The sequence below is a fragment of the Poecile atricapillus genome, chromosome 13 (assembly GCF_030490865.1).
Source record: "Poecile atricapillus isolate bPoeAtr1 chromosome 13, bPoeAtr1.hap1, whole genome shotgun sequence".
NCBI lineage: Eukaryota > Metazoa > Chordata > Aves > Passeriformes > Paridae > Poecile > Poecile atricapillus.
The window spans coordinates 15,547,719-15,606,269 of NC_081261.1; the positions used below are offsets into that span (position 1 = coordinate 15,547,719).

The 58,551-nt window shown below is 51.1% G+C and overlaps 1 protein-coding gene across 1 annotated transcript; it reads left to right on the forward strand.

Moving 5' to 3' along the window:
- The first annotated feature begins 29,964 nt into the window (after window positions 1-29,964).
- PURA (purine rich element binding protein A) lies at window positions 29,965-50,354 on the forward strand. The gene is made up of 3 exons (XM_058848751.1): window positions 29,965-31,195; window positions 47,148-47,213; window positions 48,348-50,354. The coding sequence occupies exon 1, from the start codon at window positions 30,030-30,032 to the stop codon at window positions 30,978-30,980; it is 951 nt and encodes a 316-aa protein (XP_058704734.1). The 5' UTR covers window positions 29,965-30,029; the 3' UTR covers window positions 30,981-31,195; window positions 47,148-47,213; window positions 48,348-50,354.
- The last annotated feature ends 8,197 nt before the right edge of the window (window positions 50,355-58,551 follow it).

The window sequence follows — 58,551 nt, forward strand, 5'->3', positions numbered from 1 at the left end:
CTCTGAGCGCTGCTGGGATCTCTGGAAAGGCCCCTGGACTGACCCACTTAACACTGGAATGTGACACCTTGGGCTCTGCAGCCTCCTTGGGCCAGGATCAGAGCCTTGGCAGAGCTCAGCTGTGCTGTGCTCCAGGTCGGGTCTAATTTGACGCCCCACAAGCCCAGGAAATGAAGCAGCAAGGATTGGATCGCCTGCCCAGGGGAGGAAGGGGCCAGTGCTGCTCTCCTGGCTCTGGGACACAGCCTGAGGGGTGGGAAATTCCCTGAAGGCCGAATGACGGGAAAGGACACTGAATTACAGATGGGATGATGGGAAAAGAACCTCATGGATGCACCCCCCCCCAGCAGGTTCACACGAGGCTTTCAGTAAATCTTGTGCAACATAAGGAAACATCCCAGCTGGAGAACAGCCCTACCCACAAGGCCTCGGCACCCCTCTTCCCAGACACAAGGCCTGCAGACATCTGTGCAGGGGCTTCTCTTGGAGGTGCCAGCAGAGCACAGACAGCACACACCTCCCTGGCACCCAGAGCAGAGCACAAGGCCCCTCTCTCCAGCTCAGAGCTGTCTGGCACCGTGGCTTGAGGAGCCACCTCCAACCTCAGGAGCTTCTGCTGGCAGCAGCAAACTTGCAGCCCGTGCAGCCAGCCAACATCCAACACGGACAACAGGCAACTGTCAGCATCAGTGAGGGAAAACCACAGCATTGTCCCAGCAGGAAGGTTGCAAAAGGTCACAGCTTCCCAGTGCACCTTCCAGTGTGCCCATCTGCCTTTCTGAAGCCAGAATCTTTTTCATGTATTTATGGTTTGGGAGTTACCAGCTCCTCTCCTGGATGCTTTAACATCTAAATGTGATTTAACATCTAAATACGACGTTTGCTGGTCTCATCACCCATCAGCCAGTGTCAAACTTCACCACAGGAAGGCATTCCCTCTCCTTGCTCAAAGAAACATCCAGAGCCTCCTTCCTGCAGGAGCAGTGATTTATTCCCAGTTACCTGTCGGGTTACGGTGATGTCAATGTGCGTTCTTGGCAAATTCGGCTGTTTTCTCTCCAGGTGCATCACAGCTCAGGCAGGATTCCCTCCCCTTCCTCGCACCTGTGCTGTCCTGGTGGGGCAGCTCTGGACTCCCTGCCCCTGCCCTGATGACATGGAGCAGAAGGCGATCCAGCCTGCAGGGCTGGGGAAGGAAGGAGAGGCCTGGAGCCGGCTGCAGCCCAAGGCAGGAGGGCTCCTGGATTTGCTGGCTCAGCACGGGCTGACAGTGCAGTAGTCTGTCCTCTCGCTGGGAACAGCCTTCCGAGGAAAATCCCTGCCTGGATGGGTTTGGATCACCTGCCAGTGACACGTACTGACACGTGGCATCCCAGAGGACCGGGGAACGGGTCCTGGTGGCTGCTCTTAGGGTCATTTCAAGCCACAAAACACACCCCTAATCCCTCAGCTCCGTGCAGCAGCTACAGAAGATCGCAGGCATCAGCAGAGCAGCCGTGCTCCGCCTGCCTCACCCGAGCATCCTTCATCACAGCGAGCACCACAGAGCTGCTCAGCCCTCCGACAGCTTGGGAAATCCTCTCTCCACACCATCATACAGCATCAAGTGCCCTCGGGGATCCGTGCTTGCCGCCAGTACTCCCAGCTAGTGCTGAGCACCAGGAAAACAGCCTGGATGCCAGAAGCCTGCATGTCACCAGGAATGGACTGACAGAAATCGTCTCCTCACACGTCACAGCTCCCCCACACAGATGGAGTGTGCTGCTGCAGATCAGAGGCAGGGCTGGGCACCGCCAGTTTCTGTCCTTGTGGATCTAACACCTCTGCTGGGAGCTGAGCTTGGCTGGGAAATATTCGGAATGAGGTGGCCACCCAAGGAGAGACAACACTCTGCTGGCTGATACTCTGAAGGTCTTTTGCAGACCCTTTCCAGGAACAAGGCAGGTGGCCTCCAACCCCAAACACCAGTTCAGATGCCCCCAGCTGCATAGAGAACCCCTGCAGGGTCTGCTTCCTTTATAGCTGGGTCTGCCAGCCCTACAGAGGAGCAGCTGGCAGAGGGACAGCCCTGCCATGGACTGTGCTCAGGTGCATCAGTGACAGGTGCTGGAGGGATAGGAGGCTTTTGTTTCCATTTCAGGTGATTTCTGGGGCTGACACACTGTTGGGAACCCAGCACATCAGCAGTTTTTGCCTGCCCCTTGAAGAGCATGCAAAGCAGCATCCTTCCTGCCTGTCAGGCAGGGAATCACAGCATGGGGAGGTGAAGGAGCTTTCCTGTGATCAGTGGCACAGATGGGACCAAGTGTCCAAGCACAGCCCCCTTGCCTGCACTGGTTCCCTCCAGAGCACGAAGCCACACAAACACCCCTGACTGCAGTGAGTGTGCCCAGCACCCTGCACAGAGAGCAGCACCCACCCAGAACATCCCTGTGCTGGAATGGGCTGGATGTGCCACAAAGCTCCCTCTCCAGAACACGGTCCAGGTGATGGAGACCAGGCTGCACAGAGGAGTTACTGATCACAGCACACCTCTCCTGGGGCTGACACCCAGCACTTCCTCAGCACATGCTGTGCCTCACCCAGTGCAGCCCATCCCTTCTGGCATCGAGCCATCTGGGGAGCTGCAGAATCAGCAGCTGCACCCCAACCTGCTGTACATGCAGGCATGGCCTTGGGGACCCCCAGTCCTTCTCCTCAGTGCCCACAGCACCCTGCAGTGAGGCTCTGTCTGCAAGGCTCTGCAAGAAGGACTTTTAGGTGATCCTCTGCCCATCATCACCCCAGCTCTTGTAGGTACAGAATAATTCCTATTTCCCATCCAAACCATCCTACATCTACTGCTCAAAACTCTCAAAGCCTTTTCCAGAATCTCAGCTGCATCTGAGCCTCCCAAATCCACCAGAATACCTGACCCCTACCAGGTTTTCCCCTCCTTCCTTGTAATCCTACTTGGGCATCATCTGACCTGTGGGTTCTGCAGCATTTGCCAGAACTTGCTGTTGCTGTTGTGCCTGAACATCCAAGAAAGAACAACAGCCATCCTACAAAGCAACAACCATCCAGCCTCTTGTGTCCCCCACACCAGGAGGACCAACTTAAATCACCAACCTAGGCAGAAAGTGCCACAGAGGAGCAGTCCTGGCATAGCCCAGACCTCCACCCCATCTGCACCCCATTTAACTGACACAAAGGCATCTTCTGGGAATGCCCAAGGTCAGGCATCACTGGGTGATGGAACACTTGTTTGGTGTTTGGCCCATCAGCAGGGCTGAGTGTGTGGCTGTTGGAATGGGCCTCCTCCTACCTGCACACCGAGAGTGCCAAGACAAGCCAGGAGCTGCAGGAAGGACCTGGCAGGGAAACTCCTCCAGCTCCTTGCTGCCTCAGCTCTGCATATTTGGGGATGTATCTGTGGGATTCAGGCTCTCCAGTGCTGTAAGAAAGGGTCTCCAGGTCTTCTCAAAGCTGTCCATGCCAGGTCCCCCAAGGTCAGAAATTTCTGTTTCATTCAATAGAATTCAACAGAATGACCAGGTTGGAAGAGACCTCCCAGATCATCGAGTCCAACCCATGCCCTAACACCACAAGTAGACCATGGCACCCAGTGCCACATCCAGCCTTTTTTTAAACACATCCAGGGCTGGTGAGTCCCATCACCCCAGGAGAGGAGTCCCTGATGTTCCCCAGATCCCACCAGCCTCAGCAGGCAGATCCCCATGGAGTTCAGGGCTGGGGCTGAGCCAACCTGGCAGCCAGGCTGGGAAGACAGATCCTTCTCCCAGCTGAGATACAGGGAGGGTGGCTGAGACCCCACATGGCAGAGGATTTTCCCAGAGATGCTGGTGACTTCAGCTGCACTCCCAGCACGTGCCAGCCTGGCTGAAGGCTGAGAGCAACCATAGGGAGACTCAGCCAAACACATCCACACTCCTTGCCTTCTCTGCACCAAGACACACGGAAGGGCAGCTGAGGAAGGCTGGAGGGGAGCACCTAGAGCAGCAGGTCCAGACAAGGGCCAGGAGCATTCACTCCTACCCTCGCTGTTACTACCATCCCATGGACCCCTGTGGAAGATCCACAAGGCATCCTGACCTATGGATCATGCTCCCTGTCACGCTCCCAGGACTAATGAGTTTTTTGCTAATCACACACCCACACACCTCTGCATAATGGGAAAGGCCACATCCCACTGGCACAGACTGGCAGTAAAGGCTGTGCCTGATGCTGACCTCCCTTTGGTTTGTCCCAAGGCTGCCCACCCCGGGCAGAGGGAGCTGCCGGTGCGGCAGCGGGAGCCAGGGTCCGGCGGGGACAGGCTCCAGCCAGGGCAGCAGCCAGGGCTCGTGCATGGCTGCCAGCTTTGAGGCAGCCCAGAAAGCAGACCTAATTCCAGTCCCTACCCTCCTGCCAAGCCATCTGCCTGCCCTGAGACCACCGAGAGGCTCCTGAGCAACGTTCCGTCATTACCGGGCCATTACAGAAAGTGGATGAGCAGTGATTGATTATAATGAATGCAAATACCTGCCTTCCGACCCCAAATTGGCACGACCTGACTAGCTCTCCCACTAAGTAGTACAGTGTGTCCTTCCACAGGCTCTGCAGAGCATTCCCATCCTCCTCAGCCTTTCCACCAGCCATCAGGCACAGCACTGCCCATCTAGACCTGCCCTAGAAAACCATCACATCCAAGATCTGCTTTCCATCAGCCCTGGGGCTCTGCTCTCACCTGCAGATCCCACAGGCTCATTTCCAGCACCTGAGCCCATTGGGAAGGCTTTCCCAGAGTTCTCACCTTCATCAAGAGGGTAAGGGACAGTTCCCTCATGTCAGGACAGGGAGAGAGAGGAGGGAAGCAGGGTGGGAGCTGAGTGCCCTGTCACAAGTGTGACACATCCCTGCTCACCAGGCAGGTGTGTCCCGTCCAAGAGCGATGCTGTGCCCAGGGACAACAGCAGCCAGCTCTGCTCCAGGAGGTGACCAGAGATGAAGTATTATTCCTGCAAAACCAGAACATATGCTATTGCCTGCAAGGATGAACTCAGTTGCCCTCCAGGGGCCAGCAAACACAGGAATACAGGAAAGGAAGGCACTGTCCTGCTGCAGACAATGGGTGTGGGGCAGGCAGGGGTTCCAGAGAGAACCACTGTGGCCACCAACTGCAACAAAGAGAATTCAAGGACTGTCCAGGCCAGGGAGAGTTGCTGTGGACAGAAGAACCTTGCCCCTGAGCTACAACATTCAAGATACAAATCATGTGCTCCCCTCTAGGACCAATATTCTGGGGTACCTTATATTTTCCATCCTCCAGACTGGCCAGGGTCTTATCCAGGGTGGAGCTGGACCACGGGGATTCAAGAGCAGTTTTGACTCGCCCTTCAGCCCAGCCTTTGCAGCACACAGCCCAGCCCCAAGCTGCAGCAGCCAGGCTCTGGGAGCACGGTCATTCAGCAGAGAAAGAGCAGCACAGTGATTCATCTTCCTTTTGATCTCTAGCCTACCCTTGCAGGCTCAGTGCTCTGTCCCCAAAACTTTGGGCAGCTGGCAGACCTCTCCCCCCGGACGGAGCCGTTTTGTGCCGAGAGGTGCCGGTGCCTTCGGGGGTTCGATTGCCGCACACCCCGTTCGGCAGGCAAGCAGACGCCTGGCTGCCAAAGTTTCCAGGGAGATGAGCTTCCTCCAGAGCCTCCCCTCGCCGCACGCATCCGCCGAGCCCCCGCCGAGGACAGGCGTCCTCTGCCATCTGCACCGGACAGAGCAGCTCCCAGCGCAGAGAACACCTCGCCAGGGAGCGGGGCACAGCCTTCGCCTTCAGAGGCACCGTTCGGGCACGACAGGGCTGTCCAGCGCTTGGGCAGGGGGGAACTCGCATCCTGGAAACCTCCTGTGAGCAGCACAGAGGGGCAGGATGTCCTGGCACCCAGCCCAGCTGCCACCAGCCCCGGCAGCGCTGGCCGGGCTGCGCTCAGGGCACGGAGCGGGCACGGAGCACCCACAGGAGCTGCCAGACAGCCCCGGCGCCTCCCGGCTCAGCGGAGGCACTTCCTCACCTCCCAGCACTTTGTCGCTCAGGCTCCTCTGCAGTGAGAATTCCTCAGACGACCAGAGTCGCCCACGGGCTCGCAGCCTCCCAAACCTGCTGCCCCCATGGATCAGCCTCCCGGAGCTGCTCCTGGCCCAGAGCCTCACTCAGCTCTGGGCTTCTCCCGCATCTGCACCCTCACCTGCCCTGGGCCAGCACCGCTGACCTGGGGAAGCCCAGAAGCCAATCCAGGACCAGCGCAGCTCTCATTTACACTCAACAGCGTCACACATTGACTCAGGAGGGGAATGGAGATGAGGCGACTTCAGCAGCAGCATCCAGCGCCCCAAACCTGGCAAAGCAGCAGCGGCTCTGCGTGGGAGCCGTGTCACATGCGCAGGGGAACCGGCCACCCCCTCCAGTCTGCTGGGAGAGGCACCCTCAGCCCAGCAGCACGGTACCTAAACCCATCCCTTGCGGCACTTTGCAGCAGATTTTGGGGTGTGTCAAGCGTCTGAAGGCTCCAGGCCCCGGTGCCCATGGTGCATCTTACAGAGCCCGAGGGAAGCAGGGAGCTCAGCTGCGGCAGAGCATGGCTCCCTTTTTGCCTGGTGATGCAGTTTATTGCCTCTGTGCTCCCAAGCATGCACCAGTTTCTGATCCAGGTCCAAACCCAAGTCAAGGTGTCGCCTGTGATTTAGAAAGGGCGTTCTGCCTCAGGGCCCATATCTAAGGGCTGTCAGCTGGCGGAGCACAAAGAGCCACCAAGCAGCAGCTGGGGCCAGGGGCTGGGCACGAAGCGGCCCTAGACAGAGAAATCAGCACTGCTGGGATCACTCAGGAGCTGTTTTAGTCTCGTCTTACTCATGGAGATCCTTGGGGAGATGCTTTATTTAGTCAAACATTTCTGAAAAGGGGCACTGGGAAACTAACCAGGCTTTGCTCCACGCATGGCACATGCCTGGGAGGGGAAAATCTCTGTTGTGTCAGGCACCACTGAAGTCACTCAGACCTGCAGCTTTAGCCGAGCAAAGTTCCAGTGGCCAGTTCCTGGATGGCTCGTTTGGGAGACAGGGAGCTGACCTGGCCACGAGGATCCATCCACTCCAAGTCCTCTCCAGACCAAATCCTGTACGAGAGGATTTAGGAGAACACCCAGAATTGTGCCACCCTTTGCAAGAGGTCAAAGCTGGCTGCAGCACAGTGACCATTCCCCATCTGCAGAAGCTCAAGGCAACAAGGAAGCAAGTTTTTGCTCTTCTGCAAAGCCAAGGAAGTGTGATTTTCTGAAGGTGGTGAGAAATCATTTCAGACAGCTCTAATTAGCAAGGTGGTGTGTGAGAAAATCCAGCTTTACTGCTCCGTGCTCCACAGCTGTCCTGGGATGAAGGGAGAGCACCGTCACCAGCGGCTGGAGCCCACCCACACCCCTCCCCTGTGCCTGCCTGGCTTGGAGTGAGTCCGATGATCTGCAGGATAGTGAAGAGGGATATTTTTGCATGAGCTGCTGGTCCAAAGTTGCCAGTGCTATTTCAGGCAGCAACACCTACACTGTAATCCAGAGGGCTGTATTTTCCAGCGGGCTCTTCAAAATCCTGCCTCCCTCCTCCCCTGACAGGCCAGCTCTAACCAACCTGGCTCCGGGATAAACAGCTCCAGCATTATGTGGCCACCGAGGCCAATGCCACAGCCCCAGGGCGTTCCTGATTCCCACTGGGACCAAGACACCTCTGGGCTGGAAATAAAATAAATACCTCATCTCACAAGAAGTACCAGCTACAGGTCCTCTGCCTGCAAATCCTCCCAGGGATCTGCCACCACCAGATTACCTGCCCAGGCTAAGCTAGCTAATCCTACAGGCGAGTCGCAGACCTCATCCTGGGGCTCAGCAGCGTTTTCGGTGAGGTGCTTCAGGAGATGTACAAGCTCTAATTAAAGCTACTTTGCAACTCGCTGCATATGGAGGCAGGAGGGCGTTTGTTTCCCTGTGAAAGCAGAAATCAGAGCCTGGACAGGTTAAATCCCCACTCTCCTGTGTACAAAATCCTGTGCACGTAAATCTTTCGCACAGAAAGAGGGGACTCATACAGAGTGGGAAGCAGATGCTGACACAAGCTACCCCTAAAGACCAGGAGGATGAGGACCACAACCCCCTTTCTGGATTCAGACCAGGATTTGTTCCAGTGGGGATAATGTCACCAGCTCCTTCACCAGTGAGAGCTAGCACCGTGTTTTGCACCTATTTCCTCCTCCTTGATCCGTGCGTGTAGGCACAAAGGAGATATGAGACCATCCAAAATTAAGGAGCTAGGAGATACAAAGAAAAGAGACAGGAGAAGCAATGGCAGGAATCGTTATATAACAGTATAAAAAAAACAAAACAACAATACACCCAGTGCAGAAGAGGTTTTAAGTGGACAAGTGGGTGGTGAGACCTGCAGGATGCCAGGCCCCAGGACCAGCCACTCCCTGTGTGCCAGGGGGATGAAAACCATGGCTGGGCAGAGCTGCAGAGGCTGAACCCCTCTGGGGTTTGCAGGTGGGGAAGTTCCAGCCTCCAGAGGGTGCCCAGCAGTGAGATGGCCGAGGTGAGAATCCCCCTCCCTGGATCAGGGGGCACACACAAAGCAGCCCAGCTGAGACCCCACACACACACCAGGCACTCAGACTGGCATTCCTGCTCTGTCCCCCACACCCCAGGCCATCCTTCTCTCACCTCAGTCCTCCTGGCTCTGCTCAGAGAGGGCTGGGTGCCATGCAGAGTCTCAGCACCCACTTTCTCTCCTCTGAGTGACATGTGCAAACAGCAGAGACTGCTCCTTGGACAGAGACATGGATGCTCCCATCACAGGTCTAGTCCTGCACCGCATCCCGGACCTCGGCAAGCAGCAAGAGCAGGAGACACACAGCATCTTAGCCGGTGAGAAGGGGATGAATCACTGGAAAACAGACCCAGGCACAGAGCCAGAGCAGGGAGAAGATGGTCCTGTGAAGCCTCCATCTTTGGGAGTGGGGGGATTGGAGTGATCAGAGCCACAAGGCTCTCCCTTCCTGCTCAGAAGTGACCCCAGCATCTGTCCCCCAGCTCGGTAACATCCCTCACACAGCTGCAGCCCAGCTGTCCCTCCGAGTGTACCTTGTGCCTGGACATTCACCCCTGCCAGCTCTGGAGTTTTCACCACCCCTGTGAGCAGCAAGAATGGGAAATACCCCTGCACTCCTTCGGATCTTCCCTCCCAGCACAAACCACAGGCAAACTCTGGCCAGGTTTCCCAGTTCATACACCTTTCCAACAGTTCAGGTGTTACAAATAAGAAGATCCTGCCAGGAAAGTCACCTTCAGAAGTAACCTTCCAGCTGAACCAGGAGCATGAAGTGCTTAGGGAACCACCAGTCCAGCAAGCTGTGGCTCCCATTTCATCCTCATCACCAAACCAAACCACAGCTATGACATTTCCCAACCACAAGATTTTATTTTTTCCTTTGGAATCTGCCACCGAGCTCTGCTGAGACAAGGCTCCCACCAACCTGCAGCGTCCCTCAGCCAGGGAGCCAAATCAGCCCGTCAGCCACACAGAAACAAAAGCATCAGCTCCAAGAAGGTGTCACGACAGAATGACAACCCTTAACTTGTTGTTACATCAGCCCACACATTAACGCTTTGGGCCTGAGCCAGGATGCCACGGAGCAGCCTCCATTCCCCTTAAAGTCAAACTCTGCTGCTCAGAGATGCACAAGTTCAGAATCTTTTTTGATTAAAAAAAAAAAAAAATAAAAAAGCAATAAAAGCCACGTACCTTTTGATGTGTTTTCCCCTGACAATGAGACCACAGTCCTGAGAAATTCCCCCATTTACTTTCCTCTTGTCTCTACCACAGCTCTTTCACTAAATCCTCTCTGTCCACGATGGCCCACATACAGATGCACATGAAATTAGTGTCTCCCAAATTAGTTTTCTCGCACGCAGTCCTAGCCCATTTTCCTCAACAACATATTATGATATGCAAGGTTCCACCTTTCTCCCAGGAAACGCAAGCTTCTAAATTTATCTTTCGGATAACTAAAAAAAGAGACAGGTCTAGCTTCCACAATGCAGGGTCAGCAGTCCCAAAAGGCAGAGTATTTGCCCCAGAAACACACAGTTAATACCACAACAACAACCACCACAGAGCAGCACACATATGGTCATTACAGAGCTAAGTATAACTTGACAAAGTACCTTGCTTTTAATGAGGCAAAAGGCCAATTAACCTGATGAGGATGCAGTGTAGTGACATTGAGTGGGGAGCCTGGATTCCCTGGAGATAACACCCTGTACATCCTCGTAACACCAAACATGAGGGATTCAAACCGTTTCTGAGGGCACGGCACGGCACTCAGAGCTCTCCGGGTTAACACCAGCCTTCCCCCGATTTTGTGACACAGTATCCAGCATTCAGGCTGGGTGAAGGGCCAGCCGTGCATTTTTGTCAGCTCAGATCCAAACGCTGGGAAAATGCAGGCATTGTCCTCGCCCGGTCCCCATCGCCCAGCCCTTCGCAGGTGTTCACCTGCCAGAGGACAGCAAGGAAAATCCAGGAACAAAAGCAGGGACGCTCCGGCGGGCGCTTCCCGTTGAAGTCATTTCATAACCGCGTTTCCAGAGGTGCTGGAAGAGCAGCACAAGCACCGCACGAGAGCCGTGATGGGAGACACCGAAATGCACGGAACGAACAAAAGGAAAATCAACTTCCCCCTCGCGAGGCCGTTATTTTGGAAGACGCAAAACTTCCCGGCTCTTAGGGCACACCTGGAGCGCTGCCCCTGTCCCAGCCCCGCATCCCGGGCCCGGCCCCCTCCGCAGAAGGGAACGCGCCCGGGGCGGGGGTCCCGGCCGGAGACACCGGAGTCCCCGCAGGCCGGCGGCTCTCCCGGGCAGGGCTGCCACGGCCGAGGCCCCCGAGGGGAGCGGTACCGGGGCGCTGGGACCGCGCTGGGACCGGGGGCTCCCGGGCGGCCGCGGGCTGCGGGCACTCCCCGCACCGGGCTCGGGGCTGCGCTGCTGGCACCGCGCCGGGCCGGGGCTGCGAGACCTTGAGCCGGGCGAGCGAGGAGCCCCGGGGCCGGGGGATGGGGGGAACGCGGCTGCGGCGGCCGGGCCGCGCGGAGCGCATCGCATCGCATCGCACCGCATCTCATCGCATCTCATCGCATCGCATCGCATCGCATCTCCCACGGTGCAGGCGCGGCTCCCGGGGCCCACCGGAGGTGAAGTGTGGGGGCCGTCGCCGGGCACCTGTCCCCCCACCCAGGTCCGAGCGGTACGGACCTGTCGCCCCCCGGCTGCCCGGGACACGGGCCAGCGCTCCCCGCCGCCGCTCCGCCATCGCCCCCCGCCGCCCCCCGCCGCCGCGGCGCGGCCCGTACCGCAGTCGGCGCAGAGGATCCGCGCCACGTCCCGCTTGAGGTTCTTGCCGCTGGTGTCGAGCGGAGCGAAGGCGGTGCGGAAGACGAGCGGCTCCTCGGTGGGCTCGAGGAAGAAGATGTAGCGGTGGTTGCGCTTCACTTTGAAGCAGGGCGCCTTGGAGCCCACGCTGATGAGCTGCTCCCGCTGCAGCCCCCCGCTGTTGAGGGGCCACAGGTCGAGCACCTTGACCAGGACCCCCCCGGCGGGCCCGGCTCCGCGGCTGTCATTGCCGCCGGCGGGGGGGCCCACGGACTGCACCTTGCCCTCCAGCACCACCGCCGCCGTGTACGCCTGGTCCTGCACCGACTTGAGGCTGGGCGAGTAGCAGGCGAGAGAGACGCCGAAGAGCAGCATGGAGAAGCCGGGCGCCGGGTCGCGCCTCATGCCGCCGGCTGCCGCTCGCTGCCCGCCGGCCCTGCGGCGGCGGCCGGGCTGCGGGGCCGGGCTGCGGGGCTGCGGCGCGGCGGGCGCGGCGGGGCGGAGCGGAGCGGCGCGACGCGGGGCGGCACGGCACGGCACGGCACGGCACGGCACGGCACGGCACCGGCACCGGCACCGGCACGGGCACCGGCACGGAGCGGCACCGGCACCGGCACTGCACCGGCACGGAGCGTCACAGAGCGGCACGGCTCGGCACGGCTCGGCTCGGCACGGCACCGGCACCAGCACGGCACCGGCACCGGCACGGCCTGGGGAGGCAGCGGCAGCGGCACAGGCACTGGCACGGCGCGGGGAGGAGGCGGGATGCTCCCTCAGCTGCCCCTGCCCCCGGGATGCTGACCCCCGCACCCCCCCGGAAAGGTGATTCCCTGCCCGGGGACTCCCCCACCGGGGATGCCCGATGCGGAGGGGATCCCCGCGTCCCTGGGGGTGCTCGGGGACGGAGGCAGACCGCGTTGCCTCCATCCGGCCGTGGAGCCAGCCCCTCGGCAGGCCCCCAGGCGTTCGCAGAGCCTCCCCCCTTTTCCCCGCAGAGGCAACCCAAGATGCGCTCATTTGGGGGCGGCCGCGGGTGACATGGGGGTTCCGCGATGCGCAGGGCCCGGGAGCCGGGGATTTCTCTGTGCCCGATGGTTTTATGGAGCTGGGAGATTTGTGCCCGAGATTCCCTGCACACCTGAAGGAAAGGCATTAACATAGAGACAAACGGAGCACGCAGCGGCAGGGGAGACAAAGCCGCCTTTCATGCCCTGTTCCTGCTGCCTCTCGTTAATAAACAAATGCTTTTTTCCCTGCAGTGGCTTCCAGGAGGAGTCGCTTTAAGCTCCGAAAGGTGCTTGTTTGGTTTTATTTTCGAGGCTGATCCTGAAGCATCTGCACTCCCAAAGCCTCGCTGCCCAGGCAGTGCGGGAGGGAGCTGAGATGTTCGATGAGCAGCAGCGGGGGATTTTGTGGTTGTTGTAGCACTGGATTGTGCGTTGAAGGGGAGCGGCCATAGTCCCATCCCACGGCCGTGACCCGGCGGCAGGAGGGCTGGGCTCAGCCTGGCACAGCCGATGGCTCCGGGCACCGGCTGCAGTGGCCCCGGGGGCCTTTAGAGCCCCCAGCCCTCAGCAAACCTCAAGACATGGCAAAAACTGGGTCTTTGAGCCCATCGGTGAGAGCAAGGGAGCACAAATGGCAGGATCGGGATTTGCTTTCCATTTAACATGGCACGGCCAGAACCATCAGGAAAAAATGGGAGCAGAAGCGCTGTGCCCAGCCCAGGCATGGGGTGTAGCCTCTCCTCGTGTTTCCCCGCTCGGGGCAGGAGCCAGCCTTGTCCCAGCGCTGGCACACGAGGGCACAGCCCCAGCACACACTGCCAGGGCTCTGCAGCCATGGGCTGCCGTGGCTCCTGCTGCTCTTCCCCTCTCTGGGAATGCTGACAGAGCTCAGACAGCGGTGCCATTGCAGGGCCGTGGTGCACCGGGAGCCCCTCAGCACGGCAGGGCTCGGGGACCATTTACTTCTTGTACACATTTCCTCCTGCTGAGAGTGGTTTTCTGTGTTTTATCGGTCTCAGATGTTTCTGAAGGCTCTGTCTTTTCCCCGGATCGGTGACCACGCAGAGCTGCAGAGGAATGCAGGTGGAGGCAGAAGAGATCAGAAGTGTTTCCCATGGCAGAGGGAAGAACAGCATTTTAGATTCAGGAAGCTGCTCGGAGGAGCAGGGAAACCACCTGACTTCTCTCTTCTTTTGACATAAATCTCTGTGGAATTTCCCTTTTCCCTATCATTTTGCTCAGACAGCAGCTGAGGTTCTGCCTGAGAAGGAGGGAGATACCTGATAGCACAACTTGATGTGGAGCTCGCCTGTTCTACCTTGCCCCTCACCAGAAAGGGCAGTTTCATGCCCAGGCAGCTGAATTGCTAATCCTTGTCTGTTTTTGCAGGCTGAAATCCCAGCAGAACCACAGTGGTTCTCCTTCTGAGAAATTCAGTGCAAGATACCTGTGAGGCCTCTGGGATAATTTTGAAAAATGAGGGTTTTCTTTGTCTCTGGGGCATTTTGAAGTCCAGAACACTTAGCCTCAAAAAAGGGCACTGGTCACATCTCCTTTTAGCAGTATTTTCCCTGTTGTTCAGCCTAACTCTTGTGAAGTCAACTGGTTTTCATCATTTGAGACACTTGCTTTTCTTTTATCATTTCAGAAATGGTTTAGGACTAAATCCCTCTCCCCCTTTTATGCTGTTCTTCCCATATAAATGTATTTTCTATAGGTCCTTGGGCATTTTGACATATGAAATAAATAAAGCAAGGCCGTTGGTGCAGTTACCAGAGCAACCTGAGCACTGGCTTTGACAGAATGAAGCCTAAATAACCTATTTCAAAAATATTTTCCTTCAGTTGAGGGTAACTGTTGGCAAGGAACCCAGGAGGTCTGTGGTCTGCTTTAATTTATCCAAAGCCCATCTCTCCCCTAACTCCCTGCTGTGAAAACCCATCACATTTGCCATCCTGGCAGAGAGATGGAGATTCTGAGCTCAGCCTGGATTCCACCCTGTCTGGAGGAGCCCAGAGTTCAGCAGCTCCATCAGAGGCTTTCGTTCCTCAGGTAAATGCTGTGGGGGCTGGTTTTTCTTTTCCCTCCTTTAATTTTGTTCCAGCAGTTTCCCAGAGATGCCTGAAAACAAAGCACCTCTCAGGTCTCTCCTCCCCTCTGCCAAGGGAGCTCCTGGCACAGAGCCCTGCCTGGTGCAGATGCCACACAGGGCAGTGTCCCAGTGTCCCTCCCTCCTTCAGGGAGCCCTGCAGCTCTTCTGCAAGGACACATGTTGACCTCCAGCAGCACAGGCAGGCTGTCCTTCCTCAGCATCCTCCACAGGTTGCAGATGCTCAGCCTCCTCCGTGCCAGTTGAAGATCTGCTCCTGCAAATCCCAGGTGGGGCTTTGGGTGCAAGGAGGAACAAAGCACAGAGTCCCAGAATATGCTGAGCTGGAAGGGGAACCATCGAGTCCAACACCTGGCTCTGCACAAGACATCCCAACAATCCCACCCTGTGCCTGAGAGCATTTTCCAAATGTTCCTGGAGCTCTGGCAGCCTTGGGGCCATGCCCATTCCCTGGGGAGCCTGGGCAGGGCCCCCCAGCACCCTCTGGGGGAAGAACCTTTCCCTGATATCCGGCCTAACACAGCTCCAGCCATTCCCTGGTGCTATCCAGAAGGGGGCTGTGCTAAGCTCTTGCCCATTTCAGGCAAGCCTCAGAACCATTCATGCATTGCAAGGGTGTCCCCCCACCTCCCACAGCCCTTCCCAGCACCAGCTCTGTCCTGGCTCCCTGCAGGGAGCCTGAAGCCCTGCTGGTGTGAAGATGACACATACAGGAGACACCATCCCATACCCCAGCCAAGGGAACATCGCTTTCCCTCCTCATGGGACATTCTTTCCCTTCAACAATCAGGTGTTTCACAAAAGGCAACAAATCCACTGCAGCCATTTTTTCCCACCTCCATGTCTTCTCTGGAGGTGGGAGAAAATTCAAGAATTTGGCTTGTTCAGTTTGGGGATGCCCAGGGAGAGCATCATTGCCTGCCAGCCCTTCACCAGGACACACCAGACTCCTGGCACCAGGGGGACACCACCACAGCCTCAGGTAAAATAAGAAAAGCAGGAGATGAATGATGAACACAGGAATTATATGGAAAAAGCAAAGCCCAGCCCTCAGCCTGAGACTCCAGTCTGGACACTGACTAACCACAGAATCAGAGGATGGCTTGGGCTGGAAGAGACCTTAAAGATCATCTAATTCTATACCCATGTCCTAGGCAGGGACACCTTGCACTACACCAGGATGCTCAGAGGACCAGGGTCAAATAAGCCACATCTGCCAGTTCCTCCAGGTAGTAAAGAATCAAAATAGAGAGTGACCTCCAAAATCTCCTATTCCATTTGCCTTGCCACTTGTCCCAGGCTCCAGGGAGTAGCGTGGCTGCAGCAAAGGAAACCAAGACCCCTCTCAGAACTCCTCCAGCAGCAATGCAGGCATGGGCTCAGTGGTCTTTTGGCTTCCCCCTGTCCCACAGTGTTCCTACATCTCCTGCCTGTTAATGTCACCCTCCAGGGCAGGGGAAGGCAGAGCTGAGGGCTGTAGCTGTAGGCACCAGTGCTGTCTCTCCCAGAAATGGAGCATCCTGGCACAGAGGCCTGATCCAGCTACCCATCCTTCCCTCAGCTGGGAGAGCATCAACCCACTGTAATTCCATGAGATGCTCAACAGGCCAAAGAAAAGTTGAGAACATTTGCTGTAGGGAGAAAAAGCAGGACTTTATTATGATGAAACCCACCCCAAAATACCTTTTATCTCTTGCCACTTGGTGATCAAAGGGAAAAAAATCAAGAGCAAGTGGTTTCCTCCACCTGGGAGTGAAGCTGTTAGGGTTCCCTCCAGCCCCTTTGTGACATATTCACCTAGGCAGCAGGAGGGAAAAAAAAGCTACTCATCCTTCAAGGAAATGTGTGCCTCTTTTATTTGCTGCCCTCCCCGAGAAACTCATTCACTCCTTGTCCACCCACACGAGCAGGAATGATGAATGAAAAACAAACCATAAACAATTCAGCCTTCCCTTTTTCCTCCCAGCCTTCCAATGAGATGTTCCAACCCGTGCCTTAGCACCCAGATTTTGCCCGCTGATCATTCCCATCGCGTGCCTTGGCTCGCTGTGCCGCTCACACGCCGTTCCTTGGATACAGACAGCTGCATCCAACACGTTTGTCAGCAGCTCCAGCTCCAGGAGGGCTTCACTCAGGGTGGAGGAGACAGGGGAGCCTCTGTAGGTCACCACTGCCCACAGCCAGAGGATTCCTGAGGTGGGACTGGCAGAGGTGGAGGCTGGTGATCAGCGAGGCAGCTCTTCTTGTCCCCCAGAAGGACAGTGGTGCTGAGATGTGTCACCAGAATGAGGACACGGTGCAAAATGGCACCAGTGGGAGCAATGCTCCCCAGAGGATGGTGTATCCCAGTCTCCAGCCCTCCAGTGAGATCCCTCCATCCCAGAGATTCTCCCCAGGCTGGATTTCACTGCCAGCCACTCTGATTTCCTCTCTGTCTCTCTCTCCCTTCTCTCCACACAACCTCCTTACACCCCCCTGTGTATTAAACAACAATTGCAGTCGTACCAGGGTATCAGGTATGTCTGTGCACCTCTGAATTCCCTTCATAGGCAAAGTCCCATCCCACTTTTGCCTGTTTTGTGTATTCTTATGTAAAAATATGCTGAGTGGGTGTATGCCTTATTACATGTGTAGGAAGCACGGGCAATGAGGACTTGAGATACCACCACAATAATAGAGAGGGACGAGGCTCTTTGGCTGGCTTTGCCCTTGATTCCCTCTTTAAATATAATTTGCCACTGTAAGACAAGAGACCCTCTCCAAATGACTTCTGAGATGCAGGAGACCATTTCTGCAGCAACAAGTTACTGCCTGTGGCTGGAAAATGCCCTTGATATTACAGAAATGGTAACTTGTTTAATAGATCCAAATAAACAGGAAAGCCCAGGAGCTCAGGTGGCAGCATCTGAGCCCTGTACTGAGAGGTGCACAGACCTTACAGCAAGGCTAAATATAGGCCTCAAAAACCAGAACAACAGAGCTTTTACTGAGAAGATAATCAAGCCCTGGAGGAAACTACACAATATAAAGCGTAGATTTAAAATAAATGTGAAATGAGTTGGTGGATTCGGGACTAGCTCCTTATGGAAAAGTTTTCACATCAGAAAAAAATTGCTTGATGAAATGGGCTCTTTAATTAGCAGTTTCAGCAAGAAGCTGGGAGGATTGGAGGGGTTCTGGAGCCTCATCCTTCACCTTTCCATCTTGCCCTTTGCAAGGAGAGCTGGGATCAGGGGAGGGTTGGACTGTCCCGGGCTGCTGCTTGGGACTGAAGAGGAGCCCTCTTTGTTCTCCTTGTGCTCTCCTGTTACCATGTCCTTTCCCAAGAACATCCTGCACTCTCCAAAAGCAACAGCCAGGGCAGCAGGTGCTGAATCCAGGCAGGAAATCCACAGCCTGGGCCTGGGCACAGGACAGTCCATGGCTCTCTGCACACCAGGCTCTCATCCTGCACCCACCAGTGGCCAGGCTGCAGCCACCTGGGACTGTCCAAACCAGCTCTCAGATCCCAAATGCAACATCCCAGCTGTGATGCCAAGGGAGGGAGGCTGGATCCCACCCACCAGGGCACACCATGGCACTGCCATGTCCTCACCCAGCTCTCCTTCAGCCAGATAAAGAGATATAAATTCAAAAATAAGACCAAGTTGTTTTTCCTTTTCCTCCCTCATTCTTTCCTCGCTTCATATCACTCTGTAATCTTGTGGTTTGCAATTAAATTGTGTCTTTATGTCTCCTTTCCTCAGTAAGTTAATGAAAGTGACTTTTGCTCCAAGGTAGAGCATGAATGTCTCACTCTGTGCTGAGCATGAGAGCAAGACACGGGGCCCAGGAGGAGCAGAACTTCCCTGGGGAGTGATGGCTTGAGTTGGACTCCTGAGCCCCCTCAAGCATCCGAGCCTCAAGTTTCAATTTTCAGCTCCATTTTCAGCTCCTTCTCCTCCTTGCAAAGTCTGTGCAACAGCAGTGGGAGGTTACAAATAGAGCAAGGCAGCTCATCTGCTGCATCTCACTCGTGTGATCCGTGGGCACGCACGTGCATGTTCTGGATCCTCCCTCCTCGGGCACTTCAAGAATCTCCCATCATCTCCAAGGCCACACATCTTTCCCGGTCTGCAGCTCCCTCCTCAGCCCTTTGCTGAGCACGTCCTGCCTGGAGCTGAGGGCACAGGCAGCACCACATGCATCTGCACTGAGATTAGCCCTGCAGAGCCAGGGACAGCAATTTGTATTTCCTCATCCAAAATTCATCACCTGGGAAAGATGCCAGCCCAGCTCTGACAAAACAGAGGATTCAGTGGGAGTCTCTGCTTGCTACAGGAGTGATGGGGCACTGACATCACCAATGCTGACCTGCCCCAGGTAGGACCCCAGGGGATGCTGTTCCTGCCTCTCTCTCCTCTCCTGAGGGCTGGATCACACTTAGAGACTCCTTGGGGCAGGAACACGGGCACAAAAAGGAGGGATGATGGGAGATGGTCTCACTTAGTCTGTCTGAGAGGAAGTTTAGGGCTGAGTTAATGGCTAAAAACTACCTGGAGGGCAGGTACAAAGGCAACAGAGCCAAAGTTTCCTCAGTGGGGCATGTCCCACAGGGCAGTGGCCCTACAGTGCAGCTTGGGAGGCTGAGGGTGAATATCCAGGTGATCTTTCTTTCCCAGGAGCTGGTGTATCCCTAGGAGAGCACACAGCACGGGGGCAGGGGTCCTTCATTGTTTGGGTTGATGAGGCTGAGCCCAGTGAGGCTGTGTTCATCCTGCCAGCAGTCACAGGAGCACCCAGGGCTCCCACCCCACTGCCCCTCCCAGGACCCTGAGACTCTGGGATAGATGAGCTCTAACCAGTCTGGCACGGCTGTTCTGAGCCCCCAGCTAGCAGGACAGCCCTGGCTGCCCATGACACACAGCACACTGCTCCCCTTCCAGGAGCCACTGCTCCTTCAATGGGGACCTGAGTGAGGCACTTCAGAGCAGGGGTCTGCCACAAGCCTCTTGTTTCCCCAGGCTGGGGATGGCCAGGGAGGCAGCAGGAGCCTTGGCTCTGATCTGAGGGGACACTCTGTCCCAAGTCCCCCAACAAGCCTGGTGCACTCCCATTTCCTCAGGACACTCCCCAGGCTGGGTGGGGGAGGAGATGGTGTGGGGGCTCTCTAGTCTCACTGAAAAATTCCCAATAGCAAAAGGCTTGATAAAATATCTGTTTTAGCAGCAGAGTAAAAAGGGAAATATCAAGGGCAAGGAAGCCTTATGTCCCTTCAGCTGCAGGGCACTTGTGCAGCATTGGATGGACCCAGGATGGATTTTCCCCAGTGCTGCACACATCCCTTCCCTGGTTCTTCCTTTTTTGTTCCTCAAGCTATTATATATCCTTCATTTTATTCTGTCTTATTAAGGCAGCTGTTTTATTATGCCATTTGCTGTCAGGCCTTTCATGCTGAGATGCAGAATTAACCCCCTCTCCCAGGTGCAAGAGCCCCTTTCCTTCCCAGCCCCCTGCACTGCTTTCCCCAGAACAAGGGGCTGTGGCTGCAGACTGTCCCATGAGCCTCCAGCAAAGCCAGGCTGCTGATGCTTCTGGTTTGTAAATACTTTTCCTCTCCAACACAAACCAGTCCCTTACCTGCTCCACCCAGACCTGGTGGAATCCCAGCACTGCATCTCCCCACCTGAACCTCGTGGTATTTGCTGAGGAGCTGTAAAACAATTAATTGAATTTAATTATTGAGAGGATGTTCATGTTTCCTGCACACTTACACACCACGTTATCTCAATCACACCAGGGCTGCTCTATAATTCTCTTTTTAATGAGTTCCCAAATTATTCCCATAAGCAATATCCTCAAACCAGCTCCTCTATCTACACATTGTGAGAGGTTGAACCCCCCCTAATGATCTCTGGGGAAGGAGAAGGACTTCTTGCTGTGCTGGGTGCATTCTGTATTGGTGCTAGGCAAGTCCTGCTTTCCACAGCAGCAGGATTTAGGGGAACTGAGGTTTTCTCCTCCTCCTGGTGTGATTCAGTCTACTGCAGGGCTATTGCACAGCCCCAGCTGGAACCTGTGGGTCTAAAAACCAAGGAATTACCTCATAAAAGTGAAGCTGTTTCCCCTCTGACACCAAGCCAGAGTGGACTCTGCAGCCAATTTGCTCTGTGAGAAACCAGAGCATGTTAAAATTCAGCACCTTCATCATTTTACTCACAGCATCTTTGAGGAAAAGGAAAAGATATTGCCTCAGTGGTAAGGGTCTGGCTTTTGGACTAAGAGCTTTTCAATTAAACACCTCTTCAGCAAAATCCTAAAACACTGAGATGAGTTATGGGACAACTTTTTTGAGCTGGTTGTCTCATAAAAGACAAGCCACAGAGAGCAGGAATCCCAGGTTCTCAAATCCCAGACAGGTCTCAACAGGACAGAAAGGAATCCCACCCAGGGCCACAATGATGCTCCAGAAAATACCCCCAGAGCAGCTCTGAAAGATATATAGGCAAATGTTAAATAATTACTGAATAAACTTTGATACTTTGAGACATTGCCCTGCTAGAGTACAACATTTCTTAATGTTGCCCCTGAGAAGTCACTCACAGAAAAGGAATAGTGCCTGACTCTTCCTTGTCCCAGCACCCAGGGCAGGCTCACAGGACTCTGCAGTTGTGAGCTGGGCCTCTCATTACCTCAGAGCCGGTCAGAATCAACCCCATCACCTTGTGAATGACAAGTGATTCTGCTGCCTTAAATAACCCCCTCACCACAGTCCATTTTCTTCTTGGTAAAGCTTAAATGAGAAGCCAAGTTGGCTTTTCTCTTCCTTGAGGTCCAGAAAATGATGGATCTCTAAAGGGAGGTATCACACCTATCTCTCAGCTGTGGCAGCCCCCTCACCTCTCACAGGAGGATTGCAAAGCTAGCCATACCTCCATGTATCAGCACAGCACAGACCTTCATCCTCCTTGAAGAACAGCTGTGACTTCCCACCAGGGAAAGCACTGGAGTGTGGTTTAAAGAACAGCTTTATCCTCCTGAAAAAGACACGGACCAGGTTCTGGTGGATGCCTCCTCCCAGGTGTGGGACAGGACACCTGGCTGGGCCACAGAAGGACAGGGCAACAGGCAGTGCTGCAATACTTGAAGAACAGCTTCAAACACCCATCCTGTGATCCCTCACTCCACAGAATCATACTCAGGTGTCCTGGGGTGACTTTGTGATGCCTGTATCCCAAATCACCTTGTTTATGCTACATATTAAGTTCTGCACCTTTAGGACTGGTTCTGAGAGCAAAGGGGGGAAGAAGAAGCCGCAGTTTGTGCTGAGAAAGAGCCCTCAGTGCCCCCCATGCTGCTCTGGCCTGTGCTGTCTGCAGCACGGACAGACAGCAGGACACAGCTCTCCTGTGCTGTTAGTTGCTTTTTAGTTAGCTGAGGCAGAGAAGTTCCCTGGATTTATTTTTTTTTTCCTTTTTCTTGGATCTGTTCAAACCTGCTCTGGACTGAAAACCCAGCCAGACCCCGGGAGCTCACGGCTGTGGCCACCGGGGCCTGGGCCTGGGCCCTTTCCAGCACTGGAGGGACTGAGGAGAACCTGAGCGAGCTGAGCTACACCCATGGAAAGGACTTTTCTGGATTTAACATCTCTTCAAACAGCATGAGGTTTTATTGTTTAATATTATTCTTTTTTTTTTAAATAAACTGTTTTTTCCCACTTTTCTCCAAGGAAATCTTTTTCCCGAACCAGCTGGGGGAGGAGCCGCTTGAATTTGCTTTCTGGAGGGACCCCATTTGGAGGTTTTCTCCCAAATTTCCCTAAACCAGGACATCAGGGATCATCTTGTATCTCCTCTAAACAGGTTTTCTTTGCCACTACAGCCAGTTGCTGTGAACAGCCCCTAATGAGTTGCCTTGCTTGTTCTCATGTTTGCATAATGAGGAGTTTAGAAGTTACAAGCTATAAATTCTTCTGGACCAAAGCTCCCCCATCCTCCAGGCCAGGCCGAGAAGTATCTGTGTAAATAGGTTTGTTTACAGTCAACCAAGTGTTTTCATGCCAGGGACCCGACCAGATTCCTGTCCTGATGATGTGACTGCCAAACAGCATCAGCACCAGCTCCACCAGCACCGGGCTGGTGCCCTGCTTGGATCTGTGCCCATCCCACAGGGCTGTGGGATCCCTGTCCCACCTGAGGGCCCAACCTGCTGGAGAAAGATCAACCTCATGGGACACATCACCTGTCTCAGACAGAGTGAGACCAAGCACAAGGGTCAGTGTGAAAACTCAGACCCACCTGCAGGAATAGCTTTGAAGGGGGCAATTCCTGTCTCCTGGACCTGCACAGCATCTCCAATCCTCCCTGGAGAGCATGGACCTGCTCCCAGGGCAAATCCCTGCTCAGCCTCAGCACCAAGGCAGCTCTGCAAAGCAGGGGGAATGAAACACTTCAAAACAAGCTTGGACCAGGGCCAGGCCTGGCCATGAGCCAGAGAGGGGCCAAGAGCACTGTGAGCAGAAAAGGTGTTTATAAACACCTCTCCAAGCCTCCTGCACAGCAACACAAACTGTGGAAATGCCTTTGGCCCCTTCCTGCTCATCTCTGGCTGGGCTCCAGCAGAGCTTCCAGGGCATGTTTTTGTCCATTTCTCTTAGAATTGGGAGGGAGGGGAGTTGGAAGAGTTTAAATTAAGATCCAGTGCCTCTGCTCTCCTCCAGGTAGGTATAATTCTATTCCTGGGTTTATGTAGCATCATTGAAATTACTGCTTTGGGTATCAGCTGTGCCTGCAGGGCTGCCTTCACTCACACACACACATATTTGCCCCTGGGAGCCAAAAGGCAGGTCCTGAGCTTCTGCAATGAGCTTAACAGTGCTAGAACAAGCCTTGAATACACCCAGCATCCTTGTGCTTGCACCACCACAGGAAAAAAAGATTCCAAACCGGGGACACTAAAATCACTAGGTGGGTGCAGGGTCCAGGGGGATGCAGCAAGAGGTTCCACCTTGGGAACATCAGCTACTGCAATTCAGCAATGGATCTGAGCACTTGTCTGTACTGCACAGCTCCATCTGCACAGCTGGAGTTTGCTCTTCATTGTGTGAGTTTTGGGAGAGTTTTCCTTTCAGAGTCATGTAAATCAAACCCCACAGAGGATGGGGAACTGGGATTCTGTGTGCTGGTTGAGGCTGGGGTGGAGTTAATTTGCTTCCCAGTAGCTGCTATGGGGCTGTGCTTTGGATTTGTGCTGAAAACATGGGTGATAACATAGAGATGTTTTTGGTTTTTGTTTTTTGTAAGCCTGAGCAGGGCTTACACAAAGCCAAGGCCTTTTCTGCTTCTCATACTGCCCCGCCAGTGAGCAGGTTGGGGGTGCACAAGGAGCTGGGAGGGGACACAGCCAGAAGAGCTGATTCCCACTGATCCAAGGGATATCCCAGACCATACAGCTCTGATGTCCTGGCACCTGGGGGTGCCTGAACACCTGCCTGCAATGGCAGGTGGGGAACAGATTCCTTACTTTGCTTTGCTGGTGCACGTAGCTTTTGCTTTCCCTGTTAAGTTGTCTTTGTCTCAGCTGTCAGTTTTTATCCTTTTGATTCTCTCTCCCATCTCATCAGAGGGGAGTGAGGGAGTGGATGATGGTGCTGAGCTGCCATTTGGGGTCAAACCACAGCACCGTGTCACGCTGGCAGCAGCCAGCCCACCTGAGAGCTGAGGACTCGCTGTGTCCTCTGAGAGTGGCAACACTCAGGTTAGCATCTTCAGAGAAAAACTTTTGGGGAAAAGAAAAAGTCAAAGCATCCTTTTCTTGGATGTAAAACTGGTAAATTGTGATTTGTTCTAAACCTCATTTCAAAACTGTGATTTGTTCTGTATCTTCCTTCTTGTCCTCGCAGATGTTTGGGGTTTCTTTGGTCCCACATGGAAGTAGTCAGCCCATTTCACCCCAGCTCTATGAGCAATCTTCCTCCTTGGGAACAGATTGCAAAAGATTTATTCCAACATACATACTTTTTAAGGAAAGGGGGTTTAAAGTAATCTGAGAAAGAATCCCAGCCTGCAGAAAGCTGCACGAGGGAAGGGCTGGAGAATTAACCTCAAAACCAGAAGTTACAAATGGCCAGCAAGCTCCATTAGCTGGAGGAAGAGGCACACTCATAGCTGGGAGTCTCTGGTGCCAAGACTTCTCTCTGCCTTCTCCCACCCTTTTCTCCTCTGGAAGCCTGCACCAGCTGGACTGCTCTTAGACACAACAGGGGCTCCACCTGGTGTGATCCAACAGCTTGAGAGGCTGCAAATTAATGGCAGGATAAAGCAGACAATGTGGCATGGACAGGGATGCACCTCTATCAGGCAAAGGTGGGAAACCCAGAACACTGCAGACAGTGCCAGTCAGTGCTTCCTAAAGCACACTTCCCAAAAATGTGCCTTGAGGGGATGGATCCACAGCCCACAACCCCAGCATGTCCTTAAGCCCAGAAGGAAAAGCAAGCCCAGAGAGGGTGTCAGCTGCCTTGCTGCACGGCTGTGCAAGTGCAGAACCAGGAGTGACGGCTGGAGGAACAACAGGACTGCCCAGGCACAGCTCTGGAAACAGCAGCAAGGCAGCACCAAAACAAGAGGAATCAAACAGCAAAAACACAGGAGGTGCTGGCATCTTAATAAAAGGACCAACCAGCTGGTCACCAGGAGCCTGAGCTGCTGTGCCTGTGAGCCAGCTGTGCCCACCTTCCTGGATGTCCCCGTGGACAGAGCACCTTCCCAGCCAGTGCCATGGGCATGGGAAGAGGGAAGGGAAGGAGGAGGCTCAGCCAGGCATCACAGCAGCTCAGCTGGAGGCAAAGAAGCCACCTGGATACTGGGAAACAGGCATTCACATACAGAGGTGACACAGCCTTTGCTCACTGCTGCACACGATGCTGGGCTCTATTCTTTACTCCTCCTTAGGAGACAAGGAGCAGAAAGCCCTGGGTTTCTAAATTATTTTCATTGAAAACCAGCAAGATTGGAATTTGGTGGCCATTTTTTGCTAGCTTTCAACAAAGATCAGCCAGAACTTCCTGGATTATGTGGGGAGATGGAGAGCCATGCTTCCCTCTTATATGTCTCTGAGGACCAAGAACTGGGGGTGGTCTTTGCTCTCTGCAGGTGACAACACCTCAGAGTCCTCCATGGTCAGAAAGAACAAATGAGGGGGAAGCCAGCTGAGAAAAGGGCAGTGGGGGATTTGCAGGGCAGTCAAAGGAGAAAAGAAAGCACACTGGAGTTGAAACAAGCCATCATGAAAACAATCCTAAACTTAATTCACTTGGATAGGACATCACATAGTGCTTAGAAGAATTAGCACTTTATCTTTGCAGACACAAGAAGCAAGAACTTGTTCTGCCATTGTGCAGTCACTGATTCCTTATTTCTTTCTTTCTTTTTTGTTTGTTTTTTGTTTGTTTTTGTTTCTGAAGAGGAAGAAAAAGAGGCGTCGTTACAGCTCACCATGGAAACTGCTGCTGTGGACAAGGAATGGTTGATACGTCCTCGGGATGTCACCCTCTAGCAGGTGGCCTAAAAAATGACACAACCCCTGTAGCCAGGGCCAGTCTGGATCCAGCCATGCCCCACTCTGGAACATCTGGAATCCAGGCTCCCTGGCAGGGTCACCCCTGGGGCAGTGACCCTCCAGTACCCCCACGGAGGAATCCTTGTCTTGGTGCTCCCCCAAAACAGATCATCAAAGGAAGTGGAGTTGCTTTCTTGGAGAGAAGCGGTTCCAACTGGAGGGCTGCAGTTGTCTGTGGCCAAGCTTTTCCATTGTTATTTTACAGTTGCTTGATGTTCTGAAAGATATTTAGAAAAATGACTTTAACTGTCCTGTGCCAAACTGGGTGAGGGTGAAAAAAAAATGAAATTTGGCAGGGATGTTATTCATTCAGCATGTAGCTTGGATGAAGTCCAGTGACTAACACAGGAGTTTTAACTGATCTGGGAGACTAAAAACCATTCACAAATAATTTGATTTAGGGTCACTGTGATTTCTTTTTATAAATAATTTTCATTGAGAAATATTTTTTTAATTAGGATCGACAGACCCTAATAGCAACGCTATTGTGTGCGCCGCTCATCATTCCTGTCTTCCTAAATGACTTTCATATGTTGTGTGCTGGTTTCTTGTTTGCTGCACACGATGGGGCTTGTTCACGGGGTAACCAACGCCTCACGACAGCGGACGAGCCGTGCTGAACTCCTCTCTCCAAAGGCACGCTCCGAAGAGGACCCAGATGGAAAGAAAAGGGAGCTTTCACCATCCTGTTCCACATTCATGTTCAGGGCTGAGCCTTCACCCAGCCTCAGACATCCCCCCATGGCTGTAGAAGCTTTCTGGGTGCTCTGCATCCGAGAGATGGCAACAGCAAGTTGGTTTGGATTGTTTCAGTGCTCCAGCTCCTATCAGGGCACAGGAAGCTCTCTGAAGCAGAACACGCTCCCTTTTCCATGGTAGGGGTGCTGGACAAGAACGGGACCAAGGGAAATACCTGACACAACCTGGAAAAAAGTCTAAACTCAGTGACCTCCTAACCCAGCAGATCGCCTGACTCAGCCTGAGTAGATCTGGGAAGACTGCAGGAGAATTCGGACAGCGGACAAGAGAAGAATGACTCGGCCACTCAAATGAATCTTGCTTGGCAACACCCTCTGTGTGTGACAGCCTTTTCTTTGACTTGCACAATAACAATTGCAGCCCAGCCACTTCAGTTACTAATCTTATCTGTTGTTTGAATGGCTCTTAGCTTCCCTCCTGTTGATTAGAAATGTTTGTACAAGCTCTCGGAGTCAGCGGAGTTGTTGTTTCATAGCTGAATAACAGGCTGGAGCTCCAAACTTTGAGATGCTCACAGTAATGATCAGATATGTTCTTAAAAGCCCACTGAATTGGATTTCAAAACAAAAGGTCCATTGATCTTAAGCCTGAAATCCCAGCCACAACTCTGAAAACCTTTTCCCTTGTTTTTCTGAGGAACTGAAACTGCTGTGAAAAATGACTACAACAAAGAAAGGAGGATAATCTTATTAGAGGAAGCTACCTAAATTTGCTTTCATTTAGGCTGTCAGAACAGGGCTGAAGGGGCTATAATTGCTACTGAGAGACACGTGGAAGGGGAGAAACTGTTAGAAAATCTTGTGAAATCTCCAAACTGAGAGTTGTGGGGCTGGAGATGAAAAGATTTGATTTTCAGAGCAGAGGTCTGGGATGGGTTTCAGCAGAAGCCACAGAGGCAGCGCAGTGTGCAGCCTGATAACCATATGGGAGACACCGATAGGACTGCAACAGCCAGGATGAGCAGCACGTGAGCAGGAGTTCCCTGCAAGATCCCAATCCAGTCTTTGGCCTGTAAAAGGCCAAACCTGGATAATGTATGAAGAGATTCCCCTGACTCCTGCACTTATCCATCACTGGTCCATCCTGTTCTGCACCTTGCCTCATTCAGCAGCCATCCCAAGCTTGCTTTGGCCACATGATCTCGTTTTAGCACTGGGCAGACCAATTTAAGTTCCTGCGGGTCCCCAGGATGGGCTGTTGTGGTACAGCTCCCACTGAAAAGATTCTCTTTTGGAAAGAAAAACACTTTTTTTTCCTTTGCTCTGTTTACTTCGACAAGCAAATGCCTTATTCAAGCCAAACTCAGGCACAAAATCACAGCATTAGGTAGTGGCTGTGACTTCCAACACTCCATGGTGCTGGGCAAGCAGAATCCCACCAAACATCATCCCACCAAAGCACCGACACCGGCAGGTGGTTCCAGGATTGCTGCTATCCACTTGGAGCACATCCACTCCCAAAACAGTACCACTGGCCTGTGCTGGGGAGCAAAAACAACCTCAGCACCAGCAATTTTCACTGCACCCCAGTCAGAGACAGAGCAGCCACGTGTCTCCAGGACACAAACACAGCTCCTTAGGCATCTCCCAGTTCTACCACACGGATAAAGCAGTGGCTCATCCACAAGGATACCTGGTGGTGACAGCAACAGGCCACATGGATAGGCCTCGTTCAGGTTGTTTAATGCCATTTGATTTGAGGATAAAAAGAGCAAATCAAGAGAGGGGGGTTGCCAAAGCACCAGCCTGCAGCCTGCCATGGGTGATGCCAACCTGGACGTGCAGTTCCCATGCTGGGAAACACACCCAAGACAGTTCAGGGAAGCTGGAAATCAAACACATGCCCAGCACCCAGGGCTTTCCTGCAGCCGACAGCTGGCAAGCTGCAGCTCAGCCAGGGCTGAAATATTGTTTCTGTGGTAAAAGGAAACTGTTTCTCTGTGTATTGTTTTTATTACCCACGGAGTCGCCAGGGCTTTAACCACAGCCATGGGGCAGGCTGGGGGTTCCTCCTGTGCTATCTGAGCATCTTCTAACACAACAAGATGCCTCAGCAGCTCGCTCCCTGTCTCCCCGAGAAAGCCATTTGTGTGCCAAGCACATTCCACCCCAAAATTCACCTCACAGCACCGCTCCTTGCGCGATGCTTGCAGGGTTTTTGGGATGCTAGAGGTACATCCATGCCTTCCACAGAAGTCAGCAGTGCTGGAAGCAGCAGGCAGGAAAGTGACTTCTGCCCAGAGCAATCCTGCCAGTTTGCTTCCTGACCTGCAGCACCAGGAGAAAACATCCTTACTTGGGCTGGAGCTGGCTTAAAATTGAGGGTTTGGAAACGAGGAATAGAGGCTAAAGCATCTCCTCCAAAACCCACCCCCAAAACTCCAAAACCCACCCCCAAAGCTCCAAAATCCACCTCCAAGCCTCCAAAATCCCACCTCCAAGCCCCACCTCCAAAGCCCCGCTGCGGGGGGACGCCCGGTCCCCCCGGTCCCCATCCCCGCTGCGCTCCCGAGCCTCCCAGCCCCGCGCCATAGCCCTTTTAATTAACTTCATTATCAACCCCCAATAAGCACATATCCCACCCGGGCATCCCGGCCATCCCACCCGGGCGGAGGGCCCGCTGCTCGAGCGTTCTCCCGCACGGTTCCCTGCGGGGAGCACGAAGCCGGCGGCTGTCGCGGGCCGGCTGTGCCCGGGCTGCGGGAGCGCGGCCGCTCGGGGCCGGTGCCCGGAGCGGGGCTCGGCGGCGGCGCCGGTGCGCGGGGGGTGCAGTACCCGCGGCGGCCGCTCGGGGGCGCGGCGCTGCCGCCGTGCTCGCCGGGGCGGCCGGCGGCGGGGGCCGCTCTCTGCCGCCTTCCCGCGCCCTCTCCTCGCTCCGGCAGATCTCGCGAGAGCGCGGCCGGCTGGTGGCCGCGGGGGCTGTTGCAGCAGCGGCGGCGGCGGCGGCGGCGGCGGGAGGAGGAGGCGGCGGCGGCGGCGGCGGCCGGGGGCGGCCGAGGAGGCGGCGGCGGCGGCGGAGGAGGCGGCGGCGGCGCGGGGGCGGCCGCGCCGGGGCGAGCAGCGGCGGGCGAGGCCCGAGCGGCGGCGGCGGCGGAGCGGCGGCGGCATCATGGCGGACAGAGACAGCGGCAGCGAGCAGGGCGGCGGCGGCGGGGGCGCGGCGGGCGCCGGGGGGCCGGGCGCGGGCGGCGGCGGCCCGGGCGGCGGCGGCGGCGGCGGCGGGGGCCCGGGCGGCGGGCTGCAGCACGAGACGCAGGAGCTGGCCTCCAAGCGGGTGGACATCCAGAACAAGCGCTTCTACCTGGACGTGAAGCAGAACGCCAAGGGCCGCTTCCTCAAGATCGCCGAGGTGGGCGCGGGCGGCAACAAGAGCCGCCTGACCCTCTCCATGTCGGTGGCCGTCGAGTTCCGCGACTACCTGGGCGACTTCATCGAGCACTACGCGCAGCTGGGGCCCAGCCAGCCCCCCGAGCTGGCGCAGGCGGCCGACGAGCCCCGGCGGGCGCTGAAGAGCGAGTTCCTGGTGCGGGAGAACCGCAAGTACTACATGGATCTGAAGGAGAACCAGCGCGGGCGCTTCCTGCGCGTCCGCCAGACCGTGAACCGCGGCCCGGGGCTGGGCTCCACGCAGGGCCAGACCATCGCGCTGCCCGCACAGGGCCTCATCGAGTTCCGCGACGCCCTGGCCAAGCTCATCGACGACTACGGCGTGGAGGAGGAGCCGGCCGAGCTGCCCGAGGGCACCTCCTTGACTGTGGACAACAAGCGTTTCTTCTTCGACGTGGGTTCCAACAAGTACGGCGTGTTCATGCGGGTGAGCGAGGTGAAGCCCACCTACCGCAACTCCATCACCGTCCCCTACAAGGTCTGGGCCAAGTTCGGCCACACCTTCTGCAAGTACTCGGACGAGATGAAGAAGATCCAGGAGAAGCAGCGGGACAAGCGCGCCGCCGCCGCCGCCGCCCCCGCCGTGGGCGCCGAGCCGCCCCCCGAGGCCGAGGCGGCCGCCGCCGGGCCGCCCGGCGCGCTGCTGCAGGCCGAGGAGCCCGAGGAGGACTGACCGCCCGCCCCCCGGGACGCGGACTGGCCCCGCCGCCGGCGGGAGGGAGGGCGGGCGGCGGGGCGCGGGGGCGGCGGCCCGGAGCCCCCCCTCCGCCCGGAGCCCCCCCGGCCGCGCCGCCCGCCCGGCGCCCCCCCCGCCGCCCGGCAGCAGCAGCGCCTCAGACCCGCCACCCATCGCTGGATGTTCCTCCACTTTACCCACCGTATCAAACAGTAAGCAGCTGCTAAAACAAAAACAAAACAAAACAAAAAAAAAAAAACAAAACACACAAAAAAAAAAAAAGAGTCAAAAAAAAAAAAGTAATAACATTATATATGAACTGTGTTTCCTACTTGATTAAAAATATAAAGAACTGAGTGTTTATTTCCCTAATTAACCGAGAACTTTTGTACACGTTTAAGCTATTATTATTAAAAGTGTTTGCAAAAATGGTCAAGATTATAATATTGCTGAATTATATAAAAAAAAAAAGTCCTTTTCATGTTGAGCTAACATTTGACTTTAGCACAAAAAAAAAAAAGAGATATTTTAGAACACGTAAAATAATATTTTTAGTTTTTTCTTCTCATTTTGTTACCAAATTTCGAACCTTACATGGAGGTTACTATAGTATATTTGACACCCTATATACCTGTGATTAGAGATGTGTATATATATATGAGGGCTAGGCATGCTGTGTGTCTGAGCTTTGTCTAAATGTTATGCAGAAGTTTGTAGAGTTAAAAGGTACGTAGGTTTAATTCATGCAAGGTAAACAATAAGTGCTCTCTTTTATACAATATGCATTGCATCTGGACCTTAAACATATAAAAATGGTCAGTGAAACTTCTGTGAACATGAAGAAAAATTATTAAAAAAGGCATTTAAATGAAATTTGCTAACTTGTGATTTTTACGTTTGAACCAAAGTTATTCAAATAGTAAAAAAAAAAAAAAAAAGAAAAGAGGAAAAGAAAAAAAAAAAAAGAGAGAGAGAGAAAAAAAAAAAACGAAAAGTAAAGAATTTCCTCCCATAATATTTTTTTTCTGCACCTGTTCTGTTTGGTTTACAACTGAGTAGGCGTATTGTCATTATTGTGTATATGAGATGTACTTGTATTGTTCATAATATATTTTTTTTACTTTGTGTACTTAAAGTACTTAACCTGACGTGCAGCGGTTTCCAGTCCACCTGTTTTTGGACAGCAGGTAGCGAGTCTTTCCGTGTCGCCACTGGCACTAGCACTATCTCCTGAACTCGTGAGAGCTCCGGAGCCATGCTTTGATCCCTGATAACTTCCATAGGCCTGTTAGGAAGCAGTGCAGCGCCAGGGCAGCGTGATCCCACTGAGCCATGGGGGTCGGAGTTTGGTTGGACAGTGAAAGCCAAGCCGGTGTGTGTCCGTGATGGATTTCCATGTAGCTGTGGTGCTAGTTATTATTACTGGCTACATACCTGGCCGTGCCCTGCCCTCCCCGTCCCAGCTCCCGCCGGGCGCGGGCTCTGCTCAAAGCCTAGGCTAGGGAAACACAGATTTGTCAGAACACTAATCTGTCCAGGTGTGTTCTCCAAATTGAAATTGTTTGTAATAATAATAAGAATAATAATAGACTTTAACAGGTTGTCTTCGTTGTTTTTTTCGGTTATGTTTTTTTTTTTTTCTTTTAAAAAAAGTTGGTGTGCTTTTAATTGACTAACTTCTTGCTGCTGTATAGTAAAATATTAATATATTTTTATCATTAAACTGCTGCATGACTATCATCATTGCGAGTGAAGAGAAAATGTTATAAAAAAAAAAGATGCCTTAAACAGTGAAAACAAAACTTTATTTTTTGTTTTTTCTTTTCTTTTCTTTTCTTTTCTTGGCTGGAATTCAGTAGAGAGCGTTTCAGAGAAACTAGAATCTTGTTCCACTCGGAAGTTTTTTTGGGAATGCAATCATTTTGCTGAATGGTCTTGGCTGAGTTAGGGGTCAGGTAGACCTGAGCTGCTCCTATGCGAGCAAGAGCTGCCAGCGCTTCTTTACCGACGGGCAAGGATGGAGTTTTGGAAGGGTGGGGAGAAAACAACAACAAAAAAAAAAGCTTGTTTTAAAGAATTTGATTTCCTGCTGTCGTTTTATTCCCAGTTGAAATTATAATTCCCTTTTTCTTCTTGGTTTTTGTTTTGTTTTGGTTTTTGGTTTTTGGTTTTTTTTTTTTGGAGATGTACTGTAAGTGTCAAAACAAGCTGTTTCCATTGTACCATGCATTATTGCCCTTGAAAGAAGTTTGCTGTTAGTGTTCACAGAAAGTTAAACACGAGCCGCTGGTAGCGAGGTGTTTCTGTTTCTTTTTAAACAATCACTGGAAATGTTTAAAATTGCTTTAATGTGCACTTTTCCTATTTCCCAGTAGTGAAATAAGCTTTTTCAGAGTGCGTAATGTGACATTGAAATGGTTCTCAATTGCATGTAAACATGTGTCTGATAACCTGCTTCTAAATCGGAGGCTCTGGATGGGCAGTTCCAGCGATTATTGTACTTCAACTGTGATGTGTCGGGACTGCACTCTCCATGCTGCTAGACGTAGTTAGGAATTTAATTGCTTTGGTTTTTGCTACTTGATTGATTGTCTCGGTCCTGCTGTTCACTGCCCTCCCCAAAGTTGTCGCGCTGCCGACGGACGCGCTCCGGCGCCCGTATTTCCACGCCGCCGCGGTGCGTTCCCAGCAATAAATAGCGGGAGGCGAGGAGAGCACGGCAGAGTGTCCTTCCGTCCCTCCCGGCTCCTGGGAGCATCGCTAACGAGGCAGGCTCCTCCCGTGGTCTTCCTCGCCCGCGCCGCCCGGATCCTGCCCAGGATCCGGCTGACCCGAGGAGCGCCCGGGCCGCGCGGTTCCAGTCAGAGCAGTTCAGCCTGGAACAGCCCGCGGGCAGTTCTGTCAACAGTGGCCGAGAACTTGTGGTCAGTTTTTGTCTCGTTTTGGGTTTCTTCTGCGTGTTTCCTTCGTTGTTTTGGTTTTTTTGGTTTTTTTTTTCTTCTTTTAACGCACGTTCTGTATGTTCAAGGACTTGATGAATGATGATAACGAAAGACTAAAATGACTGTAAAGATTCGTGGGATTTTGCTCCTCGTTGTTTTAGTTTTCTTTTGATTTATTTTTTTGCTTTTTTTGTTTTAATTTTTTGTTTTCCCGGAGGTGCTCGGTACTTTACCAAGGCTCTAATATCTCAGTATTTAAAACAAAGTACAGAAAACCCTGTTTAATGTTAGAAGAAGAAAGGTATATTTGACCATATGTGTTGTTTTAAAAAAAGACAGTATGCTCAAATGTGCCAAGATACCTAATTCGTGAGAAGTATGCCTTATATTTTCCTTGATGATATGCTTTTAAATGTCTTGTAGAATAGGTCCAAGAGCATGATAAAAGCTACTTTATGATGACTACGTGCAAGAAAACTTGAAATTCATTGCAATACTGACATTATTTTATTTTTAAGTTAAAGGGACACTGTCAAGTAATTTACCGTTGAAATACAACCACCTTTTAAGTGTTTTTATGCTAACGGGGAAATGTCCTCTAAATTCAAATTCTATTTTTTTTGTTAAAAGAAAAAAAAAATGAAATTGCTCTGTCTTTGAGAATTTAAATAAAAAAAAAAAAAAAAGAAAAAAGAAAAGAAACAGTACGAGCCGCTGTCGATTCCTGCCTCTTCTTTGCGGTCCCGCTTGCGATGCTGCGGCGGGAGGCAGCCAGCAGCTTCCCGGGAGCCGGGGGGGCCTGGCCGGAGCCTCCGGGGTTCCCCCGGGACCGGGAGCCTCCGGGGATCCCCCGGGACCGGGAGCCCCCGGATCGGGCCGGGCGGGATCGGCGGGCGGGCAGGAGCCCGGCCCGCGGCTACCGGGAGAGCTCCGAGCTCCCGGCCGGGCGCGCCCGGAGGAGGAGGGACTTTTCGGTTTTGTTTTATTTTTATTTTATTTTTTTGAAAATTCGATTGGGAAAAAAAAAAAAAAAAATGGAAAGAAATACTTGACAGTGTCACTTTGTGCGTGTCCCTCGCAGGGGTTGAAATGCGCTGGGGGTAGCGCTGCCGGGAGAGCGGTTCCCGAGCTGTCCCGGGACTGGGGGAAGCACAGAGGGGCTCACCCCGTGAGCCAGGCAGAGCTGCTGCCGGGGATTTAACCCCTGCTCAGAGCCGACCGGTAACTTCTTGTTTTGTTTTGTTTTGTTTTGGGTTTGGTTTTTTCGGTTGTTTCTTTTTTTTTTTTTTTTTTTTTTTTGGGAGCAATTACTTTGTTGCCTTTAAAAATAGCACTGTAACCACCTTTTTTTATGATTAGCTGTAGTGTAACCTTTGTCCCTTCAAACTATGCAAGCTATGAAATGTAAATTAGGGATCAGTTAAAGATAGTTGATTATATTCAATCAGATGACATTCATGCACTAACTGGAGTATATACAGATAAAGCTATTAGAGTGACTTGTATGCTAACAGCAAGATATAACATACCTACCTATTCTAAAAAAATGACTATTAATATTGTATAACAGGACTGTGGGGGTTGGGAGGGAATGTTATCTCTTATCTTCTTAAAAGGGGATTTAAGATTTTTATAACTGTTTTTTCCATCAAACTTTAATATTTTTGTCAAATTTTTAGGTATTTAATTTGTAAAATAGATTTTACTTTGTACTGGCGTACAGAAAATAGGGGTTGATTTAAACTTTTTTGAAGCCAAGTGATCAAGTACATTTGTAATAAAAAGTCAATGGATCTATATCAGTCGTACTCACTGTTTTCATTTCTTGTACGTTCTAATGCAGTGGTGCTGTATGTCTCCCAAGGAAAAAAAAAATTGGGGAGGGGGGTGGAAGGAGAAGGCAAAAATGTCAGCATTGATGCTGCCAATTGATGCAACTTTATGTGCACAAGTGGCCCCTGGTCAGTGGAGATTTGGTAGATATGCATTTTTCCTAAAAACACGGTGCACTTTTTCCAGAAGGGTTTATGCAAACCTGACGTTTTTGTCCTGTCTTCACGCTCCCACCTTGGCGCCCTTAAACTCTAAAGTCGCCCTTTGGGAAGTGCCTTTCCCTGGCACTTCAGAAAAAGCAAAACCAACCAAAGCAAAACTCTGATTTCTTCTTAAGTGGTGAACTACAGCACATGATGTTTTTGCACCCTCACACGCTGTCTCCCTTCCTCCAAGGTCTGCCACTTGCTTTTCTCTTAAGTTCAACAGGTCAAAGGTGGTTTTTTTTTGTTTCATTTTTTTTTAAGTAAAATTGCCAAGTGTTTTGGATCGAAGACTTCAGCAGATCCACCGAGCTTGGATCCAACACCTTGCAGAGCACTGACATAATTCTTTTTTGGTTGCTTGTTTGCTTTAAACCCAGCCCTCCCCTTCCCTGTCCCAGGGCATATACCAAATCTGATTGACTTGTCTGTGGCAGAAGTTGTGGGAGTCAGCAGGGAGAACGATGACATTAATGTACAAGAATGCTAAAACAGGTTTACATTTTAGGGGCTCTCGTCAAGCATCAAAACTCAAAAGTATAACTAGAACCAACCAATCTCCTCAGTTTTGCTAGTCCTCCAGGTAGACAGTGAGTCTCTCTTAGGTGAGTTGGAAAGAAGGCAGTAAAGGCAAATTCTTCCACAGCTGTGCAATTTGCTCCTTCAAAAACCTGCTGCTTCCTACTGGATTGGGTGGCTTTTGGAGAGGTAGGGCTCTGCCTGAAGCACTGTGAGTTTCTCTTTTAAAAAGACACTGTCAAGAATTTTTCTTTTTTAGAAACCCAGTTTGCAGCTTTTTTTTTTCCTGTTTTTTTTTTTCTTTTTTTTCTTTTTTCTTTTTTTTTTCTTTTTTTTTGTCTTTGCTTTTTGTCAGGCTTACCCAAACTTTCCCTTTATTGTCTTACTCTCCTCCTTCGTTGGCTGCCTGCTCCTTGTTAACTCAGCTTGTGCAGCTGGAGGGTCACTGTTCCTGGTGGTGTTTGGACTATCTGGAAGAGGAACCCAGTAGTCTGAAATTCTCATGCTGGGCTTTTTTATATCTATTGCACACTCATTTCTCTCCCTAAAAGTTTTACTCTTCTTGGCTTTCTCCTGTAATGCGTGAAGAAAGGTGAAGGGCTCTGAATTTTTGGTGGCAGAACAGAGAAACGGGCTGCACGCAAAGCGTTGTCACAATGTTTTGACAAAACCGACAAGGTAAACAAGCAAGTTCCATTTTTATTCCTGATTCCTTCTGCTGTTGCCATCTCCTTTGCCGCTTGCAACAATGAAAGAGAGTTTCTGCCCAGAGCTTTTTTTTTTTTTGTGGTTCATTTTACTCTGCTCACTTGCACATGATTTAGCTCGCTGGCACCGCAAAATGTGCGTGGGTTGTGAGCGTGGCAAGGAGATACGTAAATAGAGTTTAAAGCTAGTTAAGATTAATTTAAATGGACTTCCAAAACTATAACCTTTTTTAAAAGCTCGTATTCCCAGAGCCTAATCTTTGGGCCTGAAGTTCATGGCTTTTTTTTTTTCCTTCTCTGAAGTGGTGTGTGTTGTGTTGGGATGGCTGAGGGTGATGGCGCAGGGAGGATGCTCCTGTCGTGTGGCAGCTCTCCGGAAGCTCTGCAGCTGGAGCCGGGCTGCCTGCTCTGCTCTGCTCCCAGCAGAGGCTGCCTTCCCTCTCCTGTTTGTGCCAGATGGTCCTGGGTCCACTCTGGGACTTTTCTCTTAGCCTGCCTATCCTTCTTTGCTTGTTATCTTTCCAAAGCATTTCAGTTCCTGATGGGACTGTGTGTTAGCAGCACTGCAGCCTGGGAGAAAGGCAGCTCACAACAGGGTCTGCAGCCATCCCACTTCTTGTGAATTACAAGTGGGCCACGAGGCTTTACTGGGTTGTGTGTGTTGCTTGTTGTTAGTGCAGAACAGCTGCAGATAGCAGAGAGAAGTAAAGGCCAAATTATCTATTTGCAGGGTTTTCACAGTGGCATTCTGGATATTTTACTGCAATTTGGTTGGCATAGAAGTTGCTGCTGGAGGAGGACATTGGAAGGGAAAGGATGAGCTGGTTGGTGTTTGGGCAGGCGTGGTGCTGTCACTAACAAAGGCATTTCCTGAGCCTGCGGACTCAGACTGGGTGAAAAGAGTTTGTCCAGGGGAGGAGCTCCCAGCAGTCACAGCAAAGGTGTTGGTGTGTCTGGAGAGTGGGAAAAGGCTTTTGGAGCAAGGTGGGAGATGGGATGTGGCAGAGATGGATGGCCAAGGTACACCTGGGCTGCCATGCAAGTGCTTCAGCATCAGCACAGTTATGGCACTTGGAGAAGCCCATGAGAGCCTGAAGATTTTTTGCCACCAGCAGCTGAGGGTGTCAGGCAGCTGCTCCCAAGGGATGATGGAGCAGTGGGTGCTGAGTTCCCCAGCTGGGGTAGCTCTGCTGCTCCCCACTGTTTGGTGGCTGAAGCCAGAGGAGCATTTTGTGTTTTGGAAAAGTCAAAGCATGTCACTCCCACCTCTGTAAAAGTACTAACCGGTTGTGTAGACTGTTTGAGGCAAAATATCACAGGAGAGGGAGAGTTGAAGTCATACAGCAAGAAGCGAGGCGTGTTTTCACAGAAAAATGTCAGCTGGAGATTAAGTGAAAAAAGATAAAGATAGAGGACTTTTGGCCCCACTATCTGTCTTTTGAATGTTGACTGATTAAAACAAGACAGAGTGAATGGCTGGATATCCCCAAACAATGCTTCACTGTCCCTCTGCAGATCGATACTGCTGCCGCTCCTTCACCCAGAGAGGGGATCTGGTCCTGAGCTTTTTGCTCTGGAAGGCACCTTGGCCAGCCAAGATGGAGCCTGCTCAGACTGGCTGTAGATTTTGCCTGTATGTGGGTGTTGTCTTGTTTTGGGTGACCAGACATCACCTGGGCTGTGGCAGTGTCTCTGCAGCTCGAGTTGGGCGTGTGGTTTGGTAGGGAAGTTCTGCTGTCCCTGTGTAATGCACCTTGGAGCAGTCTAAGAGCACAAGACCTGATGCAGTTTGGGTTTAACTAAGACAGGTTTTACCAGCCAGTGGGCATTGGGTTTATCAGGCCAAACTAGAGCTCACAGGAGAGTGAAATATCCAAAACACAGGTAACATAGCTGTCAGGTCCTGAGCAGGGACTACTTTGCTGTTGAACCTGGGGACTCTGGCCATTTCCACACCTCCTCTTGAGGCCTGAGTTCATGACATGTGGTGAACCTCAGCCATTAGCTGGGAGGGTGTTTGGTTTGAACAGGAATCTGCTGGATCTCCCCAGTGGGAACTCAGTCTTAAGTCAAACAATTCCTTGGTTTTGTTGGAGATCAGTTGGTTTGCTGTCCATCCTCACATTAGCTTTGTGAAAATACACACCTTAGCCCTTTCTGAGTCTTGGGCCACGTAGCAGACTGAGGTGCAAAGAGGATTGGCTGCAACACTGGCAGTGGGAGTTTCTGCTGAGTCTCCCTGGCTGTGGCGTTGAAGCATTTTTTTTCTTGAAACACTATCTTGAAATATGCAGGAAGCAAGAAAAACCAGCTTCATTCTTTCTGTTCGAGACAGGAGAGGCGAGAGGTGTGGATTTACATCTGCAGCAGGGAAGGATGTGCCCCTCTTGGCTGGGGAGACCCTGGAGGGAGGTGGCTGTTGTGGGAGCTGATCCAGTGTGCACAGCTGGGACGGCAAGTGCATGACTTGAAGAGATTTGGGCAGCTTTTTGGGAAAAACCTCCTTGTGTTGAAATGTCATCTCAGTCGTGATGTTGATTTCAATGGAGAATTGCTTGTGAGAGTGGCTTGCAAGCAGCATCTGAAGCCCCATGACCGTGCTGACCCCAGTGGGTTTGGCTGTGTTCCTGAACATGGTGCAGACACCGTGCAGCAGCCCCGTGGGTGCAGCCTTGCTGCAAGAGATCGTGTCTTACTGACACATGGCAGCGCTTTGGGCTGGGAGGTGTCACTGTCATGCTTGCAGGAAGGTCTGGGAGCCGAGCCTGAGCTCTCAGACATCATCATCACCGTGCTCTGGATTGATGCACAGGCCAGCATTGGCACAGGCTGTTTTGGGGGGGCTCTGGGGGCTCTGTTGCGGGGCTGACCCCCCCAGCGTGGTTCGTGCTGATGTGAGCGGTGTTGAGATGAGGCTGGAGGAGGCTGTGTCCACAGCATACGGGCCTGGATATTTCTGTTGCTGGAAGTTGAGTCAGTAAATGAGCAGTGGTCGTTTTTTCTGTTACTGGTGAATGTGTTGATGTGTGACTCGGGCTCAAATTGCCGTGTGCCCATCGAGGTTGGGCCATTAGAAGGGTTTGGGGGGTTTTGTTCTCACTCTGGGTAGAAAGGCGGCTGTCAGAGAGCAGGGCCTGTCTGTTGGGATGTCTGGGACTGTCATTTGAAAGGCAGCCACCTCAGTTTGGGTGTCTGTCCCCCAGCCTGCGCTTGCTCTGGTGTCTCCTAGGGAATGAATGTGTTTTATTTCTCCGTGATCCGTCCTGGTTACACAATAGTGAGCACGGTGTAGGCTGCTGGCTTTACCACCCACAGTCTCCTGAGGTTTGGAACCTGCCTGGGCTCACCTTTTGCCCAGGCATCTCATATGGGCAGGGGAGCTCAGACCAGCAGTTCCTGGGGACTGAGTCTGCATTGTCACATCGGGGTCAGCCAGTCCAGGCTCCTCAGAACTCACCTGGGGGTCAAGAGGTGAGCACTGGGGTTTCGGGGACCAGCTCTTCTCTCTGCATCAGTCCAGCAGAAGCAGCTCCAGCTGGCTCACTTTGGGGTGAGCTGGGAAGGCTTGCTGATCTGTCAATACTTCAAGAAATGCCAGGGCTAGGAATCATGGAGAAAGGGTTTTGTGAAATCTGGTATTTAAACCTCCCACTCGAGTGATGCTGAGGAGAGCTGGCAATGTAGCATTGGCTTATCAGGAGCTGTGTGGGCAGGTCAGCTTAAAAAAAAATGTTGTGTGATCAGCACCAGAGGTGAAGGAAAGAAGCCAGTGTCTTGTCAGGTACAGAGTTTAAATGGGGTCAGAATTTCTTTTTATTAAAAAGATTGTTTTATTTAAATAATAAATGACAGTATGTTCACCGTTGCCAGGGGCTGCTGAAGGGCAACCAGGCAGGTCTGAGCAAAGTAGGGACTAAAGGCTTTGAATTATTTTCTGTCATTAATAACTCTGAACTGAGCACTGCAAATTCATGTAAAAGCCATCTCTGCTTTCATGCATGCGAACAGTTTGGTTTGTGGATAGATCTGCTGTGATCAGAGGCTCATTCTATCTTACAAAAAGAAAAAAGTTGGCCTCTGAGCTTCACCTGTCAATAAAAGTCCTGGAAAATGAGTCCTTGCAGGCTTCTGCAAGGCCATATGTAACTTATCTTGTCCAATGCAGTTCTCTAATTGGCAGTTTAAAGACATTTTTAAAAAAAGGAATCTGTTAACGGTCAGTCTATTTTTAGTTTAGAGATGGACTTTATATGGTCATAAAGTAAAATTCCTAGTTTAATTATGAGAATCAAAGTACATTGGCTTAATTGCACAAAGAAGTGCACACAAGAGTGCAGAGAGGACACGCTTTACAAGTGATTATCTGCTGATGAAATACTACATGGAGCAACAAGTAGGGGCATTCCAGGCTTCAGAAAGCATCCTGAGGCCAGAATTGCTGAGGTGCTGGAGGAGAAATGGCATCAAATCCTCTGCAGATGGTCAGGCTTCATTCCCACCACAGCACTGGCTGCCTTGCTTTGTAATTGTGGAGACTTGAAACTGGACAGGATTGAAGGAGTGATTTATAACCAAAGCCTTGGTTGAGGAGTTGATTTGTGTTCTGGAGATGCCTCCAGGAGCTGGAGAAGAAGCTGTGGGAGGTTTGAATGGCAGAGGATTTGGTGATGGCGAGTACAAACTCCCAATTATTAGGAGATCCATCAAACTTTTCCCCTGTTGATTGGACACATAGACCTTGAAAAGTATCAAAGAGCTTGGGTCAAGCCTGAGGCTGTTATTCTTAAAGCTGAGATACCTGGGAAGCTAAATTGGGTGTCCAGGAAGGAGACAGAATTTAGGACATGGCAGTACCTCTTCCTACAGTCAGCGTGTGTGCCTAAGAAAAGGCTGTGACAGGCAAGTGACATGAGGAGCCCTGACTTCACAGCATTCCCAGCCCAGGTGTCCCCAGAGTGGTGGCACGGGAAGTGAGCAGGGTTTGGGGACGACAGACTGAGCACAGCTGCTGGGAGGATGAGGCTGTTGGGGCTTGGGAGTGGAGTTGTGTGCACAGGAGGGACTGGGCTGGACTAAGGAATGGGCACAACAGGGTGGAAACAGGAGACAAAAATAGTTGTTGTAGACTGCTCGTGATGAAATAAGACCTCAGCTGGTCTGATTGAAACATGGTGGGGGTGATGGAAATCAATAAGATACTGCATTACCTGCCATTGTAGCAGGTATGTTAGGTCATAAAGGAGGAACACTACATCTGAAAGGTTGCTGTAAAATCTGAGGAAATTGGACTGCTGACGACCAAACAGCCACATTTATGTTGGATATCAATTCTGTATTTTAGTAACATGGAGGTATTAGGAAGTTTTCTATTCCAGACAAAAGGAGAGTAGAGGATTTCATGAGCCTTGGGAAAAAAACAGACTCATGCATCTTCATAAACCTGTTAGAAAAAGTAAGTTCCATCATTACCTTGCTATCTGGTCAGATTGTTTGGGAGGGAACTGCCTAACACTTTAGTGAGCAAACATCTTGATTTACTTAAAGGACCATTTCTTGTAACAGCCTGGTCTAGAGTTAGCCTTTGTTTAGGACTAAAACACGAGAACTGATCCAAGATACAATTATTGTTGAGTCGTTAAGTAGCAGTGACCACGCGAGGGTCACTGAATTGCAGGTTCAGCATTCTCAGGGGTAGAAGGTGGACTAAAAGTGAGTCTTGTGTTCCAAAATATTTTAAGGGAGAATATCATGAAAATTAAATCCTTAGACTTACCATGGATACCTGGGAAGGTTACTGACATCCAGGTGAGGCAGAACTCTGTCATGAAAGAGCAAATGACCTTAAAATTGTTGTTAAAAACAGTTATAAAGGAAGGGACTTCTGGAGTTCAGGAAGATTCCACCAAAGAACAGAGGTCCAGCTCTAGAGGAGCAGACTGGAAGAACCATGTGGTGGGGCAGGTAACCATGGAAATGCAGCAGTTTAGGAGGGGCTTTGCTGAGCTGGGGGCTTTGGGGAGCCAATGCTGTCTGAGGGACATCCCAGACAAGGCTGGGGAGAAAATCTGGCTGTGCAGGACTGAAGACAGAATTAATTTCCTGCACCGCTTCATGCCACTGAAGCGACTCCTCCTTGTCAATCTGGAGCACAGGGAGTGTTTGAGAGCCTGCTGTCCATCACCTCAGCCTTTTGGGTGAGATAAGGAGCCTTCCTCTGAAACTCAAGTGAGGCAGAGATGCTGGAGCAATGTAGGAAATTCAAGTGGAGGAGCAATAGGTTTATCAAGGGATTTTAAAAAAGCTTGGGACTGAAACAGGTACTAACAAAAACAGGGCTGTCAAAAAACAGCTTAGTATTCTCCATGACTAGATAATGTCCTAATGTCAGGTTATTCTTTTTTTTAATTAAAGTATTAATTGGGGCACTGGGAATTGCAGATCAGCAACCCTGAACTCCAGTTTGAGAAGGAGGAGCGAAGTGCTTTAGCTCTTCAGTGTGTGAGAGGTGGAAAGCAGCATACTTTCTGCAGAGAAAGGGGGTTGGACCAGGTGATCCCTTCCAGCCCAATCCATTCTTTGGTTCGATGATCAGTCTGGTTTGCTGGGGCACCAACAAGAATGTCTGAACACATTGCAGGATGAGAAACAGTCTTGTAATGAGAAGAGAAATACCACAGAATCCTTCTTTGGTTGCAGTTGATATTTGTCACTTGGGGAGCAAAAAGTAAACTAAAGTCTAGTTAGGGAAGGTGATTAAAGGCTTCCAAATCTGCATCTTCAGCCTTTGAGCAAATGAGTTCCATTCAATGATTTCATTAAACCCAAAGCTGCTGGGTGGAGAAGGGTTGATTTTCATGAAACTTTTGTGGTGGACACCACTAGGTCCAGGTTGCAAAGTCTGGTCTCAGGGGAGAAATAAGCCCAGAATACTGGGTAATATCTGCATTTCTCCTGTAAAGCAACACCCCCAGCTCAAATTCCTGCCTTGAGCTGGACTTGCAGGTCTGCCAGATCCCAGAGTGTGCCTCAGCAGCTGATACTGTGGATATGTTCTGTTTTCTTTTCTTTTTACTAAGAAAAAACTCAAAGGTCTTGATTTTTATAGTGGGCAGAAAATGAAGGAGTAGGGATAGAGGTCTGGGCAGCATCTTCCATTTCTTGCCTAGATCTGTCTTTGAGGGAAGGTTGTTGGTGTGGACACATGCAGACCTGTGTTACCTCTCTTCCCAAGAGACCCAGGAGAACCCACAGGTAACAGGTGTCAGCCAGAGCAACCTTTTGCTGCTCTGGCTGTTTTAGGCTTCTTAAAAGTCTAGGAATCATGGCAAATACTCTGTCTTCCTCCACTTTCCCTGTCTCCAGTAGATCACGGTACCAAAGAGTGAGTGCTTTGATAAGTTGTTGGAGATTGCAATAGAAGCAGAATAACTGCAGGCACCTCTGCTTTCAGTCAGAATTTATGTTTAAAGACAAGGAGAAGAGTGGTTGAGTCATACTGGAGAAGTGACCCAACCTGGCTGTGGCTGGAAAATTGAGAAGAGCATAAGGTTTGGTGGGGTGAGCACGGGGCTAACCCTGGGATGTGTGAGGCAACAGGCAACAGGTTGGGGGGGGAAAAAAGGCTATTTTTAATGCTCCAGCAGTATGCCAAGCTGTAAGTGAATTGTTCATTCAGGAAGTAGAGCTCAGATGGGGGTAGCAGAGCAAATGAAGTGAAGGTGTGTAGCCTGCCACAGGAATCCTGCACATTCCAGGTGTAGGTGCAGGTGTGTGAGGCTGCTGAGCAGGAGCTCCTCTGTACCACAGCTCATTAGACCCCCACGCTGTCCCTGTGCTGTTCTCCCTGGTAATCAGGTGGCTGTCACTGGCACAACCTTTGTCCCTACCCCTAGAAATCCATTAGATTGCTCACTTCTAGGTAAACTATACCAGCTGACTTTGAACTACTCAATATAAAACCGTCGTGGTATGCTTGCATGATAGTTATTTGATGTAAGACAACAATTTCTTGTGCTCTCTCTTTAGGAATTTGGGCTTTGAGTTTCACTGGGGTGTGTTGTACGTACCCAACTGCACAGGATCAGGCCCATCTCTGTTTTAAAATGTATTTCACATCTGCGATTAGAAATGTTCTAGGAAACAAATTAGAAGATCGAGTTGTCTGTCACAGGCTCAGATGATCATAGCGACTTGTGCTAAAGGCTCTGTCCTCGTAGAGACCTGCACGGCTGCTTTGTGTAACTGCTGTCAGAGCTCTGGCGTTCTGGTAATAGTGTTTTTTAATAAATGTACTGAGTATACTCACCTTTAAATCCTGTTAGGTACCAATAATTATCGCTGGTATTCTGTACATTAGCTCTGTACTAGCATTCACATTGGACTAGGCTTAATAGCGTGAGTGTCAAAGATGACTTGAAAAAGGAAAATTAATTTATACCCTTTTCGTGTGGTTCTACCCCATGTAGTGGGTGGTTTGTAGAAGTACCAGAAGTGCTACAACTGTCTTCCCCCTTTTTACTTGCTGTGATTCTCTGCAGCAGGACATATAGATTTAAGTCTGTTTTTCCATCCTTTGGAGACACTGAGATATTATCATGGTGAGGTCCATGGAAATACCCAGACAAGCTGGGCCCTCACGCAGAGATAAGGCATCTTTTCCATTTGTTTTTTTTTCTTTTGCTGTCCATCCTCCAAGTTTTTGTTTGTTTTTGGTTTTTTTTAATGTAAAAAAGTTATTCCCTCATCTGTCGGTGCAACATCCTCTAGGATATTTGTGGTCTTCCAGGAAAGGTAGACAGGACTGGAATAACTAATGCCAAAAATTGCCCATGGCAAGGGAGGGAAATCCTTGTTTTCAAGGCAAACCCCATCCAGACTTTTTTCAGCACACCACAAGGGTATAAATCCCTACTTTTTCTTTTCCAGGTGATCTTTAAGGCCAAATAGCAGAGGGCAGGGTTTTGCCCTCCAGCGGGGTTCCGGTGCCGCGCTGTCCCACAGGCCTGAGCCCCCGGCACCCCGGCGTTTAGGGAGCTCCGTGGGGTTGGCTTTCACCGTGTCCTCAATTTGGATCCCCAGGGCAAAAAAATTAGGACTTTCTCAGTTAAAGAAAAAACCAAAAGTGAAGTAAAATCTCTGAAGAGTTGTGTTTCCCCACAGCAGTGACGGCCCCTCAGCACCCACTTCTGTTCAGCCAGGACCCCCGGGTCAGTCCTGCTGGGTTTTTAGCCATCTTGACCTCATGTTTGCAAATATTATTGGTAATATAATGCTCTATGTACAAATGTCTGTGTGGCTCATGTGTATGTTTCTGTGGTTCAAGTCAGCCACAGACTTCTGGAATTTCATTGTACTTTGGTTAAATGTTGGACTTTTAACTCTTCTACTGTATGGCTTCTTGATTTCTCTTGTCCAATGTGGACCAACTCTATTTTTGGAAATAAATAAGCATGTAAATAAAATGAATGGGTTTATGCCACTTAAAAGAAAATGCTTTATTTAAAATGTACACTCAGTCTTGTATATTTTATGGTATCTCAGGGAGCAGCCGAGGCTCAGGCCCCAGCAGCCTTGTGCTGAGATACCATATTATGTACAAATTCACTTCCAAGTGCTTTTGGAAGCAGACTTCCCATCTCCTGAGCCAAACCCCCGTAGGACCAGCCTTGCAGAGGAGGGAGGGGGGAATCCAGAAACACGTAGTTTAAGGGGAGTAAAGGAAACAAACACGATTTTCCTCTCAACACAAGGCTTCTGGTTTGAGGTGTCCAGGTGCCAGAGACACTGCCAGGTGCAGGGATGCCATGGGTCGGTTCTCAGCTCCTGCCTGGGAGCACTTGGAGATCAGGAGCACGATGACATCTCTTTTTTTATTATTTTTTTTTTATATATTTTTTTTAATTCTCCATATAAACCAATATTTACCAGTAATCCTGTGTTTCTGTTTTTGTTTTTTGGCAGACTTTTACCAGTAAATATCGGTTTATTCCTGAAACCAGAAGCCCTAAACATACCTTTGTTTATAAGGTCAGTTGGCATTTTGTCTCTCTCATTCCCCACTCCCCCCAGTACAACCCAGCAGGTGGTTGAAAGGTACCGAGTTCTCTTTCTAGTTTTCCTGCTCTGCACCTCTGGGAACTGGAGCCTGCAGGACCTAGAGCCTTCTGTTGGTAATGTAGATCCGAGTTTACAAATTATTCTTTTACCATTTTAAATCCTGCTTTTAAGGACAGAGGTGTTCCTGCCTGCCCACCACGGGATCTGGTAGAAACCCCTAAATTGTTCCTCCTCTCCGAAGCCTGCGGGTAGGTCTCTCACTAGCATCTTCAGGCTTGGGGCTGAGAAAATAATTTATCCCAAAATATACACGAAAAACTGCCATTTCTGGTTTACTGGGAGCAGGACTGGGGGAGGGAAGGGAGGGAAAGGAGTTTGAAACTTACTTTTCTCCCCCTTTTTTTCTAGAAAGCAAATGTGACATGGGGAGGAGGGAGAGAATGTGAACGTGGCCCTTCCTAAACTCATTGTAAACTCCTCCTCCGAGGCTGGGGAAAAGGGCAAGTGAAAGATCTGATCCTTAAAAGGACATCACTGGGTGTCTGAGACCCCAAAAGCAGCTGGCAATTTTTAAGGACTCAAATTGCTTTTGGTTTATCCCAAGAAAAATTGACTTGGGAGTGTTGAAGTCTCCTTTTTTCCCACAAGTATTTGCCACCCAAACACTGCACGTTTTGTTAATACCCCAGAAAACAAAGAACCTGATGAGGGATAGAAAATCAGTTGACTGCACGGTCCCATCCAATTTTTTTCTCCCAAGCGAACAAAATGCAAAAAAAAAAAAAAAAAACCCAAACCAAAGCCCATCCCTGACCCTCCCCCCCCAAAAAAAACCCTAAAAAAGCAAGTCAAAGAGGATCTGAAATGCCCAGTCTGGTTTTGTCGTACATGGTTGACAAGGGTGTTTTTGGCATAGCTGCAGCCCAACTATGTCCCTTTAAGGAGCACCGTGGCTCGTTTCCTCCTCACGAACCCCGAGCTGAGGGTTTTGCTGTTCCTGAGAGCAGATCGAAGCTCCTGCAGCCTTAGTTGGAGTCCAGAATGAGGGGAGCCCTTCCAGCTGTGCACTTTGAGCTGAAAACTACCTTTCCTCCCCTTTTGCAGCCTGGGTGGTTCTGATTGCTGGCAGTTCTGTAATACAACCTTAATCTGAGCAGTTGAGGCTGGTCCTACCTTATCTTCAGACGTCTTGCGGAGGACTCCTGTTACCAGTTTGGTATTCAAAAGCTACACCCCACCATCAGAAGTCACTTTTTGTTTTTTCCAAAGGCAGTGATAGCTCACCCTCTCTAGCTCTAATGGAAAACCTGATAATTGCAATGCAACTTTCTAATAAATTGTTCATATATTCATAATTCCGTTGCAATCCCAAATTGGAGAAGAGATCTGTTATAAGGTATATATTAGTCTAGATTTTTCTTATTGTAAATACTGTAATTTTATAATACTGTCAATATTTTATTAACTTAGAAATATTTAACAGAGTTTAATCTATGGTAGTTGATTTATTTATAGGTTTATGTTGCAGCCAATTACATTCTAATGTAAGATTAACTTTCAGCATGTAAACTTTGAGTGAATATATCTTTGGAAAGATTAAGAGAGAAAAATCTCGCTCTTAATCTGTAGTATTTATCCCCAATTCCCAGTTGGGAATTATTCAACGAAATATTAGGAGGTTTTGAGAGCTCATGAATCTAATAACTGCAGTTGGATTTGAAAACTTGAATTTTGAGATGTACTTGGCTCTTTGACCCTGTGAAAAAGTTCATTTCAGTACCTGACCTCTCTAGCACAGAAGTCTTTATTTTGAGCAAAGGGACACTGTCAGATCAATTTTAGTTTCTTGCTTTTTGGGGGGAAAAAGAAAGCGCAGAATGCGGCCCTGCGGCACGCGTGTTAATTCCTTTTGGATCGCAAGGGGAACAGCTCCTCTCCCAAAGCTTTGGATCCCTGGCCAGAGCAGCTTCACCCCGGGCAGGGGCGGAACTCCGGCCGCTCCGAGGGCTCTGGGCAGTCCCGGTGCTGCCGCAGTCCCGCCGGCTGCAGCCGGAGCTCGGGGAGATGGGCAAAAGTGCACAAAGTCTCAAACTTTTGACCGTTTTTGACCAAAGCGTTTGCTTTTTAAGAATTGAAATCTCTCTCTCTCTTTTCACCTGATGGTGTCCCTTTAGCATCATAAAGATGTTCATGTTCTCTGAAAACCATGAGAAGTGATTTTCTTATCAAGGCAGAGGAGAATTGGTCTGTCATGTGTTTGCAACGCAACTTGCATAAAAATACCAAAAATATCTTGAGGGTTTTCACAGGCGTTGGTATTTTTTGAGTGTAAAAGTTAATCTTGATTAGAGATGTGCCAATCTTTACTGCTTTCCTGTAGTGTTGTTACACTTAGGCATTTCAGTTCACTTACAAATATATACTGTAACAGTATACTTTGTACAGATTTATTTAAAATTTATTTGAAAACTGAAATAAAGTAGGCAGAAAATAAAGATATTTATTTTTCATTTGACTATGTAAGAAGGTATCATTCTTTTGGTTTTAGTGCACTGGTGTACCAAGCCTCAGAACCACTGCTTTCTCCAGCTCATAGGATGCTTTTCCAGACTGTGGATACGTGTATGTGTACTGCTGTGTTGATAAGTAAATGCCAACGATGGAGTTCGTTGCTTTTATACATCCCAAAGAGAAGTTCTCCACCGTTCACTGTCTGTTTTCTGACCGAAAAGGCGTGTGTTTGTGAACAGTGTTCACGCCAGCTCTGCCATCCCACCCTCACATCAGCTCACACCAATGCCAGGATGGGAGGAGTTGCCTGCGTACCTTCCCCAAAACACCCTGGGCCACAGTGGCATCGTCAGGGAGCAGTTCAAACCTGTGTCCTTTGGGCTTTGTGTAAAGCAAATGCAGAACAAGAAAAATCGAGATGTTAAATCCATTAGAAAACCAATTCCTTATTGTACAGTAGTATGGAGATCTCTAGTCAACCTGCCATTAATAATAGATTCTTATTTTTTGAATGATCTATTTAAAAGAACAGCAAGCATTGTATTTGCTAGTAAATCTGAAGTGTTTACATGGAATTACTAAATAAATTATTTGATCTAAGATGGCTCTTATCAGTGCTGATTTTTAATAATGGAAATTCGGTTTGGCAGCTGCTTTTTTAGTTCGTGCTGTTCTTTAAAATCTTCCAAAGCAGGTTTTGGTTTTTTTTTCACTGCCTCCTTGTGGTTCAGATTAGGTTCTGAGGAAGAGGCAAACCATGTCTCTCCCTGCAAGGCCTGACAGGAGTGCTAGCTCACGTTTTCCAACCCTTCCCATGAGGCTTTCCCTTCACATCAAACACCTGAGCTGGAGCAGGATGCTCTGAGCCCTGCAGCACTCACAGCTGCCCACGGTTCTCACCAGGCTGAGGCCTGGAGCCTGGAGACACAGGATGGGGGCTTTTAGCAGAAAGGGATAGAAGTAGAATAGGGGATGGAAGCAGAACATCCTCCTGTGAGGTAATGAGTTGTCACACTCAGTTCCAGCTTGGTCCTGCTTCCTGCTGTTCCAAGGCTGCTGGAACACCCTGTGCTCCCGGTCCTGTCCCCTGCTCAGTCACCAGAGGCTGAGGCAGATGAGGGCTTTGGATCATCAGCAAGGCCAAAGGCAAATCCAGGGGTTCTCACCCCTTCCCAGCCCCAAGGGCCACTCTCTGATGTGGGAGAGCCGGCTGTGCAGCTCCCAAAGCTCCCTGGAGCTCTGGCAGTGGAGGATGGGGCAGGCACTGTCCTGCCTTGGCGCTCCCACCCAGGGTGACTGCAGGTGGAGAGGGCAGGAGGGAGATGCTGGATACAGAAATCCCTGTACCAGGAGCAGCACAAGAGCAGGCAGGCATTGCAAATGCCGAGTCTGGCCACACCGTGTCCCCCTCTAAGCGCTGCAGACGCTGCTTTTTCTCCCAGGCACTCAAACCTGGGGAAAATGAAACTATCAATAATGCACCTGTCCCCGCATTCCCCGCTCCCAGGCTGGCGCGGACGAGCGCTGAGTCACCCCATGTTTAATTCAATGCTCTCAGCGCCACAGCCCTGGCTACAAACCCATCCAGTGCTTACATTATGCACTCACTGAAATTTTTGTTGGACATGGATTTCACGCTTCGTGTTCAGGCCAGGATTCCCGTCCCACCCCACACTCGCTCTGCTGGCTGGGGAGGGGTGAGCCCAGACCCTGCTCCATGTTCATGGACAGTGTCTCCCCCAGCCTTCCCCTGGCCCTCCCCTCTCCTCTTTCCCTGGCTGGTTTGGAAAGGTTTGAGATATCCATCCCTGGGCCCTGCAGCACCACCCCAGCTCTCCCTGGGCCTTTCACTGCAGCAGCTCAGCCATTAGACCACACTGGAAATTATTCTGCTCTCGCTTACTCCTCTGAATAGTGGATTTACACACATCTCTATCTCCTTTGTGAGCTGGCCCATAGTTATGAGCAGTATATTCCTAGAAATTTGCTTTCTGCTTTGGGGGGAATTGAGCACACTGATGAAATGGCTCCATTTGTCTGAGTAACATCAGGAAACTTATCTGGGCCAGATGCTTCTCCAAGCTGATACCCACTGGCCAATGGCTGGCGCTTGAGAAGCAGGAAACAGCTGCTCTACACCTTGCCAAGCCATAAAAGGCCCTTATTTTGGAAGAAAATACTTCCTCTTTAGTTTAATCTCCCACTCCAAACCCAGCATTCTATAGCACACAGGAACGACCCTCAGCATTGATCCCACTGCCTCTCATGTCTCCACTGCTCATTTTAATGCTTAAAGCAAAAACCAAACTGAAACGTCAGACAAAAACTCTGGTCACAAAGTTTTGGGGTTAGTGATTGCTCCAATTTGTTTGTAGTGGATGGGGCAATGCTCCAGCGACTCAGATATGGAGCATCCTGAGCTGGCTCTGCCTCACAGGATGGCTCCCAACCAAAGCAATTCCTTCCATGCTGGTTTGGTTGGCATTGCAGACAACCTGCGACTTTTCTGGGAATTGGCTGAAGTAGGTTATTCAAGATAAAAGGAAATTCCCCAGGGTAGCATTCCTGAACTAGGGATACAGAGAAGGTATTTCTGCTGCTTCCACCACTGCTGCTCACATGGAGAAGTGACTCAAAAGCCAACTGGTAGCTGCCCAATCCTTCCCAGTCCTGCCATGCAGGTGTTGGGAATAAAGACTGCTCTGGATTTCCAGGAATGCATATTTGCAGTGAAGAGGCATAGACATGAACTTGTTCCATCTCCTAAGAGCTTCCCTTTCAACCCAGCAGAGCATGGGAACTGTGAAAGGAATACTTGAATTATTTTGTCCTGGATTTGTTTCTCCAAGTCTAAAATATGGATGTTCTGAAAGTGGGGAATTTTATAACATATCCAACATCCAAGTTGGCCTGGCAATCAAAAGCCGAGGCAAGGACAGAGGGTGATTGCTGCTGCCAGGCAAGGAGGAAGGCAGAGTGACTCTTGGGGAGCCTTTGCTCTGCACCCCTGGGCAAGCTGGGACACAGGAGGGGCCGGCTGCTCCAGAGCCTTCAGCAGCAGCTGCCTGTCCCCGGGCTGCCATCAGGAAACTCTCTCCATGAGGCAGCCAAAGCTCGGTACCAAGGATGCCTGGAAGAGCTTGACCCTGACAAGGATGCCCTGGGAGAGCCGTAAACACAGTGGGAAAACAGAGGGGACTGGTTTTGAGCAGCAGAACCCAGCTCAGCCCTACTGACCCTACAACAGACTCTTGCTTCCCTGTGCTTCCCTTTGCTCTTCCTCGCAGAAGGGTCTCCCTGAGCCAGCCTGCATCCATTGCAGCCAGAGCAAACATTCCCAGGACTGACCAGAAAGACTGAACTGTACTAAAACTGGAAGCAGGAGGTGCCCAAAGTGCCTCTCCCTGCCCTGCCATGTGAGACAGACAAGTAACAAGGGCTGTAACATCCCGTACAGCTCACAGCCTGCAAGGATTCCCAGCTGAGGCTGTTCATCTTAGTCATGGAACGTGTATCTCCCAGGAATGGTCATGGAAAAGCACCTTGACACGCTTTGCATGCTGCACTGAGGGGTGGAATGACATCCTGACCATCACAAGGGCAGTCAATGGCCCAGTGTAGCACTGGGCTCCCGTAAACACAGGAGGAGCTGCTCCAGCCCAGAGTGACCAATTCCTGCTCTTAGAGGGTCCCTAAAGCTTTTCTGAGTGCGGGAAGTCAGATGTTCCCCCACCAGCTGGTGATGTACCCCCTCACTTTGCCCATCAGTGAATCTATCCCTACATAATCCTAAGCAGTTGAAAGATCCTGTTGCTCCTCAAAAAAAATAACCTCTGGCAGCAATAGAGCAGCTGTGGCTGCCCAGTACCTGGGAGTGTTCCAGGCCAGGTCGGATGGGGCTTGGAGCAGCCTGGTCTAGAGAAAGATGTCCCTGCCATGAGCAAGATGAGTTTAAGGTCCCTTCCAAACCCAAACCATTCCTTGATCCCATGAACAGCAACAGCTTTCCCTCCAGCTGATAGTTCCCCCTGACCTGTGAGGGTTTGCCCTGGCTCACAGCAAACACTGAGTCCCCACAGACTTTGTGACCAGCACAGTGCTTTGACCAGAGGCTGCAAGAAAGGACCCAAACCCCACAGCCCAGACCTGCACAAAGGGGCTGCAGGCACCTCCTCATTGTGCTGAGCACTCTGAAAGTAACATCGTGTGCAGGATGAGCTGAGTCCCACGTGGGGAGCAGCAGGGATGAAGGGAATCCCTGTGCCCAGCTTTGATGTCCCCTGGCCCTGCTTCTCCTTCCAACAGCCTGTGGCACAAACTGCTCCAAATCTTGCATTTTCTGTGAATTTCCCTCCGTTTTCGGCCTGCAGCTCAAGGATTTCTCAGCAAGCTGCTGCTTCTCTGTGATGGAATTAGTGACAGTGGGAACAGCAGTAGTAATCATTCAGTGACCTAGAAATGACCTTTGGATTTTAAAAATCCATGGCTCTACTAAGGGCTAAATATTCACAAACAGAAAGAAGCTCCTGAAGCAGCAACATTTGGGTAAGAGCAAAACACCTGGGAAAGGTGATAAAGGAGGGAGAAGCCCTGAGAAGTGTCTCAGTGAGTGAAGGATCCTGTTTGGAACCAGGACATGTACCCTGGAGCCCTGCTGGTGTCACAGCCTGTGTGCCTCCATGAGCTGTGGTGACCCCATCCAAGTGCTGGGACACAAGGATCCCTGGCATGGCCTGTACAGCCCCTGGCTGCAGGAGCAGCCCTTCCATGGCTTTTTGGGAAGAGGGATTACCCAGTCCATCCCCCAAAACAGCTGTGGGCACATGTCCAGTAGATGTGGAACTGCTGGTGGCACCACCACTGCCCCCTCACAGCCACCAGACCTTCCTGCCCATGTGTTGGCACAAAGCTGACACCACCCTTGGCCCTGGCAGGAGATGCCACGAGGAACAGGCAGGAATGAGACCTTCTCAACTCCCATGGTCTCTCATGCCATGGTCTCAGTGCCACTGAACTGGGAACATGCTGGGCAGGGTGTCCTGAGCTGTGCTGGCCTTCAGGCACTCTCCTCCCTACAACATGGTCTGCTGCCCTGGTTTTGGCCATGATGGGCAGTGGGATGCCTGATGAGCTTCTTAGGGGATCTCTCCTGCTCCTCTGGGGAGGAGGAGGTGGTGAACCTCAGATTATGGAACTGGTGACCTGTGTGTCTCCCAGTTGTTCAGCCCCTACTGAAAGGGAAGTCCCAGTCTCCCAGGGATGGGTCAGGAAGCCAGATGAAGGATAAATTTCCAGTGCTATTTTTCACTTCATACCACAAATGTGCTCAGTGAGGCTTCTCGTGGACTCCTGGGCCAGTGCCCCAGCTCACCTCTAAGCCTCAGCCCAGTCCTGCCAGGAACAAGAGCAGGTCAGGTCCTTGCCGAATGAGCGGAGGGGGTGGCTCCCAAACTCCCTTGCAGGTGGTTGGAAAAGGTGCAGCTGAGCCCTGGCGATGGGCAGACACACACAGACACTGCCTGGGAACTGGGACTGCTGGATTTGAGTGAGGGGACCCAGATCACCACTGCCAGGTGAAGCTGGATGCACCTCTCAGCCTCTTCAGAAAGTTGTGCCTGAGGAAGAGGAGGATGAGGAAGGCAGCGGAATGCTGGGCTCCTCTAGTGTAGAGCTGGGTTGGGGCCCCACTTCAGTCAGAACAGAGTTGGCTTTTTGCCTTTTTCACCTTCCAGTTGTGCCCTCTGAGGTTCTTCTGCCCAGACAGATCCTTGACACAAAATGGGAGTCAGTGATTCAGAAAAATACAAACCATCTGTGGAGCAACGTCACAGCAGAGACCCCTTCACACGTGTGAGCCCTCAACAGACCTGCTCTTGGGGAACAGCACAGTTAGCTGCAATTTTTTTTAATGACACTGCTATTTTAAAAGGAATAACTCATATAATAATAATAATAATTGCTTCCTGTGCATGCCCAGCACGTGGGCTTTGAGCTCAAGTAGAATATTAATAGCAATTAATTACAGCCCCTCTGACAGCAGCCAGTGCCAGGAGGGGATGCACACCGATGTCAGCCTGGGGAGCAGGATCTGCCTCTGCCCTGTCTCTCTACACCTCAGCACCTTTCCTTCAGCCAGGAGGTCTCCAGGGTGATCCTGGGGCTCAGGGACTGTCCCTCCACCAGGCTGCAGGAAGCTCATTTTCCCAGGGTGGAGCCATGTCCCAGCAGCTGATAAAGATGGCTATAAAATGCTTCTCTGTCTATTCTACAAAAGCTGATTTCCTGCTCCAAACAATGTGGTGGTTCTCACCTAATGTCCCCACAGGAACATTTGGATTAAACAGCTTTGAAATTAGTTAAAAAGCTGGTTTTCCACTCGCTTTAGAAGGTAATCCTGAGCAAGCCATGTGCAAACCCAGCACTCCAACCTCAGCACAGGCTGCCCCAGGAAGATGTGGAGAGGAAAGGAAAGGTTTGGGTTGGGGGGGTAAGAGGAGATGGAGGCCAAGGGGACTTTGGCTCTCCCAAACATCAGAAAAAGGAAGAGATGACCAGCAGGTCTTGCTCTCCAACCCCTGACAACCTGCAGGGTTCGCTGCCCTCACCTCCTGACCTTTGGCAGCTGGATTTGGCTCTCCTAAGGTGCCTGTATCTTTTCTGATTCTGCCTCCTTTCAGCTTTTCTTTAATCCTTTTCTTTTTTCTGCGTTTTAAATCTTTTTCTCCAATTTCAGCATCTCTAAAGGATGAGTGAAGCCAACTGCTGTGAGTTCTGCTGTCAAACAGTTATTTACTAAGCACCAAACCACACTGTTGTGAGTATTGAAAAAATACATATCAGAGCTTTTCAGGTCTCTAATCCAGCCAAGCACAAAGGATTTGGGGATTTCAGCAGTTCCTGGGCACTCCTGAGCTCTTCTTCCAACCAGACACACAAAACCACGAGCGCAAAGATCCACCGAAGTTGTGTCCAAACCCAACAACATCCAAATAAAACCATCACCATGCCTTCCCTGCACCTGGTTTCCCAGCACCTCCTGACAGGAACTGGGCCTTCCTTTGGTTTCCCAACAATTTTGGCTGCCACAGAGGTTTCTCATCGGTGCATGAAGAGCACACGTGCTGCGAAAGCTTCAGCCCATCAAAATGACTCCAGCCCAAATGCGATGCACTTTAATTTTGCCTGGAGCTTCCACCTCTCCCTGACACATTGACTGGTTGTGAGATTAAATAAAATGCTCATTTCTTAAAATAAATCCCAGAGAAAAGTACAAATCCATTTACAAGATTTATGTTTGATGCAATCAGGCTCCAAGCCTCGGGAGGTAGAGGTGATAATACTTTCCTGTGCAGCCTATTAGATCCATCAGCTATAAAATACTGTGGGTTTAGTGGACAATTCTCTAAGGGTTGCATTAGCATTCACAAAATCCAGGTTCTTCTCCCAGAGGGTGTGAACAGGGTCCCCAGGGCAGTGGTTACAACCCCAAGCCTGACAGAGCTCAAGGAGCTCTGGGACAACTCTCCCAGGCACAGGGTGGGATTGTTGGTGTGTCCTGTGCAAGGCCAGGAGTTGGATTTGATGATCCTTGTGGGTCTCTTCCAGCTCAGCATGTTCTGTGGTTCTATGATTCTTTGCTGTATTATTTTCACTATGGTTTTTTATGTCCTTCCTGGCTGAGGGTTCCTCTCTGTCCCTCCTGGGCTTGCTTCCAGGGAAGCAGGGCATCTCTCCCAGGAGCACCCTGTCCCTCTCACTGCCACCCCAGCTCACCCTTCCAGAGGGGAGAACAGCTTTAAATGGTTCTGTCTGCTGAGACCTCTCTTGTACCAATTCCCAGCAGGATTTAACACCCTGAGGACCTGCAGAGCCAGGAGCAGGGGCAGGCAGTGCCAGCCACTCTGTGCCCACCAGCCTCATGGCTTCAACCCCCTGGCAGGGCTTGGGATGGCTCTGGGGGCTGGGAAAGGCCAGGGCTGCCCAGCAGTGCCCCCACATTCCTGTTCTGCCAGCAGTGAGACCCCACAATATCCCTCTCCATACCTGGTTTTGGGGAACAACCACAACTGCCTGGGCAGCACATCTGGAGCAAAGCAGGGAGCCCCCAGGAAAGCACCAGAAGCCCCTTAAATCGAAGCCCCTAATGGGCATATGTCCTGTGTCCTCCAGGACAACAGGCTGGAGCCCCAAATTCACCTCTGACCTCGCTGCCCAGCCCAGTGGAGCTGCCTCGGGAGCAAATGGGCCCTGCATGAAGCGTGATGGGGTAAGCACAAGGCAGGGGAAAGCAGAGACAAGGCACTGTCAAAACAGACACTAATTAGTGCTAATTGCAAATAATCAGCCAAACCTAAGAGCATGAGGGAACCCAGTCCTGGCACAGACAGGAGCCCTGGCTGGAGTGAGGAGGGCATGTGCCAGACAGGTTGTGATGGGAGAATCCCACAGATGGGGACCCCATTGCCTCCCCACACCATCACTTCTCTTCCCAGATCCCACCCAGCCAGAAGTTGCCACATGCTGCAGCACACAGGGCTCCTCAAACTGCTCTCCTGTGTCCCCTGGAAGCAATTCCCAAGGTCAGAGCGTTCACTTTACTCATCTTGGGAAACCCTGCTTCAATGGCCCCCCAGGATGGGCCTCTGGCTACTCCAAAGGCAGGAGAATTAGCGGGAAGATGATCCCAGGAGATGAGATGCCACATCATAAAGCAAGCCTTGTCCTTGTCCTCCCACCACCCTGGGCTCAGCCAGGTGAGATGCTCAGGGCCCAGGGATCCTCCTGTGAGGCCTTGGGG

Excerpts from the sequence above, each read along its gene's own strand:
- PURA (XM_058848751.1), top strand. The coding sequence starts at position 30,030 with ATGGCGGACAGAGACAGCGGCAGCGAGCAGGGCGGCGGCGGCGGGGGC.